Raw genomic sequence first — 72,089 nt, 5'->3', positions numbered from 1 at the left:
TCCAAGAACACTCTATGAATAAAGGCCACACACACACACAGCTGATTACACATTAGACAAAGAAGGCCAGTTAAACAGCGCTGACTTGTGCTAGTGTGCTAAGTAAATGCCTCTAGGGAGTCCCTTGCAGTTTACACTGATCACCATCATTAAGGATAGGACAACAGAGCAGCTAAGAGAATATTTGTAGTGCTGTTTTTATACTCATGGGTCAGCTTTACAGTGTAAACACACATCAACATGCACATACAAAACCCAAATGAGAAACACAGGGAAGGTCAGCATCACTAATTCACACTTAGTGGTGAAATGTAGCACCAAATGTGAGAAGACACACGGTTTTGAGTCACTGCTGAACGGTATACAAGTTTCAGAAGCAACCACATATCCTGTTGCATTCGACGAGCTATTACTTAACACTGCTTGTCCAGATACAGTAAATCTAATCTCAATTAGCTGTGTGTTAAAGAAGGATTACTGCTTACTTTCTGTACAATAATATGGCTTGAGTTAGTGTAAGTTTGTACTGTAAAAATGATATGATCAATAATTCATGGCAACCCTGCTTGGCTGGTCTTATCTTCCAGCCTGGGGTCAGTTGCATAAACATAGCCGCTAAGTTAATACTTTGTCTTAAAGTGGTCATGAATTGAGAAATCAACTTTCGCTTGAGCTTTTGATATATAAAAGGTCATGGTAATATAAGAATATCCTGTAAGTTTCAGAGCTGAAAACTTCCTTGTTAGTGAAAGAAAAGCTTTTATTGACACCAGGCCCAGCAAACGATCGATCTCAGAATGAAACACCGCCTCAACAGAAGAATAGAGTTTGCCTGATTCTGTAGCCCCGCCCACTGACTCGTGCCGCTAACATAACACAGGCCTACATGGACCTAAACCGGATAGAATTTCTAAACATACCGCATAAGCTTCATTCGGATTCCAATATTATGGAATGCATGGATGAACTTTATTTTTATTGAATATCCAGCTCATGTGGGGAAGACATTGCGCATCTGTTCCTTCATTTAACCACGGATTCGTTTGTAAACAAGAGACTGGATTTGCAGACAGGATGAGATTACATGAATGAATGAAGCAACACACTTATGCGATTAAAAATGTTTTTTATATGTGATAGTATTGCATTGTTACAGATCGTTTGATATCTATTGATTATGTGTACGTGTCTAACTGAACATACCTTAGCACGCTGTCAAAGGCCGGCGAATCCTTTATCTGTGGTTTTGTTGGTTCATTGCGATTCGGGATCAGACTCGGACATGCATGGGCTAGGGCTCGCAAAGCCCAACGTCCTGGGGCTATGTGTTTTTCAGACGGGCTACTAAAACATATCTTAAATAGTGAAATAACATTCCTTTCTTGATGTGCATTCACTCTCTTGACTAACAGCTGGGGGCTCGTCTGGGATATTCCCAAGAAACATGGGACTGAGAAGTCATCCTCCATCACAGGCAAGTTATCTTTGTATGATTTCCTGTGGTGGTAGGATTGATTGATTGATTGATCCCATAGAATGTAGAGATAGCCCTGGTGTTAGAAAAAATTTAATAGAATGTGTGTGTGTGTGTGTGATGCACGGTTCGCGCTTATATCCACCGATCGGCGAGCCAATTAATGAAAAAATAACATTCCAATCAATCGCGGGTGGATGAGAGATAAATCATTGTGTTTGTTTGATAAAGATATTTTGCGAGCCCTGTGGGACGAATCGTTCCGGTTGCTGTTTCTCCACACACTTTCAAAACAATTCCTTGTGTACTCACGGGGGAGCCGAAGCTCATTAAATATGCAAAACTGTTATCCAATCCTAGCCGTGGGTGTTTACTTCCAAGTCTTCAGTGCAGCACGCCCATCAAAACCAAGTGTTTCTTGAGAGAGCCTCAAAACTAGGGCAGAAAATAGCCTATTACTTATTCATTATGGTGTTTTTGAATGTAAAAACCATGCGGACTTCATAAGTTGACCTCAGACAACAGTATATATATATATATATAAAAAGCCAGTTCATGACACCTTTAAGAACTAGTCTGACCAACTAGCCATTAGTGAGGGCTAATCAGTCTTACTTTTCAGATTCAAATTAGACCACTTATAAGACTAGTCTAACAAGTTTTTGCAATCGGCCCTTGGTCATAGCTGGTTTATCAGGCTGGTTTTAGAGGGTTTTGGACAAATTTTTGGGAGTCCAGCTTGACTAATTTAAAGGGATAGTTCACCCAAAAACGAAAATTTGATGTTTTTCTGCTTACCTCTAAGGTAACCAAGATGTAGGTGTCTTCGTTTCTTCAGTAGAACACAAATGAAGATTTTTAACTCCAACCGTTGCTGGGTCATAGATATGTATACGTAGATTCCTCATTCGAGCGATCCACGCCATGATCCACGCAGGCACTAATGAGGTATCTATGTATATATCTATGACCCGGCCACTATTTTGACCTCACCTACGGGAAGTGATGGCAGTCTGGAGAGCTAAAACGTTCGTCTGATATGAGGTGATATATTTGCATAAATCGTTTAGTGTCTTAAGACATCAATGTGTCGTCACGAGCCACAGGGTTTAATTTGAAGTTGTCTGTCCATGTTTTTTTTTACTCTAATAGAATTAGACCCCATTGACAAGCATTATATGAGTGACACACAGCAACGGTTGGAGTTAAAAATCTTCATTTGTGTTCTTCTGAAGAAACGAAGACACCTGCATCTTGGATGCCTTAGGGGTAAGCAGAAAAACCTCAAATTTTCGTTTTTGGGTGAACTATCCCTTTAAACCAACTTGGTCTTTTAGCTGGGGGGGTTTTCAGCAAAGATATTTTTTATGATTGTAACTCATTAAAATAATTTAACCAATATAATTTTTCTTTTTTAAGTGAAATGAGATTCCGCTAGACAAATTAAAAAAAGAAAGAAGAGTTAAAATAACTAGTACAGCCAATTTGATACTTAAAGGCCCCGATATACTTCAAGTGATATCAAAGAATGATCTGCTGATATAATTTTGCACAAAATCAGGTTAAAACAAAGTTCGTTTGGAGTTCATTTTGGGAGTTTGAAACAGAAGTTTTTGGGAGTTTCTGAAAAGTTGACTCTGGCTAGTAAACACCTTCGAACTAACATTTGTCGGTGATGATGATGTAAAAGGTACACTCTAAAAAATCCTGGGTTATTTTTTCTACCCACATCTTGGGTTGAGCGCTTGGGTCATTTTCAGTATTTGGGTAGTTACCAAGATTTTTTTTGTGTTACCCAGATCCTGGGGCAGACGTTACAACCCAGTGTTTGGGTAGTTTTTGTGTTACCCAGATCCTGGTTCAGACGTAACAACCCAGTGTTTGGGTAGTTTTTGTGTTACCCAGATCCTGGTTCAGACATTACAACCCAGTGTTTGGGTAGTTTTTGTGTTATCCAGCTCCTGGGTCAGACGTAACAACCCAGTGTTTGGGTAGTTTTCATGTTACCCAGCTCCTGGGTCAGCCGTAACAACCCAGTGTTTGGGAATAGTTTTTGTATTACCCAGCTCCTGGGTCAGAAGTTACAACCCAGTGTTTGGGTAGCTTTTGTGTTACCCAGCTCCTGGGTCAGAAGTAACAACCCTGTGTTTGGGTAGTTTTTGTGTTATCCAGATCCTGGTTCAGACGTTACAACCCAGTGTTTGGGTAATTTTTGTGTTACCCGGCTCCTGGGTCAGCCATAACAACCCAGTGTTTTGGCAGTTTTTGTATTACCCAGCTCCTGAGTCAGACGTAACAACCCAGTGTTTGGGTAGCTTTTGGTTTACCCAGCTCCTGAGTCAGACGTAACAACCCAGTGTTTGGGTAGCTTTTGTGTTACCCGGCTCCTGGGTCAGCCATAACAACCCAGTGTTTTGGCAGTTTTTGTGTTACCCAGCTCCTGAGTCAGACGTAACAACCCAGTGTTTGGGGATAGTTTTTGTGTTACCCAGCTCCTGAGTCAGACGTAACAACCCAGTGTTTGGGTAGCTTTTGTGTTACCCAGCTCCTGAGTCAGACGTAACAACCCAGTGTTTGGGTAGCTTTTGTGTTACCCAGCTCCTGAGTCAGACGTAACAACCCAGTGTTTGGGTAGCTTTTGTGTTACCCAGCTCCTGAGTCAGACGTAACAACCCAGTGTTTGGGTAGCTTTTGTGTTACCCAGCTCCTGAGTCAGCGTAACAACCCAGTGTTTGGGTATAGTTTTTGTGTTACCCAGCTCCTGAGTCAGACGTAACAACCCAGTGTTTGGGTAGCTTTTGTGTTACCCAGCTCCTCTGTCAGACGTTACAACCTAGTGTTTGGGTAGTTTTTGTGTTACCCAGATATGATGTTAAAATATGTTCTCAGAATTTTACACTGATTGTTTATGGATAGGTATATTTCGGCTACTGTCTGAAGTAAGATGTTCCCCGCTGAACATGATACAAGCTCCGATACGAGATCCAGCGCCACTACCGTGGAAACAGGACAACAGAGACTGGTCGATTACACTTGAATTACTTCTAAATGTTTAATTTTTACTTCTAATATTTGTTTAACAAGCTTAAATGTAGGCAGCATGTACAATCTAGAATATCATATACTGTAAGATATGATCCAAAATAAAGGAATTATCATGCAAAACAGTGGTTGTGTCGAGTATTTAAAAAATGTTTTGATGATTTGAGTTAATCCATTGACATTAATTCATGATGAAGTAAAAAAAATAAGATAATACAAATGAATCAACCCATTATGCTGGGTTAAATCAACAACCCAATTTGCTAGGTAAAATGAACCCAACACATGTTCTGTGCAAGCCCATTTAAAAAAAAAAATATATCCTGGCTCTTCCCAGCTTTATAATGGCAGTGAATGGCAGCCCAAAATTTGAAGCCCAAAAAAGTGCATCCATCCATTATAAGAGTACTCCACACGGCTCTGGGGGGTTAATAAAGGCCTTCTGAAGTGAATCGATATTTAATGAATACCTTCTGAAGTCGAACCATATTTAACACATTATAAAGTAAATATCTAGCTTCCGCAAGACCGCCTTCTAAAAGCGTAACGGGCGCGTCGATGATGTTGGACGTAGCGTAAGCATTTTGAACCGCAAGAGGCATTACACTTTCTGCATAAGTTAAATACGGAAGGCGGTCTGCTGGAAGCTAGAAATTTTACATCATAAAGTTTTAAATATGGATATTTTCACTTCAGAAGGCCTTTATTAACCCCCCATCATATGGAGTACATTTATAATGGATGGATGCACTTTTTGGGCTTCAAATTTTGGGCTGCCATTATAAAGCTGGGAAGAGCCAGGACATTTTTTATAACTCAGATTATATTCATATGAAAGAAGAATGTCATATACGTACACCTAGGATGACTTGAGTGTGAGTAAATCAGGGGATCATTTTCATTTTTGGGTGAACTATCCCTTTAAATTTTTAATTTGAAATAGCTGGATTATTTTTTTAAGGCCATAGAACTCAAATGTACAGTTGTATTGATGCATTTTGAAACTTTTTGTCTCACACCGGCGATTTTGTTGGAAGCAGCGGCTCGAAGCTAATCATCAAATGCTCACCCCCTAAAGTGAAGCTTTCCCTAGAGTGCCACAGATTGCTGGCATTTATGTTGAATGTCACTGAGTGAGCATGTAGGTGGAGAGACACCTTCGGTATGGACGCACGTGGGTGGAGACTGCGATTAAAGCAGTTTCATTTTGACAATATTAGCTACTTATTCATCCACACTTTATTATCACAATTACGTATCTTATTTCCTCCAGGACCTGATAGCTTCTGAATTCCTCGGTGAAGAATCTCAAACATGTTGTTAGAGAATGTCGTTGGGCCCCAGAGCTTCAACGATGACTTCCACTCACAGTCACGGCTTATTGTTTTCAAATGCTGTCAGGCCGGCAAGAGGATACCCATTTCATTTGGTTGTGGGAGTCTGGGCTGCGGGTCGTGTGAATGAGCGTGTTAAATATTTAAGCAGGTGGATGCAGTCTGGAGCCCGGGAGCGGAGGATTGGCTGGTGCCTGTTGTCATGGCTCCCAGACACACTCACGAGAATGACTGCAATAACGAGGTATAGTCTGACCCCAGATAGCCTGCAGTGCTTGGTTGGTCATGTTGGCTTTAACAACAGCGCTGGTCCACTCGTGGCTCCCTTGTAATTAAGGTCTCAAAAGGCTTTTTAAACATGTCTGATTGTAGAGTACTGGGGGCTGTAAAATGCCATTAATAGCATCATACACATTTAAAACAAAGCAGCAGGAGATGGACGTGAGCGAAGGTCCCAACCTTTTTGGTCTTGTCCAAATACAAGGAATATCATGCAGTAGGGAGACGTCAAATCATATTATAATACAGCACTAGTGCAGTTTGCCACTCACTACTTCTAGGCCCTGTTTACACCTGGTATTAAGATACGTTTTGGTGGATCAGATCACAACGATGCTAAATACAGGTGTAAACGGGGTCTAAAACGTCTCCCAGACAGCAACACAGTCCAAATCTGATTATTTGCATATCCGATTGGTATCTGTTCTAAAATTATTGATGTCCACACTGTGTATCGCAACTGTTCAGATCCGATTTGTGTGACCCTGTCGCTCTTTCGTTTTCCGGAATATCTGCATTGTTTTCTATGGCAATGATGTTGCGTTTGCATAAGCCAAAAACAGCAGCAACAACCGCAACATGGAGGGGTTTGCAATACAGATGTTGTTTTATTTACAACATGACAGTGTGTAGCCGCTGTGCTGGACGAATGCATCTTATGAGGCAGCGGCTGAACCGTAGGAGGCTGGTATGAGCGGCTTTATTCTGTGCTGTCCGTGCAAAACATGTCTCCATTATATTGTCATTTTCTGCTCTACAGGCACTTTGCAACAACACAACCTTGTTTCTGCAGCGTCTTTCAGCATGTTTCCTATATCAACATCTGACGTTTACACAGCGTGTGAAAGTCACATAAACCAGGGGTTTTCAAACTGGGGTCCGGGGACCCCCAGGGGTCCTCCAGAAGGTTCTAAGGGGTCCCCAGAAAATGTATTATTATACATTTTGAGAATAAAAAGACAAAGCAAAAATGGATAAAGTCTACCAAACATTTTCAAACAACGGTTTCAGGTCTAAATGTTTCTCTCCTTTCTTGCCGTATACATACTTTCCAGAATTGTATATTGTAACAGTTCGTAGTTATGGGACGAAGGAGGTGTGAACCGGCGAACGTTTAAAAGACTTGAATCAAATAAATAAACAAACTGAAAGTAAAAGCGGCAGCCCCTCACGGACGACTGCCGCGCACACACATAACAAAACGTAAACTCCAGGCCTGGTCCTCTCTCGTCCTTCACTGTCGTCGCTCCTCCTTTTATGCTCCCGTCACTCCTCCGTGAGAGATCCGAGACTGGTGTAACGCGCAGCTGGCGCTCATCATCCAATCTCTCACCGGCCTTGTGTCGCTCTCTCGCGGCTCTTGCTCGGCTCTCGCTTGCTCTACTCGTCACATATATGTTTGCTTTGTATCTTTCTAGTGAGTTTTTCTCACTATAGTCCCCTTTATCTTGCTCACTGGGGTTGTACGGCAGTATTCTTAACGCAGTGCGTACGCTGGTTACATACATTTATTGGGAAAGTTGCTTATACAAATAATTTTTTATTGAAAATGTTCTTCTTCAGATTTATACATCCAACATTAAGTATAGCAAATTTAAGTTTGGAACCAATATGTTGTATTTATAATGTCACACTTACTATTTATCTAACAGTTTGAATGTTTTTTCCATACATAAAAATATAGAGATACATTTTTGGAAGGGGATCCGTCATAAAAGGTTCATCATATTTGGGGGTACTTGGCATCATAAAGTTTGAAAACCCCTGACATAAACCACGTGAAATCCGATCAGAGCGGTAAGACTGAAACAGATTTCCAGAAATGCGAATTTGAGAATTTGAATAGGATTTCGAACCACGTATGAATGTAACTGGAAACGGATTTGTAAAAATTTCATGTGATTTTCTGACTTGCTGATTGGATTTCAATCGGATATGCACAAAAATCAGATTTGGACTGACAGTCTGAATGTAGCCATAGTGTCTGCCCTGATCCGGGCCACATCTGGTACATGTGGATTGTGGACACGTACCAGATGTGGGCCGGATCTGTTCCGACACTATGTTGCTTTCTGGGTTTGAGCTTACCACTTCCAGAGGTAGTCGAAAATGCATTCGACCGGATTGCTTTTATAGTCGAAATGCTGTGGTTGAATGTGTTCGAAAAGCCACAAAAGACACCTACTCTCCACCTACTGACCTAATGTGTAAACATTATGGGAAGTGCGCTAGCCAGACGGGATTTTAACTTTGTCGGCTGAGGACCCCAGTCTAGTTTGAAGATGAAAAACGTACCAAGTACTCAATGTTCTCTCCTCATTCCTGATTTCTAACACACACTCACACACAGCGTTTGGCGTTGTCTTGAAGCTGTCAGAGCAGAAACAAAAGCTGACGCTCTCCGTGTTTTTCCGTTGTCTTTGGGCGCGTTCATATGTAAAACCCTCCCCTCGAAGAAATCAAGACAAAAGTGGTCGAAAGTGGACAAAAGAGACGGATTAAAACACCAGGTGTAAACCGGAATGTGTCTCCCTCGTTTATTTGTGATCCGATCGACTAAAATGCATCTTAAAGGGAAAGTTCACCCAAAAAATGAAAAGTATCCCATAATTTACCCACTCTCAAGTCATCCTAGGTGTATATTCTTTCAGACGAATACAATTGGAGTTAAAAATTACATCCATCTATTACATAAGTACTCTACACGGCTCCGGGAGGTTAATAAAGGCCTGAAGTGAATCGATGGGTTTGTGTAAGAAAAATATCCATATTTAAAACTTTATAACGTAAAATATCTAGCTTCCGGCGGACCGCCTTCTGTATTAAACTTATGAAGAAAGTGTAGCACCTCTCGCTATACTACATCGGACGTCATCGTCATCAGTTACGCTTTTTCTGTAAGTTGAATACAGAAGGGCGGTCCGCCGGAAGCTAGATATTTTACTTTATAACGAGTTAAATATGGATATTTTTATTACAAAAACCCATCAATTCACTTTATTAAGGCCTTTATTAACCCCCCGGAGCAGTGTGGATTGCATCCATCCATTATAAAAGTACTTTTTTGAGCTTCAAATTTTGGGCTGCCATTCACTGCCATTATAAAGCTTGGAAGAGCCTGGACATTTTTTAATATAACTCCAACTGTATTTGTCTGAAAGAAGAATGTCATATACAAGTAAATCATGGGCTAATTGTCATTTTTGGGTGAACTATCCCTTTAATATCAGGTGTAAACAGGTCCTCTGATGTACTAGTTCATAAATAAGAACCTTTTCAGCTCTGTTCATCTCTCACCATGCTTTGCATCATCATCAGGTGTGTGACTAGCACCTGTCCACATCGGGTTGAAGGCCACGTTACCAATTCCTCTCTTTTTAGAGGTAGAGCTCCCTGGCTTTCTTGTGCTTTCGACTTTCAAGTTCCCTGTGAACTTAACATCAAACGGCTGAAGCCCTGTGCCACTGGCTTTGAAGTGCTGGGGAGAGCTGAGCTCTGCGATCCCCTTGTGCTGGAGCTGGTAAAAAGCTGCCACGCTAAAAAAGGCAAAGACCGCGGGGAACGGACAACTGAACTCAACCCACTCCGCCCTCCCTGTACAGCGAATGGAGCCTCGGAGTCTTTGAAACATATTCCACTCTTGATAATGATGTTTCAGTGCTTCTGTCAGCCATGAGTGGAGGTGTGGGCATGTGTCAGGATTTGGGCCTTTCAAGGTTTCATTCAGCCAGAATCACTCATAACCTATAAAAGAGAGACCATCAGTCTGAATGGGTGCTTATAAGCGGGTATTCAAATATAATATGTGCCATGTGCTATCATGAGTAAAAATTGAAACTTTAAGTCCATCTCAAAGGCTGTCTCTAGATCAAAAATAATGGTCACGCCATAAAGCCGTGGTCACGCTGAACGCACAAAATTTCTTCAAACACGGCAAGTATTAATCGTAACCACATCGATTAATTGTGTTAGGGGTTAAACATTTATAGTTGGGATCTGTGATCAATACGGGCCAGGCCCCGAGGTTCAGCATGCATGTGATTCACAGATCATTGTGAACATTTTTATTTAGTGATTTATACCATTCCAGTGCAAGAATAGGCAAAAGGAAACTAAATATTCAATACTTGTGCACTGTAATTTGTTCGCACAGCTGTTTACTCCAGAATCACCTGCACAGAGAGAGAGAGAGGCGCATTAATATCCTTGCACTTGAATGGACACATACACACAAAATGATGTCAAAATACCTATCTCAGCAAGTATTCTCATGAACACAGTCGGTTGTGTTTTAAATAAACGTAAAAACAACGTTTTTAAACAAATTGGATGTGCATCATTATATTGGATCCATGCATCCGTTCTTAAAGTGACAGCAGCCTAAAAATACCGGCTGTTGTCTGTCATTAATGTTAAGCAAACAACAAAACACAACTTTAACAAAGATGAATCTCTTGATATTTAGTAACAATAAAGTGTTACATTTCGGTACCTGAATATTACAGTTAGACCGTACTTTATTTGTATTTATCTATGTTTGTAATTAGTGTATTTGATCCTACTTTATTACTTACTGTTAATTTGCCTTTGATAATCTTTCAAATGTATTAGTTAGGCTAGTTAGTTTATTAGACTAATAAATTAAAGCAACCCCAATTATTTCCTTTCCGTGACACAAAATTCGTAATATGATCTCAACCGTGAGTTTTGTGATCCGTTGAACCACTAATTGTGATTAATCGCATCATAATATGTGTGTGAATATCACAAAGTGTAGCCGATACCTGTCTGCAAGTCAGAGTCATGTAGTGTGAAATGTGTGAAACTTCCAAAATTGAGTGCGGAATCTTGGGAGTCCACCTCTACAGCCGGTGGAAAAGAATCGGGACGGGACTCATCATATTCATGGATGAGATTATTAATGTTATGTAGTATGAAGCAGAGCAGGGCTGAGAGCGGCGGGAGCTGAACAAGGCCACTGGAACGATTGATAATGAGAGACGTGCGCGACATACGGCTCGACAGCAGTGAAGCTCTTATTATGCCGCAGACTTCCGCTTCTTCTGCTCATGTGTATGTGGGGTAACGCAGTGCTGTTTTATCATATTAGATACATTTGAGTGTGTTGAAAGTTATGTTATAATGCTACTCTGTTTGCTTGGCGGCTACCATGAGACACTGGTTCACACTGCAGTGAGCTAGATCGATATTAGGCATGGTAAAACATGGTACTTGCGGTAAATCAAGAAAACCAGATTTCAACAATAAGACTAACTGTGTTGAGCTAAATAACAAAATTTGTTTTCTGTCGATGAATGCATCCAAAAAGTTGTTCACCTGTCTAATAAAACATAATATATTAATGCGTCTTTGATGTTTCCATGGTTTCTACAAAATAAAACCCGAATTTGATGGTAACGTGGGTACGGTGTCATTGACAGATAATGCAAAGACATTTTGGGTTTTTGGGTGTTTTAATTAAAAAAAATTACATATTGTGCCTTTAAATTACTGCAATTTATTTTTAACTTTGAAATAAAGTGGGCATAGCCTTTAAATGCGCATTTTCTTATTATTGTGTAGTACTTTATTGTAAAAAGGCTTATGTTTCCAATGTGTGAGTTTGATTTCATGGTTATATAGGAATGTTTTATTTGCTTAAAAGTAAATTCATTGTTTATGTTTCCTTCAGTGTTCATATGAAACGATTTTCACGAAGGCACGGGTTCGCGTCGATGACGTCATCGCTTGGGGGGTTGCATTGTAGACGTGACAGGCGAGCACAGAGCGGGCGCTAGGACCCGGAAATCCCGAAGTGTTTTATCTCCTCATCCATTCCATTCCTCTCATTTATTCTGTAGATCCACTGAGCGCAGCACAGCACAATAACTCACATACAGTTTCTATCCCAACCATATTAGCTGCACGGGAACAAAATGGTGAGGAGTGAGAGGCAACCAAGAGAGGAGGTGAAGGCCGAAGACTTGTTCCTGGAGTCCGAAACATCTTTGGATCAGCAAGATTTTGAGATGTCTACTTGTCCTTTCAATGACGTTTTCAACTCCACAGACTCTTCCATGATAAACACTTTCCTGAAAAATGTACAAGTTTTACTGGAGGCTGCCAGTTACATTGAGAGCGCCGAGAGGAAGGATGGAAGTAAGTGAAATTATAGTGCACTTATGAGTGATTTTGACTGATTTGCGTACTGCAGAGAAACTGTTTCATTGTCAATAGACTCAGACAACAAAGGATCGAGTTCAAGGAACAATCAGCCAAGTAGACAAGGAACATGTGCATTGTATCCCGACATGCGATGCACAGCCACAATGCTTTTAAAGGATCAAGTTTCCAAAATGCAAAAGGATTCCTTTTCATATATTAACATATTTTTATAATGCACATAATCCTCTAATGCACTACTTAACTTGTTTGGGTTGATTTCAGGGCTGCTTTTAAGTGATATAATGCCAGATGGCATATGTTCATGTATCATCATTTCATATGTCAGAGACCTAGAAATGTGAACAATTCCCTCTGCAGCGCACTTAATGTCCCAAATCGCATGTGCGACTGTCCCAAACTGGCATGCACTGTCATATGGGGCAGTTCTGAGTCTGGCATTGTTCGGCAGTGAGACATGCCAGGCTGTTTGCCACCTCTCTCTTTCTCTCGAGGAACATAAACAAGTAAATAAATAAATAAATAAATAACATTTTGCTGGCACAACACACACACTGACGTCACCTCTTACTGTGGTACAGCATTTCGCACCTTAAAACTCTCCATCACGCACGAATAATTGTGTATGTATGATGATTGAATATCATAACGCACATCGTATAAATAAAGGAATTTGATCATATGACTTTGTTTTTGTGTGAGCATTCCAGTATTGTAGGAAAAATCTCGCCCATATGTTTTATTATGAACTATTATTATCAATTTTAAACGTGTAAGACTAATCGTGTTTGAATATAAACTAAAACATGATGATGAGAAGGTACTTTAGGAACAATAGAATGTGATTATGCTTTCACCAACTCGCTCCATTAGATCGTCCGATTTATTGGCATTATTATTAATTGCGATTTAAAATAAAACCCGAATCATATCGGGTAAATCTGAAATTTTATATGCAGACTGCATACATCTACTTCAAAAGAGTTCTCAAAATTGCCTTCCTGTTTCCTAGGGGGGTGTGTTCACATGACATCCACATGGCGCACTTTGCGCTGATCTGATTGGTCAGAGCGTGTTGAGTTGGCGGACGCTTACTAGGGGCTCCGACCAATCACAGAGCTGCGGTGCTATGATGTCATATGTTGCTGGGCCTGGCTTAAACGAGACTGGAAGCGAGGGCTTGTGGGAGTTGAAGTGCGCTGTTTCCAAAAGAAAAGAGGAAACAGGATTTTTTAAAAAGATTTGCTGCGTTATTATGCCATTTAACACACGGATACTTCTGTCAACGTGTCTACTTACCAATGAGTTAATAAATAGATGGATACATGAAATATTGGTTTAAGTTATGTTGTTATTAGTTCGACTGCACTGCCTTGTAAGGTTTCAGTTACAGCATGCCTGGTGCGGTTGTTATTCAGAAAAATAATGAATACAATAGTAAGATTCGTAATATATATTTGTGACCCTGGACAAAAAAATCAGTCATAATGTTTTTTTTTATTATTATTGAAATAAGCTTTCCATTGATGTGTGGTTTGTTAGGATAGGACAATATTTGTCCGAGATACAACTACTGGTATTTGAATATCTGGAATATGAGGGTGCAAAAAAAGATTGAGAATATTGAGAACATATTGAAAATCTATTGAGAGAGAGAGAGAGAGAGAGAGAGAGAGAGAGAGAGAGAGAGAACGCCTGTGCCATCTAAGCAAGGCTATTCTTTTAATATGAATTAACAGGGCTTTAATTCAGGTTGTCGTTTCCGTGTTAAAGGGCCGGTTGGGTGAAGGACTCAATTTCCCACAATGCCCTGCGCTGAGGTCTCTATCCGCTCAGCTGTTAAAACAGTAGGTAAACAAACTGAGGGAGGAGAAAAGAGCGCAAGCACCAGGGACTTCGCAGGCTGGGCTCTCGGGGACTCTTTTGTACCTGTTTCTATTAATTTTATACACTTTGTACTCGACTGTTTTCCTAAAGCACTTTTACTACTTTGATATTCAGGCGTCGGATGTTTTATTTGTGTTTAATTTCCTGTAACTAGCTTGTTGACAGTGAAGGAAATACCTCGAGTCGACGGTTCAGCAAATAGAAACAAAAACACAAAACAAGCGAACCTTCGGAGGATTATTCAATGCTACGTTTTGCTCCGCGACAGCTGTCATCGTGATCACATATCAGGAAAAAAAAACCTCTCTAGATTTATTCAAACGATGACTGCTGTGCTGAATATCCAGAGGTTACTGGAAGCAGCCGAATATATAGAGAGGAGAGAAAGAGGTACATGATATACCATGGCAACTGTCGTGTCATACAGATCACCGTGTGTTTTGAAGTGTAATGGGTGTTTAAAGGGACTTGGTCCGAGTGTGATGTGGTGTGACACGTTTCTGCGGTGTCTTTTTCAGAGTGTGAACACGGATATGCCTCGACCTTTCCGTCTATTCAGCACTCCAGCTACCAGAGACAAAGGAAATTCCGAAATAAAAAGTGCAACAACAACCACAACAGGTAAGCACATGATCTGACTCTCCACTTCCACAAGAAAGACTGAAAAAAAAAACTGCTGGAGAAGAGCCAGTGAGAGACGTGTGCATAGATCACACTGCTATGACATCTGTCAGGACCTATCACTGCTGTATTTTCTCGAGCATTTCCTATTAGCATTTTTTTTGGATTGCTTTTAATGGCTGGTTTTGGTTTGCTATGTTTATGAACAGTAGCCTATAAACTTTTGAAATGCATTATGTCTAATGTACTTTTCTATATTTATATATATACACACACACATATATATGTTATTAAATATGCATTGAGGCGTGCTGTGTAGTATTAATTATGTTTCTTGAGTTGTTTTGGGGGAGGGGAGCTCTCATCAGCTGATTGTCAAACGGGACTGCTGCAAGCGCTGAGGTTAGGGACCGTGCGAAAACTCACGTCCTGTTTTCGTCTTTGGGCGCCATGGGGTTTCGTTTTGATTGAACCGAAAGTCTGTGGTGTGGTTGTTTTCTGTTTATGACCCTTAATCGCTTAAATATCCGCTACATATTTTGTTGAAAAAAACACCCCAAATCCGTTTTTTTGCATTTGTTTATTTATGAGAAGAGTGTTTTAATTTTATCCCGGACCCTTGAACACACGGCTCTTATTTACAGCAACTGTTGTTTTCAGGCTGCCAAGGTGAACAGCCTGAGGCGTCTTTATTAAATTATATTTCCACGTTATTCTCCTTCTAAAACATGTTTTGGAAAATTATCACCGGTCCTTTTCCGTTAAATGTCGATTTAATGAAAGAAACCTATCGAAAAAGTAGTAACAGGCGGTTTAACCCGCCAATTAACAGAAACAGTTGAATCCCGAAAATGGTGCACGCGACTATGATGCAAAACAAAATGAATAAAGAAATAAACATGATCTTGGTTTACTGTTTACTAGCTTTTGAGATACCCAAAATTAATATAGGTAATCAACTCACTAGGTTTTGTGGTGGCCAAAAATGTCTAGGCAATTCACTATAATGCAGACCAAATGCATTTAAAAGTTGTCTTTTCATGTTATTCTCCTTCTAAAACATGTTTTGGAAAATTATCACCAGTCCTTTTCCAATAAATGTTGAAAGGTCTAAAATGCTGACTAGGCCGTTCACTATATTGTAGAAAATTCATTTAAAATGTTATACTTTCTTAATTAAATTCTTTCCATGTTTTTCTCCTTCTAAAACATGTTTTAGAAAATAATCACTTGTCCTTTCCCGCTAAAGGTTGATTTAATGAAAGAAACATTTCGGAAAAGTAACAGGTGTTTTAATCCATCCATGAACAGAAACATTTGTTGAATCCCGAAAATAGTGCATGCGACTGATGCAAAATAAAACAAAAATAAATGTAAAAATACATTATATCTTGGTAGATGGTTTACTAGCTTTTGAGATCCCCAAAAACTCACCAGGTTTTGTGGTGGCCCACACTGGCTTGGCCGTTCACTATAATGCATACAAAATACATTTAAAAGTTTATACTTTCTTTATTAAATGATCCACTTTATTTTTCTTATTAAACATGTTTTGGAAAATTAGCACGGGTCCTTTTCTGCTAAATGTCGATTTAATGAAAGAAACCAATTGAAAAAGTAGTAACACACGGTTTAATACGTCCATCAACAAAAACATTTGTTGAATCCCGCAAATGGTGCATGCGACTATGATGCAAAAAATAATTATAAAAAAAGAATATATATATATATATAAAACATCATCTTGGTAGACGGTTCAGGTAGTCAGCTGACTAGGTTTTGTGGTGGCCATAAATGCCAATTGGGTAGGAAGTTCACTCTATTTATTTATGCCATATAGGATTTAGGCATTTAAGATGACTAAAATGCCGTGGGTAGGTGGTTCACTAGGTTTTGAGATGCTCAGAATTTCTGTTTCTGTAGTCATTTTTCCAGGTTTTGTGATGACCAATGCTGTCTAGGTGAGCATCTCACAGGGTTTTGAGACCGTGTGTGCGTGTTCGTATGTTTAGGGTTGTGTGAGTGCCGTCTGTTTCGTTTCGCTTCATTTCTAGGTATCAGACATCTTGATGACTGATCTTAGGTCTGTGTTACTGTACACAAAGCGAGTACTGATGGAGGGAATGTAAAGGAAACACTATCTGATCATCTGGCGTGCCTGTGTGTCGGGGATTCAGTAGACTGACCCGAGGAGAGTTATTCAGGCCGCTTCGGATAAAACAGAGTTGTTGGAAAGATTGTGAGGGAAAATACATTTCCACATATCATCCTCATTTTTTGTTTGTCTTGTCTGCCTCGGGAAAACCACTTGTTTTTGCGCAGTCACACGTTTGCTGTGAATATTAATTACGAATACAATACGCTGTAAGAAAACAAATCCATTAAAGGCCCACTGAAGTGCCTTGAAACGGGCAGAGAGGGACAGGGCGGGACATATCGAACAGCTCCTCCCCTTTTTTTAAAACAGCCAATAGCATTTAGTTTATATCACAGCTCGCCCAGAGCCGTTGAGCTCGGTAAAGCCACAGTTTCTCCTAATCTCGAACCGTTTCCCCTCCTAAAGTCCTCCATAACGCTTTAAAATACCGCATTCTGTGTAGAATTCAAATGGGTCTCATACGGTTTCTGGTTGGCGGCGACTCGCGCATATGATCCGCTATGTGTTCGCATGATGCTAAAGTGAAACCAGACTTCATTCGCCCCAATGGAAAGCATATTTACACTGTCTGAATCGTTCCCTAACCCCTATATAGTGCACTCACCATGTGACACTGTGACATTCACCATGAAGAAAATAGTAAATGTGTGAACAACTAACCAATTTTATTCGCTGCTTCAGCATCTATTTATAGCGTAAGGGGCGGCGCTTCTGATTCTAGAGAGCATTTGATTGGACAGAAAATCTAATGAGAAGCTGAAGTGCAGAGTAGGGTTGGGAACCGAGAACCGGTTCTTATGCAGAACCGATACTGATTTTTGAAAAATACCAGAACCGCGCGAAATTACTAAGTTTCGGTTCCGAAAACAGTTCTGGTGCAATGTGTGTGCGAAGCGCTGGTATCCTTTCATAGCGAGCGACAGCTCACCTCATCATGAATATTAATTACGTTGCCTGCCGCTTCCAGGAGTGCAACCAATTAACGCAGTTCAGCACTGAAAGCCCTTGCACTACACATTCACGGTTTTGCGTCAGATATTTTCGCATGGTGAAGAGAAAGTCACAAGTATGTAGACATCCCAAGTCTCCCGGATGTTCCGGGAGTCTCCCGCATATTGATAGCGGCTCCCTGATGCCCGCAAATTAGTTAAATTCTCCCGCAATCTAGAGCGAGCGAGCAAGAGCGCGCATGCGAGACACAGACTGTGTACGCGCGCACGGCAGAGAGGGAGAGAGAGCGAGAGACCTTGCGTGTGTGTGCTAGTGTGCACCTAATGAAGCGCATGTAAGACAGAGAGCATCCTGATTGGCCTGTTTCGGTAAGTCAACCAATCAATTGTCAGTGTGGGCGGGCTACAACTGATTAATAAATTTAACTAATAAATATAATTTATAACTTGGTTTTATTCAGAGACAGAGAGAGAAAATCTAATAAGACAATTTCAGAGGTGTTCATTTGAACATTTGATTTTAATGTCCATAAATTTCTTTTTTTTGTTGTTGCAAGAATGGCTTACTGTAATACTGTAATATGTTCAATACAGGACTTTTTTTGATATTGCCAAACTGTAAATTAATTTGAGAGCAAGTAATAAACACAAAAAGGATTGTTTGAGTTGCGTATTGTGCCTTTTCCTTTACCACTATTTGTTTAATAATTTTAATGGAACCAGAACCGGAACCGGAAAATTTCTCACGATTCCCAACCCTAGTGCAGAGTGATGTCATCAAAATCACTGATCCATAATGCCGGAAGTGAGAAACTAAGTTTTGAATGCTTATATCTTCTAAATGTTTTGGAACAACACTAGCTTACAGATAACAACACGGGGACAATGCGTAATTCAAACACCTTTGAAAAATACAAAAAGTTCCTTCATATTTGCACAGTATATTTCTTATCACGCACAATTAAGAGCTGTGTAAACACAGTCATACACATGTCTTTTCCTCCCTTGCTCCATCCCTCCTCCCCACTGAGCTCACAAGCATCCTCTCGTGTGAAGCGGCAAAACCATAAGGACAGCTACAGGATGCCAGAAGACACGCTCTTGGTATTAATAGTCGCCAATAAAGGGAAGTGGTCACATGACCCGCGGAGAGGTAGGCCCTCGCTGCAGCCACATCTTGCCGCTCCTGCAACGGCATTGCCACGCACCAGTTCGGCTGGCCATTTAGAGCTTTTGGAGAAGCTTTCAGCGTGTTGCCACACAAAGAGCCTCTTAGGGGGACGGCTGATTCACTTTACATTATTAACATAACACTGACTCGTGCTCTCAGAGAGGGCGAGAGAGAGAGAGCGTCCACTGGCACTCACTCATTGTACGAGGAGGAGAGCTCTCTCACGTGCCCCCATATAGGCCGCTCATTGTGCTCGCTTTCTCTGCTCTGCACACTTAATTTCTCTGTCTCTTCGCTGCAAACAAAGAGTTGCAGTGACATGTGGGTCATTTGGAGGAGCCTTTATAATTCCCTCTGGTGCCACTGGATTGGTTGTGATGGGGGAGCTGGTTCAACCCTCCAATAAAGATTAATTAGTAAATCCATTGGAACCTTTAATGTCGCACAGCCTTGTTCTTTACGAGCGGCCCAGCTTTTTTTCCCTCTCGCACGTTCTCTGATCTCGCGATGAGATCTGGCTTTTAATTCATGAGCTAAGTGCTCGAGAGCTTGTTTATGATGAGGGTTATGATAAAAATCTTTAGTGCACTTAATACCTCACAGACTCACAAACAAGTTGCTAATTCATGACTTCTGCTTTGTTTTATAGGTCCACACACAACGAGCTGGAGAAAAATCGGTAAGTAAGAATTTTAAGTTATTTTTTGCCACTTTGAGGTTGATTCACATTGCACTGACAGATTGTGAAATCAGTGTGTTAAGTGTCTGTTGTCAAGTGCCTCGTTTACACTGATTGAACATGTTCAGTCTGCGTTTGTCAGGTTGAGGAATGTCTGAGAAGTGACATACAGTAATCTGGTGATTTGTTGCCGTTGGTCGGCGTATGACAAGGCAATAATTAAATTAAACTTGCATTAGCTCAAACTTGTGCACTAATTGACCGCAAAATAGGTAAAAACTATTTGAAAAAAAGATATGATTTTAAATCAATGTTTGGGCCCCAATATGAGAACATTTGCTTTCGATCAGGGGTGTCTAACTCGGCTCCTGGATGGAGTTTAGCTCCAACCTGTTCCGACACACAAACCTGTAGGTTTCAAAAAGGCCTGAAGGACTTAATTAGCTGGATCAGGTGCATTTAATTAAGGTTGAAGCTAAACTCTGCAGGGCTGTGGCCGTCCAGGAAGTTTAAGGTATGTTAACACGACACCGATTTCAACTGAAAACGGAAAACTTTTTATGCAATTTGGCCCTTCATTAAACAACATTTACTCTCAAACGCCCAATTTAAACTGTGAGTAAAAGATTGCAATTCATCACTGTTTTCAATCACAATATACTAAACTAAGAGGCGTTTACACAACAGGGTTTTTGACTAAAAATTGAAAACTTTTTTTATGCGTTTTGGCTGTTCATATACACGACAACTGCGTTTTGGCGGCCTGAAAACGCAAGCTTTTGAAAATAGGTTTCAAAGTGCAAGGTTTTGAAAACAACACCTTTACCATCTCCATGTAAACAACAAAAATGCGTATCTGTGAAAACGGGGACGTCATGTCCATGTGTATTGTGTTTTCGCGGGGTGTTTCTTGACAAAGCGACATCTCCAACTACTATAATACAGCCTTTTTAGTAATTTTTGCAGATTCGTGTGAACGGGGATCGTTTTGACTGTGTTGTCATCTGTTTTTAGTACATTGTTGTCATGTAAACATACCCTTAGATTCTTAGGGTACGTCTACGATTTTCCTTCGCTTTTTCCGCATACAGACAACAATGTTGTCAAAAGGTCCACAAAAATGACAAAAACACTGTATTTTTCATCTCAGGCCAGTAGTTGGCGACGTAACTTTGTAAAGAAATATTACGTGCCTATAGACTGAACACGCAATACGCATGCGCATAATGTCACTGTTTTCACAAATTCACGTTTTCGTAGTTTACACGAAGGCTTGCACTTTCAACAACTTGCTCTTTGAAACCCGATTATAAAAGCTTGCGTTTTCAGACCCCCCAAACGCTGTTGTCGTCTAAATGAAAGGCCAAAATATATTAAAAGTTTTCTGTTTTTAGTTGAAAATGGTATCGTGTAAACAGCCCCTTAGTTTAGTATATTGTGATTGAAAATAGTGATATATTGCGATCTTTTACTCGCAGTCTAAATTGGGCGTCAGAGCGTTGTGGTGTGAGTGCTGAAATTCCTGCTTTGTGTTATTGTACAGAACGGGCACATATCGCAGTGCTTTAAAATAGTTTTCAAGTATTGAAGCTACTTTTAAAATTCATAAAATATGAACAAATAAAAATTGCATTACATAAGGCTAACAGGGAGCTGAGGAATAGTCCTACAGTTGTCCTCAGCTTGTCCCCGCAGCAACAGGTATCTAAAAGTGAAAGTAAATGGTGACCCAATTCTTCTAACCTAAGGGCATTCCCTCTCCTCCTGGCTCGCCCGCCCCTCGGTCCTAAACAACTACTGCAGCCACAGTTTCACATTACTAGCCAGAGTGCAGGGAGACGACAGAAACCAGACACACAATCATATGTCCATTCTTTTACCATGTCAGTTGCATAATAGGAAGAAATTTTACAAAAGGAAGCTAGTCGTTACGGTAGGTGTATCATTTAAGAGAATACAAATGTTGTTTCTTTGAAATCACCACCCATGTGTGGCGTGAGTGTTTACAGATGATGGACTGTATGTTCTAGTCTCACAAGTTTTTATCTGATGGGCGTTAGACACCGGCAGTGCGGGGCCTGCTGTTTAGGCACTGTTCACGAGAATACCGGAGGCTCCACTTCAAAGACTCAAAATAACTCGTCTAGACGAGAAGGAACTCCTTTGTGACCCTCTATCTGAAAACCCGGAGCTCTATTAATTTGCCTTAAGCATAGCCTACTCATGGAGTGTCATGTGTATTTGCTTGCCAGTTTTTTTGGATGGGACATGGGTGAGACATTTAAAATTTACCATATATGATCCTGAACCACAAAACCAGTCATAAGTAAATAGCCAACAATACATTGTATGGGTCAAAAACATCGCTTTTTCTTTTATGCCAAACATCATTAGGATATTAAGTCACGATCATGTTCCATGAAGATATGTTGTACATTTCCTACTGTAAATATGTCACAATTTTTATTAGTAGTAATATGAGTTGCTAAGGACTTCATTTGGACAATTTTAAAGGTGATTTTTCTCTATTTCTATATTTTTTTTTTTTGCAAAATAGTTGTATCTAGGCCAAATATTTCCCTATCCTAACAAACCATACATCAATGGACAGATTTATTCAGCTTTCAGTTTATATATAAATAATTTCAATTGACCCTTATGACTGGTTTTGTGGTCCAGGGTCACATATGTATGTGTGCTTAAAAACAGTCTCATCTCCTCCCAGGCCAGCTGTGTTTCTCAGATAATGTGTACACATGTGAAGGGTTGTCATTGTGCCGACGTGGGGTTGTATGCGTTTGAGGCAGATAAAGATGCCAGGGCTTGTCAGACAGCACAAACAAATATTACACAACGCATCATGACGATGTCAGCAGCCACTCCCAGCACCAAACCATATTTCCCCTGACTCCACATTCTCTCTATTACTGTTCTCAAAGATTGGACACCCATCATTTTTATTCTACCTAATATCCCTTCTAGCTGGATACATCACAATACATAGAAATAGTCAAGCGTCTTGAACAACCCACACGGAAGCACAAGGGGACAGTTGCCAAAGCCTCAGAGTGGCAAGCGGTAGCCTTTTCGTGTCGGGCATCACACACACTTTCTGTTTGATGAACATGTAAAATAGCTCACAATGTTTTTCTATGTCACAAAGGAAGAGGAAGGAGATAAAAGCCTTGTGACCACATTCCATCCTCTCACAAGCCGCGACACACATACAGATAACATGTGCGATCATACAAGCATGCCGCTGTTTGATCTTATGATGCCTTTTGAACAAATGTGGTGAGCCTCAACTTCCTGAACTTGGGTTAGGTTGCAGAGTTCGGATGTCAGAATGTATTATGGGCTGAGAAAGATGTCGAATTGAACTGAAATCACTGATTTCATTTCCAATTATGGGTGTTCTGTGGTTATTAATTATTGGGTGTATGCAAGCGAGGGTGTTTGGTTGTGTGTTAAGCACGTTGTCGTGGTTGTGTGGGACGTGGTGTGTTTGACAGTCAGAATGCAAAGGCTCAGGAATAAAGCTGCCAAGCAGGCTTACTGAAAATAGACCAACAGCCCTAAGAAAAGATCTTTTCAGAACATAGGGGAGCTCGGGATGATTGGCTACCACATGCTTCCACCACAAAGAGAATCATGAGGAATAAAGTGCGTACACTAGATAGGATACGTCATCCGTAGCAAAGGTGTACTCCTCAAGAACTCTCTTTTCCGATGACCTTGCTTGTTGTCTTCCCTGTGTTCTAAGGCACTTCAGAGGAAGCTGGAGTCAGAACATTCCGCTTCCCATGGGAATTCCGGAAACCCTCTGGAAGGGAAGCCAGAACTGGCTGTTCTCACTGACCTGATGCCTTGTAAGCTTTTCTTGGCCAGCAAAAGCAGCTTAGGAAGTGTGATCTTTGGTCAAGTAAGCAATGCAGACTCGCACACGTGCCAGGGCATGTTCGCAACGCACGCGTAGAAGCACACTCATGCTATGGAAGGTTGACCAAGCTCTGGGTGTTTTGGGTGAGTCAGGAAGGACACACACCCTGTGGCAGTCTTTCGAGTTCTGTCGGAAGGGTATAGCAGAGGACATTTGAGATTCGGAGGCCACTAATGCTCTGCCTTGCCCCACATTTACTGCGTTCTGTAAAAGAACACTGTGTATCATTGCATAAAGAGACCCAATCTTCCTTTAAATACAACACGCATGGCTACAAGTGGGTAATGTTGCAGAAAATACACAAACAGACCCATATCCTTGATGGCACTGTAAACCTTGCTATACAACAACACCCAACATTTGTAGACTCCTCCTTGCTAATACAACCAAATTCTTGAATTTCAGGCTGAAATCTAGAAAGCAAGTAACATTCCTGAGTGGCATAATCAGTTGGATGTCATCAGTAACACCCTTAAAACCTGATAACGAAGTTGTATGGTTTGTTTCTAAAGTATGACAGTTTGTAGGCATGTCAAGGTTGTAACCAAACACTTAAGATTGGGGCAGGGACCAAATGTAATTGCTGTACAACTGGCGAATGAAAAGCCCATTATTGAATACTTCAATAACTACTTATTGAAATATTGAAGTCCTCCTCAATGTATATGGTGGTTGTGGCCCCGGGGCCTGCCCCTGTGTGTCATATATTGAGTTCTGCTTGGCCTATAGAATCATCATGGCACGCTGGACAAAGCCACACTATCCACCCATCCAATTGGTGGAGCCGCTGAAGGTCATCCAATCATAACACGCCACATTGATCTGCACCCTTTCTTTGTGTGTCATGGCCTTTGATCTGATTATGGAAGAGTCCTATGGCTGTTTGCCCTTCCACCACTGCTGTGTTTGGATTAGGCATCCTTCCGGGGAAGTAAAGTGGATTTTCTGAGAGCGAGAGAGAGAGAGAGAGAGAGAGAGAGAGTGGTGTAATACAAACATCTGGTGACGTTTCTGTTTTCTGATTTCGGCCTGTTTGTTTTTGGGATCACCTCACGTTTATTAGATTGCCCAAAGTGTCCACAACGTTCTGGCCAATTGAAATACGTGTAATAGAGAGCGGTATAATAGAGAATCTGTGTTTTTTTTATGCACATGGCCATCTGCAGGAGCTTTAGGGATGGGGGCAAAAATCACATGACTACACACATAAACTCTGTGGGCATGTGAGTGGGGTCTGCTGGTCTGGGCTGTGTGGAGCAGATTACAGCTCAGCACGTGTGAACTAATCCATGTGTTACTGATGGGCCAGAGCGGGCCCTGCTCCTCCACAGCTGTTACTGTCTGAGTTTGTATGTGTTTCTTTATTTCCTTATGGTCTATATCCATCTCTCTGCCAGTAGTCTGTTTATGTACATGTGTTTAATCAGGGGTGCAACTGAGGTATATCCTCGGCCCCATGTAATTGTCATACTGTCTCCCCCTACTAGGGATTGTCTCAATGTTCAGCTAGTTGCCCAACAACCGACTAGATGACTGGAATTTAGCAATAGTTCTATGATTAGCATGCTTTGACTTAGTTTGTTAGACAGTTTGCAAGTTAATAGGAAAGTTGTGTCTTAATCTCCTTTTAAAGTAAATTTGGCACAACCTTAAAGGGTTAGTTCACTCAAAAATGAACATTTTGTCATTAATTACTCACCCTCATGTCGTTCCAAACTCATAAGACCTTTGTTCATCTTTGGAACACAAATTAAGATATTTTTGATGAAATTCGAGAGCTCGCTGACCCCTCTTCAAGGCCCAGAACGGTATGTTTTTACAACATAAACTGCGTAGGCACAGGCTAGAACAAAATAGTTGAATAAAGTCGTTATTTTAGTTTGTTTTTGCGCACACAAAGTATTCTCATCGCTTCATACAATTAAGGTTGAACCACTGGAGTCATAAGGACTATTTTAACAATGTGTTTACTACCTTTCTGGGCCTTGAAAGTGTAAATTAAATAGCTGACTATGGAGGGGTCAGAGAGTTCTCGGATTTCATCAAAAATATCTTAATTTGTGTTCCAAAGATCTTATGGGCTTGGAACGACATGAGGATGAGGAATTAATGACAGAAATTTCATTTTTGGATAAACTAACCCTTTAAGGTGATGAAACACGGGGCAACTTTTTTGAGCAATTTTGCTTGGGCACTTTCCCATTGAGAATGGGCAACAAATTTCTATCTGGATACTTTAGATCGGTCATGGGCCCTGTGTCTCACCTGGTTGCCCATTGACGGCAACATTGCTCAAAAAGTTGCCCAGTGTATCATCACCTTTAGACATTCAGAAGGTTGACTTTGGCCATTGCGATGCATTTCACACAGGTTTTTTTGAACATCCCACCACGAGAATTGCACAAAGTTAAAATAGTCCATTCCATTCCACTACAACTAGTCAGTCAACTAGCTATTTAGGCAACTAGTTGATTTTTTAAATATGTATTTTTGCATATCCACCCACTTTGTGTCGTACAGTAAGCTGTCATTGGTTCACCCCATGCATGGCTCAAAGGCTTCTTTGTTTTGCGAGCATGTTTACATAGAGTGCCGTCACAGTGTCTGTCTGTACTGTATTTTCCCCCACTATCTCTCTTCCTCCCACCTCTTTATTCATCTCCTTTTCATTCTCTCCATCCAGACTACCCCCACCTTCTAACTTTACATCTGTAACCATCTCTCCCTCCTTCTCCCTCCCTTGCTCTCTGCCCACATTTAAAGGTTGCTTTTATTCCCAGCATGAGTGTATGTTGCTTATCTCTTTAATGTCATGCTAACGCAGCTTTTCGTCCAGTTTTCGGGCAGATTACACGCGGACGAAAGACTAGCAGCAATAATGGCCTCCCATCTGTGTGTGTTTACGTGGTGGGGGAGGATACCGCTCTCGTTTAATCTGAGAGCTGTTCGAGAGCTCGGGACTGTTACTGATATGATGGGGCACACGTCTGCATGCTCACACTTTGTGACATCATAATAGAATCACGGGGCCAAACCTTTAAATAAAACAAGGCTTAAACGAGCTGGTAACCCAGATGAAGCTGTCAGTCCCACTGTATTGATCGGATCCGAACTAGGGCTTGAGAACCCAGTTCTCTGTGCACTGGTGTGCAATAACCCAGCCATGTGACCTAATGCTCAAAAGGTATCATGTGAGGCATTAGATAAAAGCATACTATCAAAGGGGGAAACTCTTCCTTTTGTAGAGTGCATGCTTTGCTCTATTGTACCTCCATTTCTTGCATTTCTTATCAGTGCTTTTTTATGTTGGCTGCGCAGACAAAGGTGCTGATTCTGCGTGGGAAATGTGAGATTTCTTGCTGTGGATGAAGCAAGCTATGTTTATACACAAGTATATATGTATAGTTGGCAAATGGCCAGGCCTACACATACTTTGCACATGCTGTTTGTGAGAGAAAATATGTAGAATTTTGTGTTCTTGATGCAGATTACAATTTGAGAACGTGTTAGAATTATGTCCCCCTCTTGACCTTGACTTTAATTATTACCATGTCAAGCCCATGACATTATGCCAACTCCATTCATTATTTACCAATTAACCAAGCAGAATCTGGGGCAAGCATGTGTTTTCACCCCCTAATGAAACCCCCACCACACCAGAGGACCAGACTTCATGTTGTTTCACAGTCTTACTGTTGCCCATATTCACATATTCCATCCGTCCACCCATATGTCTAACATTCATGTTATTTTACACTGCAGTTTTACCTTCAATATCTTTATTTCCCTGTCTAAATAATTAAATTAAGATGTGTGTGTAAACATTACAATGCTATTATATTACAATTGTTTGTATAATTATTTGCAACCAACATTTTGTGTTCGTGACAACCGTGACTGTGTCTATTTGTTTATGAGTCATTTAAAGGGCACGTGAAGATGTTTTGTCATAGTAAAATTCTTGCCCGGGGTGTAAGAGATGTCTGAACATGTCTGGACATGCTCAATCCATAAGGGGCATGTTTGATTTGAGTTATTATTAAACTTGTGAGTTGTAGAGTTCTCTATATGACTAATGCAGAGGAGTGTAAAATTCAGCACATTTATCAGAGCCAGATCTTGACCAGAAAAATAGACTCATCGTACAGCTTTGAAGCACAGATTCTGCACACCCACGATTATCAAAGGTCAATCATTTACTGTTTTAAAACCAAATGAACATACAGAGGCAGCATTTTAAGGCATCATAACTCATTTTAGTCCAAATAAAATGGTTCACTGTAAAAAAAAAAATGTTGCTGCATTAAATTACGTACCCAATTTGGATGTTTAAGTCATTTCAATTTAAATTAACTGACTTAAAAATGAGGTGAAGATTGTATAACTTTTAATTAAATTGCTTAACTTATTTTGATGAGTTAAAGCAATTGTAAAAATACATTGTCAACTTATTGATCACACAATTTTTTTTACAGTGTTCTTTGTGGAGAATGTGATCACAGAATGCATTGTGACAATGACAAGTATCAATAAGAATAGATACAAATGGGATAAATTGTATGTCTGTTCATGTCAGCCATGAGCAGACATAAAATGACTGTTCACTCTTAAAAATAAAGATTCCAAAAGAACCATTTTTGGTTCCCTGAAGAAATTTTCTGTGATTTATTTTTCTTAAGACCCCGATATACTCACGCAAAGTTCTTTTTCGTTCTTCATTTAGGTGTAAAACAAAGTTTGAAATCCGTGTTAGCTGTTAGCGAACATCCCGACGTCGCCCAATTGAGAAAACAACACCAGTTTTTTAATTAAGCATAAGAAAAACATTTGATTATAGCAACGTGAACATGTTTGCACAAGCTCTGCAATTCGGCACTCTAGTAAAGTCACATCATGTTTATTTATGTAGCTCTTTATACAGTAGATAGCTTAAAACCAAGCAGCTTTACCGTATTAAACATGAAAAACAGTGTCAGTACAACTTCATTTTCTACTATAAAGCAGCTCTCCAGTGTGTTCATGTTTTCACTCGCGAACGGCCAACCTCGACTGACTGAACAGGAGAAATTAACCAGAAAAGATTTCCAGGTGAAAGAAGGCGGAGCCTCAGAGCCACTATTACGTAGTCGCCACTGAACAATGGTAGTACAAAGGTGTTTACCAGCCATAGCAAACTTTTCCGGAAAATTAGCTTTGGCAAGCCATTTCGAACTCCCAAAACGAACTCCGTTTTGGCCTGATTTTGTTCAACATGACGATTTTGCTTGAAGTATTATTTCAACCTTTTTCCTCTATAAAAACCTTTTGTGGAATGGAATAGTTCTTCATAGTTATTCATAGAAGCCATAGAGGTGTTTTAGGATGCCACTTTAGAAGGCAGCTGCCTATGTAGGAAACAAACTGCTAATATGTGGAACAAAGCTAATGTGATAGTTCATCTGTTACATAACTTTGCTGCGTAATTCACACCACAAGTTATTCATAGTAACGGAAACACACCTAGGTTTAAATAGACATTCTTGCGTCTAGCTTCTGTGTGTGCCTGTTTTGGTTTTGTTTTTGTTTTGTTTTCTTACGTAATGCAATGGGCCTTTTTAGGTATCACAGAAACTAAAGTGTTTTATGCATGACGTCATTATTGGGTCTTTTAGAGATGTTGTTTTTCACTTTGCTTTCGGGACGACGGACCTAGTGATAGTTGTTTGGCACGGTCTCTGTCTGGCGACTGAATTGAAGTCATTTATCATGCCACACACAGACCAAAGCAAACACGCACATACTGTATATACAGCCTTCCCAGCAAGCTCTGCTTGTGTGTGTGTGTGATGTGACGCCCTTCATGTCTGGAGACAGATGATATGGGGGATAGCGTGAGAAGTATTTCAAAGATATTTGGGTTACATGTGGTTGCCATGCTAATGGGGTTATAGGGCAAAATCGGTGAAGGGAACTGGAGGTCTGGTGCAGTAATTTGTTCGAGCTACAAAGTCTAAAATACCAGCTATAGCCATTAATGCACCGGGTTGATCAATCAATGTCCACACACACTAAAGGTAGACAGAGGAACGTCTGCAATGTGTGTGTGTGAAAGACTGCTGTCCTGATAACAGTGCCCTCTCGGTGGTGCTCAGACATGGCGATAAGGCTTGTGATAAATCTACCACCATTGTTGCAGGCCAGACAGACTGTATATGTGAAAGAAAGAGAGCAGCCATCTTCATTGCCGATAAGGAGGAATGCAAACGGAATTAGAGTTGAAAAGCCTCAATAACACAATTAGAGAGACACTCGCTGATACCGATCACCAATACGCGAGCACACTCATGCCTTGCTCATAAAATGTAGACAGAGCGTCTGCTTGTATTTTTCTTTCATGCTTGTATTAGGGCTGCACGAATAAATCACAATTTACCGAAATCATGCTTAAACCGATTTGGCTTGATGCGATTATGAAATCGCTAAGGCTAATTTGAGTCACTTATAATGTGCATTTGAAAAAGCAACATCTTTCCAAACGACAAGCATTTATGAACCTCTTGTTTTTACTCCAAACTCACTTCATATTGACAGTTGAGCATTCCTCGATGTGTTGATGTGGCTTCTTTCACAGAATAAGGCACACATTTTATTTCATAGTATTCTATACAATGATGAAGCCTATGTCGATTAGCATTGAAGTATATACTTTATCATGAAAATACCTGAGAAGGCTTGAACTCAGATAAACTATATATTGTCGTAGTCGTGTGTTTATTGGTCGTTTAATCAATCAAAGAGTTTCAATCTTCTGTTTATTCTGCTACAGCGATAGTAAGACGCTCATAGGGATTTCCTGGAATGACGTGCATTATCATACTTTTGCGGTGCATATTTGGAGTTTCTGCACGAGAGTGCCGTCTGACTTTCAGACAGAGCAGTATTTACTGATGATCCGAGAGCTGTGCTTCACTGCGCATACAAAAATCGCAGCGCTTGCCAAATCGCGTGTAGTTTAATTCTGATTAATCGTGTTGCACTAGATTATCAATATGTTATTGATATATTATAATAGTTTTTGTTAATAATTTGAATTATTTTAGTTTTATATTTTCTGTTTTCGTTTTAATTTAAGTTTTAGCAATTTTGTTGTTTGTTATTATTAGTTTTGTTTTAAATGTTTATAGTTTTTAATTTATACTTCAACTTAAACTAAGGGTGTGTTCACACTTGTAGTTCGGCTCACTTAATTTGTTTGGTCCGGACCAAAAATTGTGTCCTGGTCCGATTAGCGTTCAGATTGGCATTTTTATCACTGAACCTAAAGGCATAGGGATATGTTCACAATCTGATTGGTCGCTTTTATGACGTACTGCCTATTTTGAGACGGAACTTACCGAACATCCAAAACAATCTGTGTGCAGGGATAAATGCATTTGCTGCATGTTCGTAGCTACATATTATGGTATTTTGACCAGCTGAGAACTCGTGAAGAGCTTATAAAATGTGTAAAGGAGTCAAAACAGCGGCAGGAATCCCTCTGTCACACAAATGAAGATCTGCTGTGAGGAGACACTGTTCTGATGGCTGCAACGTTTGTTTGGTGCGTGGCAGGGTTCGGATGGCAGTGTTCACACTAACACACTTACAGAGCAATTGCCCCAGAATTTGTTTTAATCGAGCCAAACATGCCAAGTGTGAACACACCCTAAATGGAAATGAGAAATGTTTACTTATGAGAAGTTAATAGACATACATAAACCGCGTAGCAGATCTAGGCAGGTGGAGCTGGGGGAGGTGGAGGGGTTTCAGAGGAATTCTGATTCTGCGGTGCGCAATCCAAAAGCGGACCAGCTTTCAGCAAACACTGAACCAGACATTTAAATGTTGAGCAAGCAATCTCATTGGCTAGCAGGATCAGCAGAGGCCGATCAGCTTTTCATGCGCTAATGATGTGATTGCTTGCAGATTGCATGTAAAGGACCTGCCCCCTCTAGAGTTTCATGACTGAACTTGATGACTAATTATTATTTATGACTTTAGTTTGTGCTAATAACCCTGTTCTGCAGGTCACCTCTATGTCAGAAAGGAGACGATTAGAATGGAATCTTCTAGTAGTCAGTTGCATGTGTGGGTGTGTGTGTGTGCGTGCTTTGTGTTTAAGGGAGAAAATGAGGTGTTGTCCTGTAAGCTTTTTACCAAACCCCACACACACAGCAAGTTTATTGCATTGTTTCAGGGCGTGTGTATGTGTGTACAAGGCTGACCTTTCTGTTTTGTAATGTTTCAGGCGAGCCCACCTTCGTTTGTGTCTGGAGCGATTGAAGACTCTCATCCCGCTGGGACCAGACTGCAGCCGTCACACCACTCTGGGACTGCTCAACAAGGCCAAATCACACATAAAGGTAAAGGCCATCGTCGTCTCTTGCTCCTAAATGACGCAGGAGCTGTGGCCCAGTGGTTTATGCCCGGACACATTGAGCCATGGTGCTCATGTGAGAAATACGAGTTCGAATTTGGCTCACCACATTTACTCTCGACTCATGGGGGTCAAAATGTTTGGATCACATGACTTATTTTATTAACCACTAGCCAAATGCATGTAAAAGATTACACCTAAATAAGAACAGCCACTACACCTTGAAAAGAACACACACTTCCTGTAAATAGAGCCACGTCCCTTAATGTGACAATGTAGTTTCTATCCCTTAAGAGCTTTATTGTAAAGCGCATGTCAAGCACTACAGACAGATACTTTCTATTGTTGAAAATATGTATGCGATGATAACCCTTTATTGTAAGTTGGTTTTCTTTTTGAGGTCTTACTGGTTTCCCCCTCAATAACAGGTTAAGCTGTCCCGACCAGTTATGTGTGTGTGTTTGTGGTTGCTGGGGGTCATGCTGTATTGTTCTAGCGTAATGTATTATAAGGTCACGAGGGTCATGTGTGGAGGCTTTATTGATCTGAACTGGGTTCAGAACTGTAGTAAACAAATCCATCAGTCACATGAGCTTGACAAAACACACACACACACACCTCTTTAAATCGTCCCATCCCTTCCTGCTGTTTTATGTAGCATGATGTTGATAAAGTTGACACATTTTGCATTAATTAGTGGTTCGTGCTCTTGGGGTCAACACAGGTTTGAATCTGGCTTGCAACATTTCCCAATCCTGAAGTGATGAAATGGGGAAAAAAAATAATTAATGGTCTTGTAGTGCCAAATGTGTCTTTACTTATGCATTAGCTGTAATAACCACTGATTACACCTCGAATTCTTTTGTATGTGCCGTCAGAGATTTTCTGTAATTATCTGTGAGTCACTGTTCTTTTGTCTTCCCACAGAAACTGGAGGAAGCGGAGCGTAAGTCTCAGTATCAGTTGGAGAATTTGGAGCGAGAGCAGCGTCACCTCCAGAGGCGACTGGACCTGCTGCGGGGCGGCGGGGGCGTGCTGGAGGGCGAGAGGATACGCACTGACAGCGTAGGCTCCACCCTCTGCTCCGAGCGATCCGACCGCTCCGATTCAGACCAAGGTTGGAGCTTCAAGTCAATAATCTATTATATAGCTAGTAAAATATCGGTCTATATATTTATGCCAAGTAAATCCATCCGTCCGTCTGTCGTTCGTTCATTCTATCTCTCTGTTGTCCATCCGTCGATCCATCCATCCATCCACTCTCTCCGCCTGTCTGTCTGTTGTTCATTCTATCTGTCTGTCGTTTGTTCATTCTATCTGTCTGTCTGTCGTTCTATCTGTCGCCTGTCTGTCATCAATTTGTCGTCTTTACGTCCATCTATCTATCTAGCTATCTATCTGTCTGTCTGTCTGTCGTGCTATCTGTCTATCTTTCGCCTGTCTGTCTGTCGCTCGTTCATTCTTTCTCTCTGTTGTCCATCCGTCCATCCATCCATCCACTCTCTCCGCCTGTCTGTCTGTTGTTCATTCTATCTGTCTGTCTGTCGTTCTATCTATTTGTCTTCCATCCATCCACTCTATTCGCCTGTCTGTTGTTCACTCTCTTTCATTCCATCGTTTGTTCAATCTATCTATCCATCTGTCGTTCATTCGTTCATCTATTTGTCGTCTTTATGTCCATCCATCCAACCATCCTATCTATCTATCTATCTATCTATCTATCTATCTATCTATCTATCTATCTATCTATCTATCTATCTATCTATCTATCTATCTATCTATCTATCTATCTATCTATCTATCTATCTATCTATCTATCTATCTATCTATCTATCTATCTATCTATCTATCTATCTATCTATCTATCTATCTATCTATCTATCTATCTATCCTTCATGTGACATACCTGATGTGATGCATGATGCAATGAACATGTTGTCTGACTTTGTTTCACTCTCTCTCTGTGGATACAGAAGAGATGGAGGTGGACGTGGAGAGCACAGAGTTCTCTCATGGAGAGCTGGACAGCATCAGCACAGCCAGCACCAGCGATCTGGACGACCACAGCAGTCTACAGAGCACTGCCAGCGATGAGGGCTACTCCTCCTGCAGCATCAAACTGGCCTTCAGCTCATAAAACGAGCTCCCACTTTACACACACACACACACACACACACACACACTTGAAACGAGTCCCTTTTCCCTCCTCAACCAATCAGAGACTTTTTAGTCAGGTGACCAGAACACCACCCGCCCTATAGAATGCCTGCTTTATTGTTTTAAGTTTGTGAATGTATCTGAGAGAATATGAATGAGATGGAAACAATCTGTGATTGTGATGTAATAGGGTTATTAGATGGTTTTATCCCTGAATAAGAGATTTGTCTGATAATTGTAAGTATCTAAACCCCCTTTTTCCAAAAGGAAAGATAAGATGTATAAAAAAAATAGATGTTAATTTTAAATTCCAACCCCTGATTGTTAATTCTCTACATGAATGGGTCGTGAACTGGTCACTAGGGACACTATTCAACTAACCCCATCCAAATTGGATCACCTGAGAAGCGCAACTCCATATCAACACAAGAAGTCCCAAACCTGTTGATTTCCTTTTCACCCGGTCTACTGGTTCTAACGGCGCTGCTCGACGCCGACGAGGACTGTCATTGGTGCTACGTGACACAACCAATAAAGCAGAAAGATCTACTGCGTTCATCAAAGACAGCGGCAAAACAACTATCCCATGGCTGTGGGAAAATTTTGGTGCATTTAAACCGTGGAACCACTTTCCACGCTGCAGCTAAAACCCAGCGATCTTGCACTCGACTGCATAGAGCCCTCCGTAGAACTGGCGCCACGTCAGAGAAATATCCACCCCTGTGTTTAACTAGATGTCTCTCCTGGCAGAAATAAGCAATAAACTCTTGTAGTCAGATCAACACATTAGCACTCCTACTCCTGAGACACAATGCTTGTGTCCGTCCAAAAGAGCAACGCCAACTTGCTCGTTTTTGTACATAAATACGATAGTTTAATAAATTAAAGTTAAAATAAAAACTGAGTTGAGAAAAAAGGTAGTTACCCATGGGTAGAAATTGCCTCTGTTGCTGTATGTCTTGTGTTTTGTGCATTTTAAATTATATTTTTGCAAAGATTGACTATCTTCCTCCTGAGAGTCTTTTGCGGTGGCATGGGCAGTATTATTTGTTCATTATGCTGGATGAAACGCGAATAGTTTCAATTCTGTGGCTGCCCAAGGAATTTCAAGACTTTCTTTAAAACTAAACAAGAAAACCAACATGCTAAAGTACTTAAAATCGGACACAAGAATGAGTGAACCCAGGCAGTGTGGACCTCTGTAGAAGGTATGCTAACTCTGAGTGGCGCTCATTATTTATTGTTTTAAAGCTGAAAGGCATTCCACTACTAGTATCGTTTGCTGTGGACGTGGAGTGAGCGGCGCATGCGCGTCAAAGGGTGCTTTCACACTGGCAGTTTGGTTCGAAGCGGGACACGGTTCGTGAAGAATTGGTCATGTGAAAGCTGTCATTCGGACACCTACGCGCACCGGGGTTCTGAACCCGAGGCTACCTGTTGGAGGTGCTTTGAGTTTGCGATTCGGGTGAATGTGAAAGCAACTCGGACTCGAAGGCCTTTTAATCGATACTCTGTAAAAATTATATGAAGTTATGACAATATGTTTTTACAATGCTTAAGTTGAAAATTGCTCAACTTATTTTGATAAGTTATACAAGATTCAACTCATTATTTAAAGTCGGTTTAATGTATTTTAAGTTGCAATGACTTAAACATCCAAGTTAGTTCTACTTAATTTTAGGCAGCAACTTTTTTTTTACAGTGTAACGAAGTTCTTAGGTCAACAAACGCATGTAAGGGATGACATTGGTGATGGTTTACCTTGGATACGAGCAGTGTAATCAATCCGCTGTCTCCTCAAAAGAGTCCAACCGCCTTCATGCAACGCACATATAGTAAACTTAAGTGTCCTTCACTCTGGTGCGCATAATAGTACCAGACTAAAAAACACAATGTACTGACCACATCCTGTTTACTATCATGCGCTGTGCGCGTTTGTGATGATGTAAGATGATTGCAAATGATGGAATCAAGTGTAAACTAGAAACAATTCCAAATAGATAAAACATAATTTTGCTTCAGGTGCGAAGAGCTAAGAGTTATCAGAAACAAGCAAGAAAATTGCTGACTGCACACTGAATCCAGTCCAGACTAAAACATTTATTTATAAAATGCAATGTGCAAAAAGTGCATATGAATTGAAAGCTAGATGTAAATCGAGTGGAAATCCAGACAAACGCTGCGCGGGAACAATCGCGCTCCGACTCGGACACATGCCCAGTGTGAAAGCACCCAAATTCGGCGTGAAACGCTACGAGCTCTTGCTTCCCACTGTACTGTATGTTAAACTCACTTTTTTCCCCCTCTTTATTTTGTGTGAAGCATTCAGGCTTGATTCACTTTCCTCAAGTCGTATTTATTTTCTTTCCTTAATCCGAAGTCGGAGGTTTAAAAAGTTAACTTATTTTGTTCGTCAGATATATGGCATTTCCCGCCCAGCTTTGTTCCCTAGTTCTGTCCCAAACCGTAAACTCGTCCCATCTGTGATTTTTATTAATTTTCTTTTATTTTCCTCCTCCAAACGCAGAGCTGCTTTTTAGTGCATATTAAAGCCAAGTCTAATTTGTAACCGTTCTGCCTGCAATAGAGCAGCGGACATCTGCTAGGTGTCCCGATCCAGCATCAACCAAATGCTTTTGGCTGCTGAACGGCCCAAATGTGTGGAGTAGTTCTACTCGCCCCTGTTAAGAGAGTTTTAGTGTTGGCTGTTTTAGTCGGGTGTAAATTCTTTGTGTTTCGAATGACGGAGGAACGTCACTGTGACGTTTGAACGTTCATTGGAACCGAATTCAAAGCGGTGCTTCTATCAACACCTGGCCAAACCACAGACGAGAACCTCTATCGTCGTCCTCCACTGAGGGCATATTGCTTTTTTTCTTTTATTGTCTCTCCTTTTCATTCATATTGTTTTATTGGTTTATGAATCTGCACTATTTAAAGCCAGGGCCTATACTGAGATGCCAGTGCTTTTTTTTTTTTTTTTTTTGAAGAGAATGGGCCATGTTCTTTTGAGGCCACCGATCCAGGCCCGTATTGAATGACACTTCCAAGAGAAATGGTGCTGGTCTGGGATCAGCTCTCCCACGTCTCTGATCTGTCACTCCGGAGGAAAAGAGAAATGCTAAACGGATCCTGAAACAGCATCTGTGATCAAGAGACTCGGGGAAAAGGGTCTGTTAAAGGCAAAGCTTTTCCACCCTGGAAGGACAGAGGTCCTGATGAACTTGTGGCCATTCTTTGTAAACATGCACTCTTGATTCTAGCTGTGAGTTACAATGCAATACTTACAATAAACACGAAGATTGTCAAAAAAGATCAGGAAATGCCTCATGTTTCTTCTTTAGTAATGTAAATCTCTGTGGCCCACTGATGTTTTGTGTAAATATAAAATGTGCAATATTTTATGAACATGTATTAATTTCCATTAGGCCTACTATTTGATTGTTTAGCACTTCTTTTTAAATATGTAGATTCAAGGTAAACGTACACACAAATGATTATTGCATTTTACAGCACACAATAATAAACTCTTTTCAGAAAATGAGCCATTTTGGCTAGGGGTATATGCAGCTGCAGTTTGGTGACGTCAGAATATAAATCAATTCCTTTTCATTTGGCACCACCTAGAGGCATAATTTGGTAAATTGTCACCCATAGAAACTATAATGGTGCATTTAAAAAAAAAATGATAATCAATTATTATTATTATTATTATAATTATAAGATTAATTTTCTAATATAGTGTTAATACTATTTCAAAGCAAACACTGATCAGAATAAATCCCGTCATTTATATGAATTTATTATTTATCCTCTGCTGCCCTCTGCAGGTCATTCATGATAGTTCAGAGTTGCATACCACCTGTTAGGTACATACGCTTCATTGACAAAAGTTTTGGTCTGCCTTTACATGCAAATTAACTTCATTCTTAATCCGTAGGGTTTAATATGAAGTTGGACCATCCTTTGAAGCTATTACAGCTTCAACTCTTCTGGGAAGGCTTTCCACAAGGTGGAATTTTTGACCATTCTTCTAGAAGCGCATTTGTGAGGTCGGGCACTGATGTTGGATGAGAAGGCCTGGCTTTCAGTCTCCACTCTAATTCATCCTAAAGGTATTCTATTGGGTTGAGGTCAGGAGGACTCTGTGCAGGCCAGTCAAGTTCCTCCACACCAAACTTGCTCATCCATGTCTTTATGGACCTTGCTTTGTGCACTGGTGCACAGTCATGTTGGAACAGGAAGGGCCCATCCCCAAACTGTTACCGCAAAGTTGGGAGCATGAAATTGTTCAAAATGTCTTGGTATGCTGAAGCATTGAAAGTTCCTTTCACTGGAACTAAGGGGCCAAGCCCAACCCCTGAAAAACTTTACACTTGGCACAGTGCAGTCAGGCAAGTACCTTTCTCCTGGCAACTGCCAGACCGAGACTCTTTCCTCGGATTGCCAGACAGAGACGTGTGATTCGTCACTCCAGAGAACACATCTCCACTCCAGAGTCCAGTGGTGGCGTGCTTTTTGGTCCCCTCAAACCATTCCTGAACCATTTTTGCTTTGTGGCAGGGCGCATTATCCTGCTGAAAGAGGCCACAGCCAACAGGGAATACCGTTTCCATGAAAGGATGTACATGGTCTGCAACAATGCTTCGGTAGGTGGCACGTGACAAAGTAACATCCACATGGATGGCAGGACCCAAGGTTTCCCAGCAGAACATTGCCCAAGGCATCACACTGCCTCCGCCGGCTTGCCATCTTCCCATCTTCCCATAGTGCATCCTGGTGTCATGTGTTCCCCAGGTAAGCGACGAACACGCACCCGGCCAACCACGTGATGTAAAAGAAAACGTGATTCATCAGACCAGGCCACCTTCTTCCATTGCTCTGTGGTCTGTGGTGCTTTCGGCTGTGGACAGGGGTCAGCATGGGCACCCTAACTGGTCGGCGGCTATGCAGCCCCATACGCAACAAACTGCGATGCACTGTGTATTCTGACACCTTTCTATCAGAACCAGCATTAACTTCTTGAGCAGTTTGAGCTACAGTAGCTCGTCTGTTTGATCAGACCGCATGGGCCAGCCTTCGCTCCCCACGAGCATCAATGACCCTGTCGCCGGTTCCCCACTGTTCCTTCCTTGGACCACTTTTGATAGATACTGACCACTGCAGACCGGGAACACCCCACAAGAGCTGCAGTTTTGGAGATGCTCTGACCCAGTCATCTAGCCATCACAATTTGGCCCTTGTCAAACTCGCTCAAATCCTTATGCTTGCCCATTTTTCCTGCTTCTAACACATCAACTTTGAGGACAAAATGTTAATTTGCTGCCTAATATATCCCACCCACTAACAGGTGCCGTGATGAAGAGATAATTAATGAATTAGGAGTTTATGACAGCATGAGATACACATATTGTTAGTTTCTAAAATAAAAGTCTTGAATGGTTTCTAACACCTTTTCTAATATAGTGTTAATACTAACACAGATTCTATATTAACATTACATTATTGCGTTTCCTCTCCAAGGAAGCCTGATATACCTTATATTAATAGTAATGGATGCTTTAAATAATGCTACAATATTTACTTAGAAAGCCCTTAAAAATAATAATTATTATTATTACATTCAATTTTATGAAGATGATTCAGATTTACTGTCTTGTTCACAGAGCTGAAGCTGCATAATCTTCATTTTGTTAAAACAACTTGCCGAGCACGTCATCATGATGCCGTCTTGTTTGTTTCACACCTCTTTGGAGATGAGCTTTACCTTTAGCTTAATTTTAACCACACCAAGAGGAAGTTAAAGTCAAGTTTCGACTGACTATAAGTGCAGTCTTTTATTCCATTCGTCACACACTTAGATGATGTATATAATCTCTTGCCTTGTTAAAAGTTTGAATCTCATGTCATGTGTAAGTGTAATTTATTGTATGGTTTGGTTTGGTTTGGTTCTGTTCATGAATAAGTAAACTTAAAAATTACAGTCAAATTTAACTTTAAATATATACTACAAACTCAGGATGTATTTTTAAACTGCACAAACTTTCAGTGCTTTACTGCAATGACAATTTTGAGCATACCGTTTAAAATATACTAAAAATATATTTTAAAGTTGTGTTCAAATAAGAACACTTTTAAAAAGTACACAGAACTTTCATTTTAAGTACATTTTCTAAAATATACCAAATGACAATTATTTTAAAGTCTGTTAAAAGTTGTATTGTGAATATATGATGCTAATATACTTTTTATATATTTAAAGATGGTACAGTTTTTTTTGTTAGTATATTTGCAATGTATATTGAAAAGGGAATATATTTGAAATACAATAAAGTATACTCCTCCCCCCCAGGGTAAATGCATATTATGATACAGATACAGACTACATGTGGTTAAACTCAACTGAAGCACAAACCAAAACCAGAAACATGTCAGTCATTTGGTCAGAAACCACTTTATTGTTTGTATCTCAGTTCTCACAGTTTTCTTCGCCTCAAATGCAAACAATTTGCCCAAGGCATCAGGTTTTTAAAGCACAAATTAAATGACATTTAATATTGTTATCACTGAGATTGTTCTGTAAAACCTTCATCAGTTATTGACTGTAGAAGAGAGAAGCTGCACTCTGTCTGACAAAACCTGCTTCCACTGAGATGCTTCAACAAGACGCTTTCGGCAAACTGAAGGAGAGATGATGACAAGACAATATGACAAGATATTAATATTAAACTATAATGAGCATAGTTGTAAATATAGATTATTTTCATGTGATCTGAAGTACTAACCTATGCTTGTGATTAAAAACAGCAGTGAAGGTGTGAGATGATGGTAAATTACTGTTTCTTTATTAAATGTCTGTTCTCACCTGCGTCTCATTCACATCTCCGCTGTTTCTTTCTTTACGAGCTGTAGTTGAGTTTGAGCATCTCTTCACCAAAGCTGAAACAATACATCACAGAGACTCATTAAACAAAGTTATGAATCAAACATGAGCAGATGATTATATAATACTGTAAGACCAACGAAAGACATGATATCAATATAAAGAAACCCATTTCAGCAAACAAACAACAAAAAGCACACAGCAAGTGTTGAGTATGGGCACCATTTTCTCCAGTACATTAGAAGCTGTTCAGATTAAATAAAAAGGTATTACGCAATCAAGGAAACAAAATGGAAATGGAAACAAATTAATTTAGAGGTCTTCAAAATCGTGTGATAGGACAGCATTTCCCATAATAAAAAGGCTCTAAAAGCAGCCACGGCTGAGCATCTCCGCAAACTCATAGAAAATAACCAAAACAATCCAAGGTTTTTGTTTAGTACAGTGGCTAGATTAATTTATCATAGCATCTAAACCAACAATATGTTTATTAGATCCAATATTCACTAAACTGGCCTTTGCAAATTTACTCCTTTGCAATAAATTATGTGTTTTGTTAAACACTCCCACATGAAATAATACTATATATATTTTCCTATATTATAGTAAATTTTACTCTAGTAAAATAAGTATACTGTAGTAGTATACTGTAGTATATTATAGTATTTACTACACTTTGTTAATTTATACTACAGCATACTGTATTAACTACAGTCAATTGTTAAACTATAGTAAATATTGAGGTATATTAAAATTTTCTGTAGTATATTTACTATAGTATGTTTCAAAAACACTATGGTATTTACTCAAGTAATTTAACTATAATATACTATGGTATTTTTTTCATGCGGGCTGTTACAAAGATCACAAACTGACATTAAAAGCCAAGAGTCAAACAGCCCAACTAAAGGAAACACTGATTACCAGAATGGTGACAAAACATTTTCAATTAAACATCAACATCGAAACCTTCTCAAAAATAACTTCTGTAGACATATGACAGAAATAAAGTCAAACTGGTAAATAATAAGTGAAGCTGGTAATGCTGTTTAAGGAGTTTAATCCTCCTCTGCTGAGATCTTGAGAGATTTAGGCCCTGTCCACACATGGAGATGTTTAGCTACATACAAATTTTATATCATATAGGTGTTTCGTCCAGACGGATACAGCGGTTTGGGAGCATTAAACCACTGTTTTTTTTTTTTTAAACGAAGTGGATAAATCTGAAAATGACACCCTTGCGTTTTCGTGTGTACAGCCAATCTATATATTTTGGGAACTTCATATTTCATGTTATAAAAACCGCCTTCTTCCATCATCGCAAAGCTACAGAACATGCTATCTTTTTCTGATGCAGAAAAGTTAGATCATGCATTCATGACCTCTAGACTAGATTACTGTAATGCATTACTATAGCAATCCTCAATAAACAACAATTAGTACAAAACACAGCTGCTAGAGTTCTTATAGGCCAAGAAAATATGATCTTATAACACCAACTTTATCATCTCTACACTGGTTATCTATTAAGCTTGATAACAAAGTACTGACCTATAAGGCCATTTTCCATTTGCTTTTCTGTTTTATCTCGGGATGCCGTTCCTGATGTAATTAGTAAAATAAGTAAAAAGTAGCTATAACTGCAATGATGACGGAAACACTGAGCAGGACAGATGTGATGATGATGGTCAGATTTCTCCAGGATTTCTGCTGTTGCGGAGTGTCATGTGACTCTGATTCTGAAGTCTGATGGACGAATTCTGTCAAAATAATAATAACAATAATAAAATTTAGTGTTGAGCCAGAACAATAAAACGATAAAAAATATCCAATATAGGCATAAATACTAAAATAAATTATTTAAAATAACAACATTGAACATCAAAGTAAGAAAATAACTTACCGCTGATGTAAATTTTGGTGCCATTGTTAAATTTTAGCGGTTCACTGGTTTTCACACAATAATAAACTCCTAATTCATCAATGGTGATATTTTTAATGAACAGACTACTGTTAGTTTTCACTGAGTATTTGTGACTGAAGTTTCTGTTTTCATATTCAGCGCCTTCATATGTGCTGATGTAAGTGCGTAACATCAACACTGGAGGATCCGGTAATTTCTGTTTGTACCAGTAAATCTCCTCGATATCAAGATCACAGGTTATAATCACATCAGATCCTAAAGTTACTGGTGTGTTTGTTAGACTCTCTGTGACATGAGACCACATGAACAGATCTATGAGAGAAAGAAAAAGACATTTATTAAGATGTAAAATCAAAAGAAAACCCATTTACTGACTGAAATGTGCTATGATAAACTCACAGATCTGCAGCTGTATGATCTTCATTGTCTGATCCAGATGAATAATATCTGCTATACTAATCATTCAAACACCTCGTACTGTGAGAGGAAACACCAGCAGCTTTAGATGAAACCTCAAACACATAGACAAGAAAAGTCAGAGATGATCTCATAATCACAGCACCTATTTAATCAATTTACATTCCTGAAATTATTTTGAAATTAATTCTTGCAAGCTTGATCTGTTTTTTTTTTTTTGACAAAGTGCAACTTGTAAATTTAAGGAACATCATTTAAAAAATAATAATACTACAAAAATCCTGCAGTTTCTCTGCTGCCCTCTAGAGGCGGTGAATGGTAGTTACTTTCCGAACTAAAATAGGTGGATTTGTGTCTGTCTTTGATTCAGAGTTGCGGTAAACTTCATCTGAACTTCTGTGTGGAGGAAACTGATTCATAATTAAGTGTTTTACTCATGACAACAGCATGAAAATCCTTCAGCTTCAGCTCTGTGAGTTTACATGATATGATTATTAATCTTGCAGCTTCGTCAAATATGACTTCACAGTGGTTTTAAACGAACAATCTTTATTATGATGCATTTTTTATTTTAACAGATGTATTGTTCTGTTGTCAAGCTACAGTGGCAGATCAACTAACTGATTTGGGATCAAATGTGACCATAAACTGTGATCTTGATGAAAATGAGGTTTACTGGATTTTACTGAAAACACCAGATCCTCCAACAGTGATTCTACGATCATTCCCAACACCAATATCACCTTTTTACTCAAATAAAACATTCAGAAAGAAATATTCAGTGCAGTTTAAACACTTGCTGGTTATACATAATGTAACTGCTGATGAATTAGGAGTTTATTACTGTATGAAAACAGGCACACCTCCAAAACTCAGCAAGAGCACCAGACTGCACTTCACCGGTGAGTTAATTTACTCCTTCAGTGATCAACACATATTGATGCTTACATGTGTCATTCACTTCCTTCACTCTTTAGACACGTTCATCACAGAATCAACTCAAATAACTGAGTGCCACAATCATACAGCGCTGGAGTTTATTGATCAGAATCAGACACAATGTCAGATTATTATCATCACATCTGGACTGATGAACGGGCTGCTGGTCATTGTGCTGATCGGTGAGTGACTGTTCTTCAAGAAAAACTAAATTAGGAAATGAAATATATTAGTGTGTGGTGTAATTGGTAAAAATATAAAGATGATGCTCTTCTTTTTTTCAATAATTAGTCTTTTGACTATTATTTTGTTTGTGTCTCCATATATATTGTTACAAATTAAGAATTTTGAATCTGAATTTCTTCCTAGTTTCATTCCTAGTTTTTGCAGTTAGAAAGACAGAACGACTGGAAAAACACGTTTATAACGGTGATTTACTGCTAACACGAGTTAAATATGAGCCTCGAGACCCAAACCAGTCAGGTAAATTATATGAAATCCTCAATATCAATACTAAAATTCATGACTCCATGTTTTGATAATTATATTATTTCTGATGACCTTTTATTCCAACAAACTATAGTTGCCTTTTGTTTGGATTCATTTTGGTTGAACTGCAGCTGAAATACTAATATTGTTTGTCTCAATATTGTTTACAGGATGCTGAGAGGGAATTTATGAGCTGCGTAAAATATTCATCATGTATGTGTGACTATACGACATGTTAATAAAATTGCTTTACATTGTGCTTTAATGAATTGCATTGTGAATAAATTGTTTTACAGTGTAATATCAGGAGTATTGGAGAGACTGGGGATGGTTGTTAATTTTTTACAGCAATATTTTTTTTTTTTATTCTATAAAAGTTTTTATTTGCACTTACAAGTCTTGGCTATTGAACATAGTTAGTTATTGGCTGAGACAAATATATATAATTTTGGAGTTTAAATAAACTCAATCACACATTAAGCATCATTGTCAGATTCATTGATACATGGTCTTTTATTCATATGGATGTTTAGTTGTTAATTCAGTTAGGATTTTCATATAAAATGTAAATATGTGACCAATTAAATGGAATAAAGAAAAGTGGTTCTTTAAAAATGGCCTGGCATCGGTTATGGGTCATTTTTATTAAATTAATAGTGTATTATAATATTTTTTTTTTTAAAGAAAAAGAAAAAAGATACAGGCAACACCATGTGGTTAAACTACACTGAAGCTCGAACCAAAACCAGAAACTTGTTCCAGTGGTTTGGTCAGTTGTCACCTTTGTCTAGAGTGAGGTTTAACTGGCAGAGTGTTTTTCCAATACCTTTAAACATTTAGGTATCTCAGTTCTCACAGTTATCGAAAACCTCAAGTGGAAACAGAAGCATTGCTGTGTCTGTAAATCTACAGCTGCATGTTTAGTGTCAGAGAGATTGACAAGTGTTTTAATGCATGGAAATCACCTTCACACTCAATGTAAATGTCCAACAGTTAATAGACTGCAACTGTCAGGGTCACTTCACATGAATCTAGAGTCATTTGTGAAAATAAATAAATGCTTTTACATAGAAATGTGTAAGTAGGCTGGTAGAAATGCTGAAACTTGGGCTTAATGGAGAAAAGAAAAAGAAAAAGCAACATTTACATTCTCATTGGAGCCTTTATAGATGTAGAGATACAGTATGAATCCTATTGTTGCAAACAAACACACGTGCAGTGAAACAGTGTAACATCCCAGTGGTGCTGCTCGGTCCGTGTAACGCTTCACAATTCAATTTTCAGACCATATAGTGCAAATGCAAAAATTAAAATATTGAAACAAACGTCCATTTTTTCCATTTTCTCGGTTACTTCATCAGTGGATTTTTGCCATTTTCTCTCCTTTTTTCAAATTTCCTTTTGCTAAATTATGACTTAAGAAATTATCTTTTGAATAAATTGAAATCTAACCGATTTTATTTTCCTTCTATTTTTTTCCCCAATTTACGTGGACTGTGCCATAGCGGGGGGAGGTCGCGGACTGTTTTACATCGTTTATGTAGGCTATAGCCTGCGTGCACGTTGAGAAGTAACTTATAGTTTAAAAGGCTAACACAGAGGACGCCATAGTTTTTATTGTTAATAACTGTGCTAAATGTAGAATTCAGGTCTGGCCATCGGGAGCAGCGGGCAAACCGGTGGCCTGGCTACTTATTTCGCCCGCTGCTTTGTATTTATCTATACTTATTTGTTATTAGTGCACGCACACACACACACATACACACACACACACACACACACACACACACACACACACACACACACACACACACACACACACACACACACACACACACACACACACACACACACACACACACACACACACACACACACACACACACACACACACACACACACACACACACACACACACACACTCACGTGCACACACACTCACGTGTGCACACACACACACACACACACACACACACACACACACACGCACGCACACACACACACACACACACACACCTACTTTATTATAGGCCTATTGATGCATGCCGAATGATTTAAGGACTCGCCATTTGATAATTAACGGCTTGTAATGAACCGAGTTAATGACTGCTAAATTTAAGGGCACGAGAAGATGTGAGAAGCAGTATATTCAATGAGTTTGAGCTCCTCCAGAGATTGTCTATTGGGTTTAGGTCTGGAGACTGGCTAGGCCACGCCAGAACCTTGATATGCTTCTTACAGAGCCACTTTTTGGTTATCCTGGCTGTGTGCTTCGGGTCATTGTCATGTTGGAAGACCCAGCCTCGACCCATCTTCAATGCTCTAACTGAGGGAAGGAGGTTGTTCCCCAAAATCTCGCAATACATGGCTCTGGTCATCCTCTCCTCAATTCAGTGCAGTCGCCCTGTCCCATGTGCAGAAAAACACCCCCAAAGCATGATGCTACCCCCCCCCCCCCCATGCTTCACAGTAGGGATGGTGTTCTTGGGATGGTACTCATCATTCTTCTTCCTCCAAACACATTAAGTGGAATTATGACCAAAAAGTTCTATTTTGGTCTCATCTGACCACATGACTTTCTGCTATGACTGCTCTGGATCATCCAAATGGTCATTGGCAAACTTAAGACGGGCCTGGACATGTGCTGGTTTAAGCAGGGGAACCTTCCGTGCCATGCATGATTTCAAACCATGACGTCTTAGTGTATTACCAACAGTAACCTTGGAAACGGTGGTCCCAGCTCTTTTCAGGTCATTGACCAGCTCCTCCCGTGTAGTACTGGGCTCATTTATCACCTTTCTTAGGATCATTGAGACCCCACGAGGTGAGATCTTGCATGGAGCCCCAGTCCGAGGGAGATTGACAGTCATGTTTAACTTCTTCCATTTTCTAATGATTGCTCCAACAGTGGACCTTTTTTCACCAAGCTGCTTGGCAATTTCCACGTAGCCCTTTCCAGCCTTGTGGAGGTGTACAATTTTGTCTCTAGCGTCTTTGGACAGCTCTTTGGTCTTGGCCATGTTAGTAGTTGGATTCTTACTGATTGTATGGGGTGGACAGGTGTCTTTATGCAGCTAACGACCTCAAACAGGTGCATCTAATTTAGGATAATAAATGAAGTGGAGGTGGACATTTTAAAGGCATACTAACAGGTCTTTGAGGGTCAGAATTCTAGCTGATAGACAGGTGTTCAAATACTTATTTGCAGCTGTATCATACAAATAAATAGTTAAAAAATCATATATTGTGATTTCTGGATTTTTTTTTTAGATTATGTCTCACACAGTGGACATGCACCTACGATGACAATTTCAGACCCCTCCATGATTTCCAAGTGGGAGAACTTGCAAAATAGCAGGGTGTTCAAATACTTATTTTCCTCACTGTATATTCTAGAAAGAAAGACGCTTTCAGCCTTACTCAAAGGCCGTGGAAACATGGCCAGTGGGTTCTTTACGCAATCCATTCCCCGCATTCTTATTTTGCTTCTTATGTATTAAATATACAGGCCATTAGTTTATGAAACCTTGATCAAAATTAAAATACAATTTATAGAAAAAGAAATTCACTTTAAAGAAATGATTTCTGCAAAACAACACTCAATAAAAATCATGTCTGACCCCACTCCTTGTCTCCAGACATATTGCACGTCTTATAGCCTATATCTTACTCATGCTGCTCACTTTTCATCATCAACATATGAAATTAAAACAATAATACAATAAGCTAATATTTAAACATATAGCCTAACTATGAATCTAAATAGGCTACGTTTGCATGTAGCCTACTCCACTCCAAACGCTTCAAAAATGTATTTTGTTTATTAACGCAAAGTTTTTAATTTCAAATTTAATTTCTAAATTCAGTTCATATTTCCAACAAACGAAATTCCGAGCCAAAATAACGAAGTGGTAAAAAAAACTGCAAAAATTAAAAATATTAAAGAATTTGCGTGCGCTTTTGTCGGCATGAGTAAGATGGAAACATGGAGTGGAGTCAGACATGATTTTTGTTGAGTGTTGTTTTGCAGAAATCATTTCTTTGAAGTGAATTTCGTTTTCTATCAATTGTATTTTAATTTTGATCAAGGTTCATCTAATTGCCTGTATATTTAATACATAAGAAGCAAACCAAGAACGCCGGTAATGGATTGACATGTGTAACGAACCCACTGGCCATGTTTCCGCGGCCTTTGAGTAGCCTAAGGCTGAAATAGCGTCTTTCTGTTTTTTTTTTTTGTGTTACTTATTTTTTTATTTTGAATGTTCTTCAAATCTCCTTTTACATCAATTACTTGCACTCAGAAACAATATCCTTTACAGGGGATCATAACATTCACGCATCCTTACATGTATGATCAATTCCGCAGAAAAATATTTCCAAAAGTACAAGGAAAAGAAGAAATAAGAAATTATTAACAACATTTAAAATAAAAAATTTGAACAAACCAAACATCAACTTAAAACAAAACATGGGTTGTATTCAAGTTCCCCTGGCAAATATAACCAGTTAATTCTAATGGTCCTCCATCACCATCATTAATGGTGCCCATCTTTCAATAAAAAGTTCCCTCTGTAATCTCAATGAATATGTAATTTTTTCCATAGTGTAAATATTTCTCAAAATTGTTAGCCATTCAGCTTGGTTTAGTGGCTCACTCTTAAGCCATTTTATTGTAATTGCTTTCTTTGCTGCTATCAGTAATATCTGTAATAAATACATATTTTTCCTACTGTGTATCACAGCTGGTTTAATCCCTAGGATTGCTATCAGAGGGTCTCTTATCAGGTCAACATTCAGTACTTTATTAATATATGTAAAAATGGATTTCCAAAAGTTATCCAACAAAGGGCATTGCCAAAAAATATGTGAGTGAGTAGCCATTGTCTCTCCACACCCCCTCCAACACTGACTTGATTGATTCGGATTCATTTTAGCCACAACTTGTGGTGTTCTGAAAAATCTGTTATTTATTTTCCATTGAAATTCCTTCCAAAAATTGACGTTTGTGACTTTATGAGCCTGAGTACATACCTCCAACCAAACTTCTTCACTTATTTCGAGCCGTAGCTCCCTAGTCCACTTGTCTTTCACATAGAATGAATTATCTCTTGTCATTGAAGCAATGATTTTATAAACATTGCTTATTGGTTTCCTCATATGTTCTCCACCCTGAATTTTTTATAAATACCGTTCTAAAAGGGAGGGCTCTATTAATCTGTTCCAGTTTGGGTGTTTCAGTATGAAACTCCTTAATTGTAGGTACCTGAAAAAGTCTGTTCTTGGTAGTTTAAACTCTATTCTCAGTTGTTCAAATGATTTGAAGTTGTTATTACTAAATAATTGGTGTACATAATGAAGGTTCAAAAGTTTCCAGTTTTTGAATCCTGCGTCTTTCTGTTTTTAATACATTTTTTGAATATATGTCTTAATTACAGTAGGCCCATTATAGACAGTTATGATATTTGTGGCTGCACCGGGGTCCATCATAGGTTAAAGTTACACGCTTATCATTAGTGATCCATGGCACCTGCTACCCATGGCTGTTATGAACTGCAGGCTTCAATCAATAAATTGCAACAATTTCGTGCTATGGGCACTGCTACTGATACAGGGAGCGGATGAGATATTTTTCTGCTTTCAAACAAGTGTGACAAAGGCATGGGCTAAATACATTCTCTAATGTGGATACAGACATATATACACACATCACTATACAACACCTTATTAGGAGAAAATACGTCGTTTTAATGAGAAAATGTTGTTTTAACGACAAAAGTTCTTGTTATTACGAGAAAATTGTTGTTTTTACGACATAAGATCTTGTTATTACGAGAAAAGATGTTGTTTTAACGACATAAGATTTTTTTTTTAATTTATACTTTGTTTTACCAGGGTAGTCACATTGAGACAGTAGTCTCTTTTTCATAAGATCTCGTTATCATGACATAATTGTGTGAAAAAAATATGTATGTGGCAGCAATGCGTCACCGTAATATTTACATAAGGCAAAATGTTTAAAATCTATCTGAATTGGTAGCCTATGTCTGTGACTGTCTTTTCACTTTTTCTTTCTTTATAATTTTGTTAAAGTTATAAAGTTCAGCAAATTTTTGTTAGCTTTTATTCACATCTTAGCCTAGCCTATATGCATACATACAAAATATTTGGGCCTAAATAAACTCCTTTGCCGATGTTTTGACTTAGTGATCATCATCATTCTTCGTTTCCACGGCAACATTGAACTTTTCATTGAATATACTGCTTCTCACATCTTCTCTTGCCCTTAAATTTAGCAGTCATTAACTCGGTTCATTACAAGCCAGCCGAGAATGATAGGCTTTGATATGCCTATGTATATGTAGGCTATATAATGATATGCTGCAAGTCAAGAGTAGCGGATTCATAATTTGTATCGGTTAATTATCAAATGGCGAGTCCTTAAATCATTCGGGTACATCGAGGCATGCATCAATATAATAAAGTAGGTGTGTGTGTGTGTGTGTGTGTGTATGTATGTGCATGCGTGCACGTGTGTGTGTGTATGTGTGTGTGCGTGCGTGCACTAATAACAAATAAGTATAGATAAATACAAAGCAGCGGGCGAAATAAGTAGCCAGGCCACCGGTTTGCCCGCTGCTCCCGATGGCCAGACCTGAATTCTACATTTAGCACAGTTATTAACAATAAAAACTATGGCGTCCTCTGTGTTAGCCTTTTAAACTATAAGTTACTTCTCAACGTGCACGCAGGCTATAGCCTACATAAACGATGTAAAACAGTCCGCGACCTCCCCCCGCTATATGGCACAGTCCACGTAAATTGGGGAAAAAAATAGAAGGAAAATAAAATCGGTTAGATTTCAATTTATTCAAAAGATAATTTCTTAAGTCATAATTTAGCAAAAGGAAATTTGAAAAAAGGAGAGAAAATGGCAAAAATCCACTGATGAAGTAACCGAGAAAATGGAAAAAATGGACGTTTGTTTCAATATTTTAATTTTTGCATTTGCACTATATGGTCTGAAAATTGAATTGTGAAGCGTTACACGGACCCGGTCCCACAAATCAGAGCCAAAACTAACAGCTGTATAATGCATATAAACATTTTCAATTACATTTATGATTCATATGAAACTTTCTTTGGTTAATTTATTATTCTTGTTAATTTGAAAATTTGACAGGTTTTTAGTCTAAAAGTGAAAAACACGGAAAGGTGATTTTCAATTAGAAACATTTCAGCCTTTGCATATTTCTTTCAGCATTTTCCTGTTGTGTAATATTCGCACCTCACATCTTTAAAGAATATAGTCTTTGTATAAACACACATGTGTTTATCAGTCTTGGAGATACAGGGGGACCATATTAGATTAAAGTCACCGGCTTTTAGCGTCGGGGCCCCCAGGGGACCTTGTGAAACTTGAAGAAGGGTTCTCTTTTCCAAAGGGACTCACCTACACTATGTAGCGACTGAGACGGATCAGACACAATTATTTGTCCAATTTGTGTGAGTGTGTGTGTGTGAGTGTGTGTGCGTGCGTGTGTGTTAAAATGTTAAGAGGTGCATAGTTCCCCTTTGAGGGAACTCAAACTGCGTCGTCGTGACGACACATTTGGGGAACGCCCCCAGCGTAACGCATCTGAAGAATGAATTAAATAAGTCCAATCCTGATTGGTGTTGCGTCATGACGTAGTATGTGACGGCGTACCCGGAAGATACAAAGGGATGTTGGCACACAACACAGATAGCTTTCTGCTCTTCAGCGTTAACGCTCTGTGTTTGTGAGTCTTATTTGGTGTTGTTTGTCTACCAACGTTGTTTTCACAAGCATTTTCTTGATGGCTTGCGAGCTCCGTGGCTGGTCCCGTGTCTGTTGAGGCAGCACGACTGATCAATCATGGGGCTCGCAGATGGGTCTGTCAAGGGAACCTGAGAGTGCTGAGGCATCTTCTCCTTCCCTGTTTGACAGTTCTATTGTTCTCCTTCCCCGTGTGGAAGCCCACGCTGCGGCTTCTTCCTCCTCGTAGCCCTCCGGAAGTTGATGTCGTTCTCGCCACCTTGTCACCTGCGGGACACATCAGTTTCAAGCAATTGCTAATCGCAGTGTCTGCCCTAGTTTTGCAGCCCTGTTGAGCTGCTCCCTTAGATGAGGCCCCTGCTGGCCAGTCCCCTGTCCCGAGAAGGAGCGATCGAGGTCGCCTCCCCTGTGGAGTTTTTGGGAATCGATGCTGTGCTCCCGCCATCTAGTACGCTTCGGGCCACATTCACTGCCCACGCGCACTGCACCAGCCGCCTCTAGCAAGACCTGCGGCGGTCCAGTAAACGCGTACACATCGAAAATCTTCCTCGATTTCGTCCTGCCAGTTAGCTGCTTCAGGGGGTCGGGGAGGAGGCTTGGTTGACACCCGAGGCCGGCCTTGAGAGGCTGGTTCCCTTAGCAGATTATCTCGGCGCATGGTTATGCCTCCGAATATATATGCATGGGCCCTGCGTACTGTAGAATGGGGCTACAGGCTGCAGTTCAGTTCCCCTCCCCTGAAGTTAAATGGGGTGGTCTGGACTGTGGTCGGCCCAGAGCAGGTGCGGGTTATGGAACAGGAAGTACACTCCCTGTTGGTTAAGGAGGCTATTGAATGTATTCCTCCACCAGACAGGGAGTCTGGGTTCTACAGCCGGTACTTCATAGTTCCTAAGAAGGATGGTGTGTTGCGTCCAACTTTAGATCTGAGGTACTTGGATCATTCTCTGAGGAGATTCAGATTCAAGATGCTTACAATTCCTTTGTCGTGATTCAGATCCAGTCTGAGCACTGGCCTGTCACGGTGGATCTAAAGAGGACGCATACTTCCATGTATTCATCCTTCTGTGTCACAGGGAATTCCTGAGGTTCGCTTTTGGGGGCGAAGCGTACCAATATCGGGTTCCTCCATACGGCCTGGCTCTTTTTCCTCGTGAGTAGCAGCAGTTCGGCATTGAGATGTCGTCCTTGGCTGCTCTCAGTGCTTGGGGTTGAGACTCTACACGCAGTGGCGTGTTGACGCCTTCTCAGAGAACCGTGTTCCTGGGAGTTGTATGGGATTCTCTACGTTGTGGGCACAATTGTCCCCCGCATGTATCGAGCCCATACGGGCAATGGTCTCTAAAATTCTAGTCCAACAGAATATCTCTTGGCCTGCTGCGCATAAGACCCCTACAGTGGTGCTTGGGAACCAAGGGGCTTTCCTTGAGGGGAAATCCATTCTGTATGACCAGGGTAACGCGCAGTGGCCTTCGTTCCCTCGTCGTATGGAAGAAACCTTAGTTTCTGCCCCAGGGGCCGATGCTGGGAGCATCATGTTGCCGGAAGACCGTTTCAACAGATGCCTCCCTCACCGGTTGGGGCGCGGTCATGGGCGCCGGGATCCAAAACCAAGGAGCAGACATCCTGTCGAGGCAGGGGCTGAGGCCCGGGGAGTGGCTACTCCACCACGAGGTGGTGGTGGCCATTTGCACGAGGTTTGACCAGGTGGAAATGGATCTGTTCGCATCTCGAGAGACGTCCCACTGCCCACTGTGGCTCTCCCTCAGCCATCCGGCCCCATTAGGGCTGGATGCCAGGGCAGACGTGGCCGAGGCTGCGTCTGTACGCATTTCCCCGGATTGCTCTGTTCCCAGGAGTTCTGGAGCGGGTCCGCCGGGAGGGCGTCTGCCTTCTAGTAGCACCCCGGTGGCTGACCCGGGTTTGGTTCTCCGACATCATCGACCTGCTAGACGGCCTCCCATGGCAGGTCCCTCTAAGGAGGGATCTGCTGTCTCAGGCAGGGGGCACAACATTTTACACCCGTCAGAGCTGTGGATCCTCTGGGTCTGGCCCCTGAGGAGGCCCTGTACCTAGGAGAGGGCCTGTCAGCAGGTGTCGTGGAGACCTAACTTAGCTCCAGGGCCCCTTCCACCAGGAGACTGTACAGCCTGAAGTGGAATGTGTTTTCCACTTGGTGTAGAGAGCGTGAGGTGAACCCAGTTATATGCCTAGTGGCTTCAGTGCTGGAGTTCCTCCAAGATCGTTTCTCCGCCAGTCTTACCCCGTCCACACTTAAGGGGTGCGTGGCTGCCATTGGGGCTCTCCACTCACCTGTAGGTGATAGGTCGCTGGGGAAGCACCATCTGGTTGTACAGTTCCTCCGTGGGGCTCGGAGGATGAGGCCTGAGGCTCATTCCAGAGTCCCAGCCTGGGACCTGGAGGTGGTGCTCGAGGGGCTGGCTCAGGTCCCCTTTGAGCTGCTGGAGTCGGCCGAGGCGAGAAACCTGACCTTCAAGGTGGCCTTTCTCCTTGCCGTCACTTCTCTGAGGAGAGTGGGGGACTTCCAGGCCTTAGCTATCACGCCAACTTGCATGGAGTTTTGCCCCGGGCATAGTTAAGGCCATCTTGCATCCTAGCCCGGCCTATGTGCCCAAGGTGCCATCTAATGTGGCACGGTCAGTGGTTCTTCAGGCCTTCCATCCTCCGCCTCACGTGACGGCGGAAGAGGGCAGACTTGTAGTCTGCACAGTGGAGGAAGTCAGACCAAATGTTGGTGTGTTTTGGTTCACCCAGGAAAGGGCTGCCTGCTTCTAACAGACAATCAGTAACTGGATTGTCCAGGCTATAGCCACTGCTTATCAGGTGCGCAGTTTGCCTTCACCGATATCCGTGAGGGCTCATTCCACCAGGGGAATGGCCTCCTCGGTGGCCCTCCTTTCTGGAGCCTCTATGCAAGAGATCTGCGAGGCAGCCGGGTGGGCCACTCACACCTTCATAACGATAGTCTGCACCTCCCTGTGACGTCTGGCACTAGAGTGCTCGCCTCCTAAGTGTGCCTGGTCTCCAGCTTCACACTAGGTGGGAGTGATTGGTGTGGCAAAGTGGGTACTCGTTCCCCAAATGTGTCGTCACAACGACGCAGTTCGAGTTCCCTCGAAGGGGAACGTTTCCGGTAATAACCCATAACCCATGTTCCCCGAGAAGGGAACGAGACATTGCGTCTCGTGGCCACACCAATCAGGCAGAGCGCTCGCTTCATCGCAGAACGCTATCTGTGTTGTGTGCCGACGTCCCTTTTTATCTTACGGGTACGCCGTCACATACTACGTCATGACACAACACCAATCAGGATTGGACTTATTTCATTCATTCTTCAGACACGTTACGCTGGGGGCGTTCCCCAAATGTGTCGTCTTGACAATGCAGTGTCTCGTTCCCTTCTCGGGGAACATGGGTTAAGGCCAATTTATACTTCTGCGTCGAGTGTACGCCGTAGTGTACGCCGTAGGCTACGCGCGTAGTCGACGCCGTCGTGAGCATTTATACTTCTGCGCTGTTGTCTGCGTCAATGTGCAATTACACATGCAGACGCTAGTAGGCAGTGTCCTCGGGCATGTTGGTGTAATCAAGAGAACAGCCGAAGAAGAAGCTGCTTGTTGTGTAGCATCTGTACATTCATGTCGGAATATCAGCAGCAGTGAGAGAGCGGCTTTTCTTGCAGCTTGAGTTGTTGTATCTAATACAAATTAAGCATCTCTAGTTGAATAGTAAAGTTAAATAAGGTGATCTGGCGCTGGAATGTGTTTGTGAAATCATGCGGAGCTCGTGGCTGCTGTTTTCAGCAGCGATGGCTCGAGCAATCGATTGCTGTTGCGGAGACTTCATTCACGAAATATACCCTAATGTGTCCCTGTTCTTGATATACAATTAATGATTAACATCTTTAGTTTTAATGAGAAAATAAATAAACTATACTCAGCGGATCTATGTATTTATTTACTACCATAAAGAATCGCTGGACTGCAAAATATTGTGTTATAGCAGACGTAAGGAACTATCATCCAATTTCTGGACACACACACACACACACTCCTATCGCAGATTTTTTATTTATTTATTGACCTGAGGGAAGGGTTCTGGCAGACCAATCACAGCGCTTGCGGTCCGCGTAGAATTGACGCGTTGTTACATTTTTGGAGAGGTGCGCGTCAGGGTGCGGCGTAACCAACGCGTCTATGCGTAGGGTACGCCGTACCCTCTGCGTGCACTCGACGCAGAAGTATAAATTGGCCTTTATAGTCATAACCCAAGACGATTTACGTTGGTGAAAAACCTCCTAGTTCTACTCAGCCAAAAAAGACAGGTCAAGATGAAGAATATAGAAATTCATAGCAATTTCAGTTCAGTTAGAACCAAATGCATATTTGTATTGATGATTGTAATTTGATAATTTTATATACCATTTTTAATATTTTGAAAATGGTTTTGATTGATGTTTCGATCCAATTTTCTACATAAAACAAATTGTCTTTTTTTTCTGGGCTAGTTTAATTCATTTCCGGCTACCAGTGACTGCCCAAATGGCTACCAGCAATTTAAAAAAATTTGCGAGCCCTGATAATTATTATCATACATTCAATTTTATGAAGATTCAGATTCAATGCCTTGCACCATTTTTTTCAGTATTTATTCAGTATTTTTTCCCACATGTATTTTCAATTGTACAAGATGATCACATTGCTTTGAGGAATATCAAATAACTGCATATTATTTTATGACTTTTTGTTTTCAGCAAAATAGACACAGGCCTCACCATGTGGTTAAACTCAACTGAAGCACAAACCAAACCCAGAAACATGTTCCAGTGGTTTGGTCAGTTGATAAACAGAGTCTGTCACCTTTGTCTGGAGTGGAGGTTTATCCTTCAACCGACTGCAGTTTCTAAAACCACTTTATTTTTTTGTATCTCACAGTTTTCTTCACCTCAAATGCAAACAATGTGTGCAAGGCATCAGATTTTCAAAGAACATTTAATAACATTATTTAGATCTGAAGTGCTTCTCTGATTGTTCTGTAAAACCTCCTTCATCTGTTATTGACTGTAGAAGAGAGAAGCTGCACTCGGTCTGACAAAACCTGCTTCCACTGAGATGCTTCAACAAGACGCTTTCAGCAAACTGAAGGAGAAATGATAGACAGACAATATGTAACCACATATTAATATTAAACTATAAATAATTACAACTAGCACAGCAGTTGTAATTATAGATACTTTTCACGTGATCTGAAGTACTATGCTTGTGATTAAAAACAGCAGTGAAGGTGTGAGATGATGGTAAGTTACTGTGTTTCTGTATTAAATGTCTGTTCTTACCTGCGTCTCATTCACATCTCCGCTGTTTCTTTCTTTACAAGGTGTAGTTGAGTTTGAGCATCTCTTCACCAAAGCTGAAACAAAACATCACAGAGACTCATTAAACAAAGTTATGAATCAAACATGAGCAGATTATTATATTTCCTCTAGTACATTAGAAACTTGCACCGATCAGATTAAAAAAGGTTAGAGAGAAAAGTTCTGCACTGTGGTACAACAGTATTACTTGCGCTATCAAGAGAGAAACTCATAATCTAGAGCGCAAATTGAGACAAACTCATTTAGAGGTCTTTAGAAAGACGGCACTTCCCGTTATAAAAAGGCTCTTAAAGCAGCCAGGGCCAATCATTTCATAAACTCATAGAAAATAGTCAAAACAATCCAAGGTTTTTATTTAGTACAGTGGCTAGATTAACTTATCATTGCATCCAAACCAACAGCATGTCTATTAGATCCAATACCTAAACTACTGAGAGAGTTGTTAGCTGTAGCAGAAGAGCCTCTTCTCAATATTATTAACTCGTTTTTATCTCTAGGTCATGACCCAAGACCGTTCAAGATTTGAGTTATTAAGCCTCTCATTAAGAAACCACAACTAGATCCAAATAAATTAGCAAATTACAGACCCATTTCAAATCTTCCATTTATGTCTATAATACTAGAAGTCAGATCAAATGCACATGATTATCTTGAAATGTTATGAACAGCAGCTATGCTAATTATTTTATATTCACTTATCTGTTTTATCTTGGGATGCCTTTATAAGGGATAGTAAAATAAGTAAAAAGTACCTATAACTGCAATGATAACCGAAACACTGAGCAGGACAGATGTGATGATGATGGTCAGATTTCTCCAGAATTTCTGCTGTTGTGACTCTGATCCTGAAGTCTGATTCCTGTGGAAAAATTCTGTCAAAATAATAATAATAATAAAATCCATTTAGTGTTGAGCCGGAACAATAAAACGTTCAAAATATCATAAAACAATTACACTTTTTATATGTAATATAGTATGTAATATATATATAATTTTAAATTACAACATTAAACATCAAAGTAAGAAAATAACTTACCACTGATGTAGATTTTGGTGCCGTTGTTGAATTTTAGCGGTTCACTCGTTTTCACACAATAATAAACTCCTAATTCATCAGTGGTGATATTTTTGATGAACAGACTACTGTTAGTTTTCACTGAGTATTTGTGTTCCAAGATGCTGTTTTCATATTTAGCTCTTTCATATATGCTGCTGTAAGTGCGTAACATCAACACTGGAGGATCCGGTAATTTCAGTTTGTACCAGTAAATCTCCTCTATATCAAGATCACAGGTTATAATCACATCAGATCCTAAAGTCACTGGTGTGTTTGTTAGACTCTCTGTGGCTTGATACAACATGAACAGATCTATGAGAGAAAGAAAAACACAATTATTAAGATATAACATCAAAAGTACACTATTAAATCAAATGTGATTTGAGAAACTCACAGATCTGCAGCTGTATGATCTTCATTATCTGATCCAGATGAATGATATCTATTATACTGTGATCATTCAAACATCTCTTACTGTGAGAGGAAACACCAGCAGCTTTACAGTAGATTAAACCTCAAACTCACAGACACGAGGGGAAGTCAGAGATGAACTCATAATCACAGCACTCATTTAATCATACTATATTCCTGAAATAATTTTGAAATTAAGGTTGATTCATTTTGATAAAGTGCAACTTCAAAATGTAAAGTAAAAAAAAATGCTATAAAAGAAAGGTTAACAGCAATGTTTATGTGGCCAAACCAATAAAAAGTTTTATTTAAAGGAGATCCTGCAGTTTCTCTGCTGCCCACTAGAGGCGGTAAATGGGAGTTTCCCACTCAGTTTCACCAGGATCCACTGGAGATTTCCGGCTTCACCACTGGATGGCAGCTGAGCTATTACTCATTGACTCTCTCTATTTTTCATGTAATTGCCTGTTTGCTGAAAACATCACACTTTCATAAGCACATGTTCATCATTCACTCAGGATCAAACCCAGAGTTGACATTTATAGTGTTTATAGTGAATGTTGAGACCGAACTCGATCTAAACTGGGTCGGATATACGCCCGTCTTTGATTCAGAGCTGCAGTAAACTTCATCTGAACTTCTGTGTTGAGGAAACCGATTCATATTGAAGTGTTTTACTCATGACAACAGCATGAAGATCATTCAGCTTCAGCTCTGTGAGTTTATTCCATGATATGATTATTAATCTTGCAGCTTCGTCATAAAGAGCTATGACTTCACAGTGATTTTAAGCGAGCAATCTTAATTATGATGCATGTTTTATTTTAACAAATGTATTGTTCTGTTGTGAAGCTACAGTGGCAGATCAACTAACTGATTTGGGATCAAATGTGACCATAAACTGTGATCTTGATGAAAATGAGGTTTACTGGATTTTATTGAAAACACCAGATCCTCCAACAGTGATTCTACGATCATTCCCAACACCAATATCACCTTTTTACTCAAATAAAACATTCAGAAAGAAATATTCAGTGCAGTTTAAACACCGTCTGGTTATAAATAATGTAACTGCTGATGAATTAGGAGTTTATTATTGTATGAAAACAGGCACTCAGCAAGAGCACCAGACTGCGCTTCACCGGTGAGTTAATTTACTCCTTCAGTGATCAACACATATTGATGCTTACATGTGTCATTCACTTCCTTCACTCTTTAGACACTTTCATCACAGAATCAACTCAAATAACTGAGTGCCACAATCATACAGCGCTGGAGTTTATTAATCAGAATCAGACACAATGTCAGATTATTATTGTAACGTGAGGGTTCAATATGTGGTGGTGGATCACTCTTTATGATAATAAACAGCAGAATGGAGACTAATGACTTTCTCAAGTGGTACTTTACTGAACACTACTCACAACAACAACACTTCCCTGTCCGGACCTCCCTCACGTGACTTAACTAACCAATCAGAAGCGACAACTTAGACTGAGGTACGTGAAGGAATCTGAGAGGCAGATTCAGCAGAATATCCTGACTGCGTTAAATATGTAAACACGTAAATATGTAAATAATTAACTGACTAAATATTGTAAATACATTTCTAGTAACTTAACTAAAATATACATTATATTAAATTCTGAGCATTACAACTTTCCAATATGACATATGAACTCCACTTCTAAACCTTACATTTCCTCCCACAAAAGAAACGTCCCCGTTTCACATCAAAGAAACAATGTAACTGTAAACAACAACAATAAGACAACCGTGTCACATCAGAACATAGTCCTTAAGGAATCTGGGAAGCCAAACTGGACGTTTCCCAGGGCGTAGCAAAGAACCAGAAGCTTGAGTAGTGGAAGAGGGGAAAGTGTCAAATTGGCGTACTGCAGACCAAGACTGAGTCAGGGAAGAGCAGGATTGGGGCTGTGGTCTGAGTTGTGGATGGCCAGTAGGAGGGACTAATGAGGGAATACTGCTGTGGCCAGATAAGGTATAGCTCTTTGTGGCTGCCAACTTTGAAGGCTTAAAGCGCAAAGCACCTGACAATGCAGTCAAACGAGGCTGTTGAGACTGCAAAGAGTCACATGTAGGTGTCTCATGTCCACGATCTGGCACAGGAGCATGATAGGGTCTGAGACGGTTGTAGTGGACAATCTGGGACTTATCAGACTGACCATGTGTGAGGAAGAATGGTGTGAAACCTGTTGTAGAGTGTGGGTTGGTATTGTAAGCCAAAGCAACTTGGTTGAGGCAATCATCCCATTCACCAGGCTGCTGAAGAAGCATCTTGGCTAACTGATTTAAAAGTGATCAATAAGTGTCCTGTTGAACCTCTCAATCATGCCATCACACTGAGGATGATATGGGCTGGTTCGTGTTTTCTGCACGCCCAGCAGTTCACACAGATGTTTCACCAGGTCAGACTGAAACTGACGTCCCTGATCAGTGTGAAGCAATTCCGGAGTGCCATGTTCACAGATGTTTTCAAACAGACATTTCACAACTGTTATGGAGCGCTGGTCTGGAATGGCATAGAGGTTGACATACTTGGAAAAATAATCTTGGACAACAAGCACATACCTGTTGCCACGACTCATGATGGGGAGCTCAAGTATGTCAGCTGCAACCTTTTGGAATGGCTAGCCACAATTGTTTTCATTGGAGCTCTCTGATGAGGTGTGGGACTCTGTCTGGCCTCACATGGAGTACATTGTTTGCACCACATCTTGATGTCACGTGACATAAAGGGCCAGTAGCACAGTTGTTGAGCACGTTTCAGGACCTTATCAGCAGATAGATGACCAGTTACAGGATTTCCATGCAGCATCTGCAGAACAGTGTCTTTCAAAGCATGAGGGACAATCAGTTGATGGAGCACTGATGTTGTAGATGGGTTGAAAACTTTACGGCAGAGTACACCATTATGAAAGGTAAGTCTGTGGAACTCGTGCCAAAGTGCCTTCTCAGCAAGTGTGCATTTTTTCATGCGCCAGTATGGTGGTTTCTGTCCTTTAACTGTCCAGCTAATGACCTCTGACAGTATGGAGTCTTGCTGTTGTTCCTCTTTGAAATCTCTTAGCAATAATTGTTTTATTCAATGAATGTTCCAGACTGTAGCCTCGAAAATGAGCCAAGATCGCTACGATCACTAAAATGCTGTTGCTTTGTCAGTTCATCGCGATCTCACAAAGCTCCGTTATAAAAATTCAGTTGTCAACAACAAATATCTTACCTACATCGTGTCTTTTTAATGAGTGGTTACGCGAGCCTGCATTAACTCGGCACTGCATAGCCTAAAAACGCTGCCGTTTTGAGAGGTGAGATTCTGATCGCGTTCAAGAGATCAATAACTATATCTGTGATTACAATCATTGGCTACATTACTCACCGCTGCAAAAACACGCTGTGAATAGATGCATTTGACGCTCTCCAGAGGAAACAAATTTGCAAATCTGCCAAATCTCAAATTTCGCCAATATTATTACAGTATCAACTGAGGGTGCTTTTGCTTGCGTTTGAGGGTGCTTAGCATCCCAGTGCTGCTGCTCCACAAATCAGAGCCAACTAACAGCTGTATAATGCATATTGTCACATCTGTTCTGTGTTTTGCACTTTTGGGACTTTTATGTGTAAGTTTATTTGTGACTAGGTTCTGTGTTCTTTTCTGTGTCCTGTTCCTGTGGAGTTTTGTAGTTCTTTGTAGTTTTTCCATGTCGATTAGTTTTCCCAGGTGTTCCCATTCACCACACCCCTTGTTATCTCATTTAGCTAGTCTCCCCTGTGTGTATATAAAGCCCATGTTTTCTCTGGTTCTCTGTCGGTCGTTGTTTAATGTTTCATGTAATGCAGGTTATCCTGTTCCCAGTTCTCTGGTTCTCTTACGAGAGGTTCTCTCGTATTGCGTAAGTTCCTTACGCTACGGGAAAGTATTCTTTCTTCGAGATTTCTGAAAAACCCAAAATTATCCTTAATTTTGTAACATTGTCAACGCAGTGCGGCAGCCTGGCAGACCATAGCAGGCTATTCCAGCGTGCCATTGGCTGCTCTGCTGGCAACTGCAGCAGCCTATCGGTGAGCCCGCGTGACGTGGCGACCAATGAGGGCGCTTCGCGCCCACCTGGCTTCATTTGCCTACAGGTGGGGCGTGGCCACGTGTATATAAGCAGGGCTCACGGGCTGCATATTCGATTTTCTTTTCTTCAGCGAAGCCCTTCGCATCGCTGGATCTGGAACCCGCCGCCGTTGAACGTGCAGACGAGCAAGCAGAGGACAGCGCCTGAAGAAGCCGGCAGCATCGCGCCACCTTCAGCCATCCGTGCCTGCTCTGCTATCCGGCAGCATTATATCCTTTTATTGCTCAGTGTTGTCGCCGCTGCGTCACACTTTCACAAAAAGAGCCGAGCGTTTTTCTAAAAATGTCTCGTTCCACCTGCGGCTCGTGTCACGCGCAGCTCAGTTCCGGGGACCGCCATGTGATCTGCGCTCTCTGCCTGGGCCGTGATCACGCCGCCGCCGCACTTCTCGCCGGCGGATGCCCGGAGTGCGAAGAATTAACGATGTCGACCCTGCGGGCTCGACTCGATCAGTTCGAAGATGACATCCCTCCAGTCTCTGCTAAGCCGCGCAGGAAAAAGCGCCGCTCGCAGCGGACTCCGGAGTTGGCCGAGAGAAGCTCGCCGGAACCCTTCCCGCCCGCTTCACTCTCGCCTTCCCCGCCCCCACCCCAGGCCGCCATTTCTGTTGCCGCCTCTGGGGATGAGGCGGATGCGGCCGTGGAACGCGCCGACAGCTGCTCCATCATGGCTTCCGACAGCGAGGAATGGTCTTCCGCGACCTCTTCAGTCCGAGCCTCCGGACGCTCTCGAGCGGGTGAGGACGCCGAACTGTTGCGCCTTCTCACCCGGGCTGTCGAGCAGCTAGGCCTCGAATGGGCCCCGCCTAAGGTGGCAGCGCCGAATCGGCTCGACGGATGCTTCCTGAACAGTCGCCGCCGTGCGCCCACCGCCAGAACTGCACCCTTTCTGCCAAGCTTCACGAGGAGCTCGCGAAGTCCTGGAACGCGCCATTCTCCGTGAGGGTCTCGTCTCAGGCTTCTTCGACGCTCTCACAAGTTGACGGCGCGGCTGAGAAAGGCTACAACGCTATCCCTCCGGTGGAAGAGGCGGTCGCAGCGCACCTTTGCCCGCCTTCTGGTTGGCGCTCAAAGGCTGCCCTCCCGTCTAAGGCCTGCAGAGTGACGTCATCGCTGATCGGCCGCGCTTTCGCTGCCTCCGGTCAAGCTGCGTCTGCTCTGCACTCTATGGCCGTGCTGCAAATCCTCCAAGCCAATCTCCTCCGTGATCTGGACGAGAGGAGCTGTGACGCTGAGCTGATCACGGATTTGCGAAGCGCGACGGATCTCTCCCTCCGCGCTACCAAGACCGCAGCACAGGCCCTCGGACGCTCCATGGCCTCCCTCACGGTAGCTGAGCGCCACCTCTGGCTCACGCTCGCGGACATGCGAGAAACAGAGCGCGCGGCCTTCTTAAACGCCCCGCTCTCTCCATCTGGGCTCTTCGGACCAGCGGTCAAGGGGATCGTCGACCGTTTCTCCGAAGTACAGAAGACGACGCAGGCCATGAACCTCTTCCTGCCTCGACGCCCAGGCGCCAGCGGTAGCTCCGTTGCTCGCCGTCCTCGCGACCAGCCAGCACCGAGCTCCACGCAGCGCCCAGCGCGGCCCCCTTCGTCTCAGCGAAGACCAAGCGGCCGCCCCAGATCGCGCTCTTCCAGCCACGGTAAGCCGCCTCCCCCTCGGGGCCCCCGGCCTAGGATCGTGCTGAAGTCCGAGCCTCCAAAGCCCTCCTAGCCAGAGGCAAGAAACGACGGTTAAGTCCCGCTGCGGCCGGACCACCGTCAAAACTCTTTTTCCTGTCAGCCCCCACCACTGTGGCTGCTGCAGAGGAATTTCACGCAGCCAACGAGCCGGCAAAAACGCCCTCTCGCCTGTCAACCACCGCCGTTTTTACGGCGAACCAGAGAAATCACAAAAGTTGCATTATTTCTGGTTGCACGGCTCACGCCGTATGTGTTTCAAATGCAGTAAATGTGCCCACTTTTCTGTGTTCACCCCTGCACATAAGCACAATAAACCCCGTGTCCCCCACTCACATAAAGCGGCCTCCGGCCGCTCGAGTGCTAGAGTTAGGTCACGTGTCCGCTTGTCTGCGTCCACGCCTAGCCACCACACGCGCTGTCACACAGCCACTCTTAACCGGTCATGTTCCACGCGTAAGAGTTGTGCCCGCTCAAACGCGCTCACACATTTTCGCGAACATTATGCCCCAGGCGCTACGCGCCGCGCCACACACCATTTGTTTTCCGCCCAAGGTGGCCGAAGCGATGAGTGTAGGGCCACACACAAGACATTCCCCGCTCAAAGCGGTAGAGACACAGTGTGTAAGGCGGCCAGCCACCGAAAGCGAGCGGCTGGCCCACAGCACAGAGAGCGCGCGCACCGCGCCCGCCCCTCTTATACGGGCCGTCAAACCCGCGAAACGCGGCGTTTCGAGCCCAGAAGCCGTTCTGTCCCGTTTGGCACACGCGAAAGCGTGGGAAGCCATTCCAGGTGTATCAGAATGGGTGCTGAGAACAGTGAAGCACGGCTACACTCTGCAGTTCGCTCGCCGCCCTCCGCGCTTCTGTGCGCGTATAGAGACGAGAGTGAGCGAAGAAGTAGCACATCTACTTCGAGCGGAGATAGCCACGCTGCTGTGCAAAGGGGCTATAGAACCGGTTCCCCATTCTATGAGCGAGTCAGGCTTTTACAGCCGATATTTTCTCGTGCCAAAAAGGGACGGGTCGCTCAGACCGATTCTGGATCTGAGGCGTCTGAACAAAGCTCTTTTGAGGAGATCGTTCAAGATGCTTACGACCAAGCAGATCCTCGCGCATATTCGCCCGAGAGACTGGCTAATTTCCCTAGATTTGAAAGACGCATATTTTCAAATCAAGATAAAGCCGCGTCACAGGCCATTCTTACGATTCGCCTTCGACGGCCAGGCTTATCAATACACCGTCCTTCCGTTCGGCCTGTCACTAGCACCCCGTACATTTACGAAGTGCATGGACGCGGCCCTCGCTCCCCTGAGAAACCGGGGGATGCGAATATTGAACTACTTGGACGACTGGCTCATCCTGGCGCAGTCAGAGGCCGAGCTCCTCGCCCACAGGGCAATGCTGCTCAGCCATTTGGACAGCCTGGGGCTCACGGTCAACTGGACCAAGAGCTCATTAGTGCCCACGCAATCAACCTCATTTCTGGGTTTGAATCTGGACACTGTGGCTATGTCTGCCCGCCTGTCACCACAACGCACGCGCCAAGTTCGGCGCATGGCTGCGTACTTCTGGCCGGGCAAAATCGCACCTCTCAAGCTTTTTCAGAGGATGCTGGGACGTATGGCCTCAGCTGCAGCTGTGCTCCAGCTGGGCTTAATGCGCATGCGCCCGCTGCAACGCTGGTTAAACGCCCGAGTGCCTCACAGAGCCTGGGCTGCCGGAGGTTTCAGGATCAGAGTGACTCAGGGCTGTGTTGCAGCCCTAGAGCCCTGGTTAGTAGCCGACTGGTACCAGCGGGGAGTGACAATGGGAGCCATCTCACACCGCAAAGTCATCTCGACGGACGCCTCCACCTCGGGTTGGGGCGCCGTTTTCGAGGGCAGACCGGCCTCGGGCCTCTGGTCGAGCGGAGAAAAACTCCTACACATAAACTGTTTGGAGATGATAGCGGTAGAGAACGCGCTCAAGCAGTTTCTCCCGTTTATACGGGGACACCATGTGTTGGTCCGGTCGGACAATACCACGGTGGTGTCCTACGTGAACCGGCAGGGCGGTGTCAGGTCCAGGTGTCTGGGCAATCTGACGGAACGCCTGCTCGTGTGGGCACACAGCTCGCTGCGCTCGCTGAGAGCGGCGCACGTTCCGGGCCACCTCAACGTGGGCCCGGACAAGCTGTCCAGGGGCCTCATTCTCCCAGGAGAATGGTCCCTGCACCCCCAGACAGTCCAGCTGGTATGGCGCCTATTCGGCAGAGCGGAGCTCGACCTCTTTGCAACAAAAGAGAACGCCCGCTGCTCGACGTTCTTGTCCAAAAGCGAGGATGCGCTGTCCCAACTTTGGCCCAGCCTCCCGCTGTATGCTTTCCCGCCGATTTCCCTATTGACCCAGGTTATAGCGAAAATCAGGGAAACGCGCCGCCCGGTGCTCCTTATAGCGCCGCGCTGGGAGAACCAGATTTGGTACCCAGAGCTGGTGAAGCTGTCGCACTCACCCCCCTGGCCAGTTCCGCTGAGAGCAGACCTCCTCTCTCAAGCAGGAGGGTCAGTTTGGCATCCCCATCCAGAGCGATGGTCTCTGCATGTATGGGTGACCAACGGATACCCGTTGACCTGCCCGAAGGGGTTATGAACACGATCTCACACTCTAGAGCCCCCTCGACGAGGCGGCTATATAGTTCTAAGTGGTCGGTGTTCACTGAGTGGTGTGCTTCCAAGGGATTGGAACCGCAGCAATGTGGGGTCCAGCGGGTGCTCTCCTTCCTCCAGGAGCTCTTGGAACTGGGCAGGTCCCCTTCCACGCTCAAAGAGTATGTAGCGGCTATAGCAGCGTTCGCCCAGACGACGCTAGGCAGCACGCTAGGAAGGAACGAGCTCATCATCCGTTTCCTCAGAGGAGCTAGACGGATGAATCCCCCGCGGCTCCCATCGGTTCCTATTTGGGATCTGGCCTTGGTCCTAGAGGCCATGAAGGCTCATCCCTTTGAACCGCTCGAGACTGTGGAACCAAGGTTCCTTTCGCTAAAAACCGCGTTCCTGATAGCTCTGGCTTCAGTGAAACGCGTGGGGGATCTACACGCGCTCTCAGTGAGCCCGACGTGTATGGAGTTCGGTCCTAATGACTCTAAGGTCATTCTCAGACCGAGGCATGGTTATGTCCCCAAAGCGATCGGCACTCCTTTCAGGGCGCAGATTATCTCCCTCTCGGCTCTGCCAGCATCCGACGAGGGGGACGGTGGCAATATCCTCTGCCCTGTCAGGGCATTGAGGGTTTATGTCACACGCTCCGCCGCCTTCAGGCGTTCTGAGCAGCTATTTGTTTCGTTTGGAGGGCGCGCTAAAGGTCTCGCCTCCTCGAAACAGACCCTGTCCAGGTGGATAGTGGACGCGATTGCAACTGCATACGCTTCCAAACACCTGCAGTGCCCGCTAGGTGTCAGAGCACACTCCACCAGAGGCATGGCCTCTTCGTGGGCTTGGGCCAGAGGGATTTCCATCCACGATATTTGCGTGGCGGCAGGCTGGGCCTCCCCGTCTACGTTCGTGAGATTTTACAATCTGGAAGTTCCTGCCTTACAGGCGAAAGTGTTATCAGTTCAATAAGGCTGTTGGTTCTGCCCGGTGATTCTGCGCAGACATAGCTCACATACTGGTAGTAAGTTCGGTACAAGGCTTATGTAAATTTGAAGGAGACCGGCGGTACCGTTCCCTCATTTACGAAAAGAGCTATTGTGAGTTTGAAGGTGACCGGCGGTGCCGTTACCTCACTCATATGACAAGATATTGTGAATTTGAAGGTGACCGGCCTTGCCGTTCCCTCATTCATGAGACAAGGTGTGGTGAATTTGAAGGCGACCGGCAGGTGCCGTTCCCTCATTCATAAGGCAGGGTGTTGTAACCACCCGTTGTAACCACCCGTCAGTTCAAACGAAGTGTCCGTATATGTGGTGGCCCGTTTCCTTTACCGGCCACCCTGCCCGAGCAGTGTTATGGTCCCCGGTTCCCTGGGATACATATGCTGTATGCGAGGCGCGCACGGCGTTGACAATATGTTCCCGTAGCGTAAGGAACTTACGCAATACGAGAGAACCTCTCGTAAGAGAACGATACTCGGTTACTTAACGTAACCTCGGTTCTCTCTAGAAGAGGGAACGAGTATTGCGTTCCTTGCCGTGCGCCCCGCGGGCTTTTACGCTTCAGAACTACGAAAACCGAATATGCAGCCCGTGAGCCCTGCTTATATACACGTGGCCACGCCCCACCTGTAGGCAAATGAAGCCAGGTGGGCGCGAAGCGCCCTCATTGGTCGCCACGTCACGCGGGCTCACCGATAGGCTGCTGCAGTTGCCAGCAGAGCAGCCAATGGCACGCTGGAATAGCCTGCTATGGTCTGCCAGGCTGCCGCACTGCGTTGACAATGTTACAAAATTAGATTAGATTAGATTAGATTAGATTCAACTTTATTGTCATTACACAAGTACAAGTACAAGGCAACGAAATGCAGTTTAGGTCTAACCAGAAGTGCAATAGCAGCAAGTGCAGGATATATACAATGGTTGCGTAAGTGCAGGACATAAAAATGTTCTGAATATATATAAATATGTATAAGTAGAGAGATGGTTATTACTATAAGTAGAACTGAATTTACAGATGAATATATACAGTGAATAAATATACAGATGGCTATTACTATAAACAGAATTTACAGGTGAATATGTACTATGAATAAATATACAGATGGCTATTACTATAAACAGAATTTACAGGTGACTATGTACTATGAATAAATATACAGATGGCTATTACTATAAACAGAATTTACAGGTGACTATGTACTATGAATAAATATACAGACGGTTATTACTTGAACAGAATTTACAGTTAGAGGTATACAATAATATGTTAGGCTAATATGAGGAATATAGCAGTGGATTAAGTTAGTACAATAAATTATGGACAGAGCTATCCGAAAGAAAGTGTAAAAGTGCAGTGGAAAGTGGTTGCATATTCCAGTTAGAAGTACGGTGCAAAATGCAAATGTAAACATTGTTACTGTAAATACAGTCGGCAGTGCAGATGAGCATTATCCAGTTACGGTATGGTGGTGCAGAATGCATAAGTAAACAGTTGTTACTTTTAAGGATAATTTTGGGTTTTTCAGAAATCTCGAAGAAAGAATACTTTCCCGTAGCGTAAGGAACTTACGCAATACTCGTTCCCTCTTCTAGAGAGAACCGAGGTTACGTTAAGTAACCGAGTATCGTTTTCTGGTTTTCTGATTTTCTGATTTTCTGATTTGTTTTGTTCAAGAGTCCTGCTTTTGATTGTTTATTATTCTCAGTGTTATTTTGTTACTGATTTTTGATAGTTTGTTTCATTAAATTCTCCCCTGCAATTTGGATCCTGTCTCTCTACCTGCCGTCTGTTTATTCCCCGTTCCGTGACAGAACGACCGACCCAAGTATGGATCCAGCGGGGAGAATAACGCATCTCTGTCAAGGAGAGCAAAGCACTGAGGACTATATGCTGGAATTAATCAGGCTGGCACGCCTGACTAAAATGAGTGAAGCATGCCTGATGATCTTCTTTCGTGGGGGACTATCAGAGCCACTCCGTTCACGCATGCCACTGAGATCCTGACTGGACACTGGAGTGCTACGCGGCCTGTGCACTTCAGCTGAGCGGCTCAGCATTGGTGGCGGGGGTCACCAGGTCGGAGATACCGGTGGCCATGGTCTCAGTGGAAGAGGACTTTAGGGCAACCCAGAGATACGGGAGACTGGCTTCGAGGCTGGAGGACACGGCACTTTGCTCTGTGTGAGCCGCTGACGTCCTTGCGGTGAGGATTTCAGCCGGGATGGCCTCCACATCTGGGCCATCTACCCGTACCCAGAGCCCAGAGATGGCTCCGCCGCCTGCACAGAGCCCAGAGATGGCTCCGCCGCCTGCAGAGAGCCCAGAGATGGCTCCGCCGCCTGCAGAGAGCCCAGAGATGGCTCCGCCGCCTGCAGAGAGCCCAGAGATGGCTCCGCCCCCTGCACAGAGCCCAGAGATGGCTCCGCCCCCTGCACAGAGCCCAGAGAGGGCTTCACCCTCTGATTTGTTTTGTTCAAGAGTCCTGCTTTTGATTGTTTATTATTCTCAGTGTTATTTTGTTCCTGATTTTTGATAGTTTGTTTCATTAAATTCTCCCCTGCAATTTGGATCCTGTCTCTCTACCTGCCGTCTGTTTATTCCCCGTTCCGTGACACATATACACTCACCTAAAGGATTATTAGGAACACCATACTAATACTGTGTTTGACCCCCTTTCGCCTTCATAACTACCTTAATTCTACGTGGCATTGATTCAACAAGGTGCTGAAAGCATTCTTTAGAAATGTTGGCCCATATTGATAGGATAGCATCTTGCAGTTGATGGAGATTTGTGGGATGCACATCCAGAGCACGAAGCTCCCGTTCCACCAAATCCCAAAGATGCTCTATTGGTTTGAGATCTGGTGACTGTGGGGGCCATTTTAGTACAGTGAACTCATTGTCATGTTCAAGAAACCAATTTGAAATGATTCGAGCTTTGTGACATGGTGCATTATCCTGCTGGAAGTAGCCATCAGAGGATGGGTACATGGTGGTCATAAAGGGATGGACATGGTCAGAAACAATGCTCAGGTAGGCCGTGGC

General features: G+C 42.0%; 1 protein-coding gene across 2 annotated transcripts; it reads left to right on the top strand.

Annotated features, from left to right (window-relative positions):
* The first annotated feature begins 11,981 nt into the window (after positions 1 to 11,981).
* On the top strand, positions 11,982 to 37,577 carry mxi1 (max interactor 1, dimerization protein). Of its 2 annotated transcripts, none has more exons than XM_079808180.1 (6): positions 11,982 to 12,288; positions 14,718 to 14,820; positions 19,749 to 19,778; positions 31,985 to 32,099; positions 33,041 to 33,230; positions 34,087 to 37,577. In XM_079808180.1, exons 1-6 carry the CDS (start codon positions 12,066 to 12,068, stop codon positions 34,248 to 34,250), a joined length of 825 nt encoding a protein of 274 aa, XP_079664306.1. In that variant the 5' UTR covers positions 11,982 to 12,065; the 3' UTR covers positions 34,251 to 37,577. The 2 variants fall into 2 exon arrangements, with proteins under 2 accessions (XP_079664306.1, XP_079664307.1); XM_079808181.1 differs by lacking the exon at positions 11,982 to 12,288 and adding an exon at positions 14,162 to 14,589.
* Positions 37,578 to 72,089: the final 34,512 nt, after the last annotated feature.

Source organism: Gobio gobio (assembly GCF_949357685.1).
Source record: "Gobio gobio genome assembly, chromosome: 24".
Classification (NCBI taxonomy): Eukaryota; Metazoa; Chordata; class Actinopteri; order Cypriniformes; family Gobionidae; genus Gobio; species Gobio gobio.
The sequence above is the reverse complement of the archived record's forward strand: the minus strand, read 5'-3'. Positions and strand labels throughout refer to the sequence as shown.

Coding starts and splice junctions, on each gene's coding strand:
- mxi1 (XM_079808180.1), top strand. CDS start 12,066: ATGGTGAGGAGTGAGAGGCAACCAAGAGAGGAGGTGAAGGCCGAAGAC. Junction 14,821..19,748: donor TGCAACAACAACCACAACAG/GTAAGCACATGA, acceptor TTTGTTTTATAG/GTCCACACACAACGAGCTGG. Junction 32,100..33,040: donor AGGCCAAATCACACATAAAG/GTAAAGGCCATC, acceptor GTCTTCCCACAG/AAACTGGAGGAAGCGGAGCG.